Source organism: Eschrichtius robustus, chromosome 15 (assembly GCF_028021215.1).
Source record: "Eschrichtius robustus isolate mEscRob2 chromosome 15, mEscRob2.pri, whole genome shotgun sequence".
Classification (NCBI taxonomy): Eukaryota; Metazoa; Chordata; class Mammalia; order Artiodactyla; family Eschrichtiidae; genus Eschrichtius; species Eschrichtius robustus.
The window spans coordinates 53307973-53380061 of record NC_090838.1 but is presented as its reverse complement, the minus strand read 5'-3'; the positions used below and the strand labels follow the sequence as shown (position 1 = coordinate 53380061).

The 72089-nt window shown below is 43.3% G+C and overlaps 1 long non-coding RNA gene across 1 annotated transcript; it reads right to left on the bottom strand.

The window, feature by feature from the left end:
• Positions 1-13676: 13676 nt before the first annotated feature.
• LOC137777515 (uncharacterized) lies at positions 13677-68456 on the bottom strand. The gene is made up of 5 exons (XR_011076544.1): positions 68316-68456; positions 56781-56972; positions 17707-17843; positions 14146-17261; positions 13677-13902 (listed from the first exon to the last, which is right to left on the bottom strand). It is a non-coding gene; the product is annotated as an uncharacterized lncRNA (long non-coding RNA).
• Between the last annotated feature and the right edge of the window lie 3633 nt (positions 68457-72089).

Sequence of the window (72089 nt, the reverse complement as noted above, 5' to 3'; positions counted from 1 at the left end):
TTCTTTCCAAATCTAGAACTTATAGACATTTTTATGTTTAATTGATGGATCATCCCCGGACTAGAACATAAGCTGCATGGAAGAACACGCTTTGATTTGTGCACTGTTGCATTCCCAGGGCTTAGCATAGAATAGCACCTAGCAAATGGCAGCTGTTCCATAAAGGCTGGCTGAGTATGTGAATAAGAGTCTGTCAACTATTTGATTCTGTGTCACTTGGACAGGACAAAAGGCCAGTAATAATAGGACCATAGACCAGTGGGAGGGCAGTGACATATCCCAGAATAAACATGTTCCTTGTCTCTGACAATAATAACCAGAGTCCACTTAGCAGATAAGGGTGCAGAGTAGGACAGTGGCCTTCAAACAAATGAGCTTCAGGAGGGCTTGGAAAGGGAGCGATTACTGGACCCCACCTCCAGAGTTTGATTCAGTAGGTTGGGGCCTGAGAGTTTGCATATCTAATAAGCTCCCAGGGGATGCTAATGATTCTGGTCTGGGGATCTCATTTTGAGAACTATAAAAAAAAAAAAAAAAATTGAAAATCTTTTTCATTTCTGCCCAAAGAATCCCAGGGTGAGACTTATTTGAAGAAAGCCAACATGCTTGCCCCTCCTTTCACCACATGGATCCTAATAGCTGATCTTTGTTTATAATTTTGTCATCTCCTCTTTCAACATCTTCACTCACCTTTGCTAAAGTGTCTCCTCCCCTGATCCTCAAAACTAAGTTCTTCCAGATTCAAGTCTCACCTCCTCTGCGGAGCCTTCCGTGACTGCACGGGTCCCCGATGCCCTCCCTCTTCTTCATACCTGTGGAACTGCTCCCACAGGTTAGACACTAGATCATCTTTCTAATCACTAGTTTTCCTAGTCACTCCACAGGCTTGTTTCACCTCATCTCAGACCAGAAGAAGAGCAAATCCAAGTTGTGAATATCCACTTTAAGGGCTCAGAACTATGGCAGGAACAAGAGTCCACAGAGCCCGCTATGTGCCCCTGCCACCTGGAGATGACCCCCAGCCTCGGGAACTCACCACCCACTGGGCGACCTTTAGGGGTATCTAGTGAGCACCAGGACATGACTTCATCCTGGGTCATTAAGACCCCCGATACAGCTGGAGACAGAAGAAGGCAGCAGAAAATTCATTCTTCACCCAAAGCTTCTAAATTCTGGCCTGCCAGAAATACACCACCCAGAAACATACCAAGAGCAGCATTCTCCTCTGTCCTTTCTCCTCGGACCAACACAACAGACGTCAAAGACAGAGAGTGCACCAGAAGCCGTGCGGATGGGCTTCAATCCCGACAGAGACGCCAGTTGGCCAGCCAGGTGTTAACGTGGCTCTCAGTGCTGATGGCTGCATATTAGAGTCACCTGGCCCAACTCAAAACCAATTTAGTCAGAATCCCTGGGGGTGGGACCTGGGCCTTGATATTTTTTAAGCTGCCCAGGTAATTCCCATATTTCAGCCAAAACTGAGAAAAGCTGCTGTACTCTCTCCTAAGTCAGGAATGTCAGTGCCGACATGGCGAGTTCTCTGTTTTACTTGGATCATTCATTTGGGCCCTCTGATGGCCCTGGTGCTTGGCAGTCCCGTGTTGCTCAGCTCTGAGAAATGACTCTATACAGGGACAAGGAACACTTAAGCAGAGATCAAGTACCAGGCCAATGGGCTTCTCCCCAGGCCCGACCTCAGGATTTTATTGCTACGCCAAATGGTGTTAGCTTTGAGATCCTAAGAAGGTTACAAGCCATCCCGTGGCCCTAACTCTAATGCCAGTGTTTGGTTACAGGCAACACTTTGTAGAGGCTGGTGGGAGCTCCTTCAGGGAAGGATCAACCAGCATCAGCTGCTTGCGGCAGACTTGGCCCCAGGGCTGACTCTGACCTTGTCTCCTCTTGATTTCCTGGAGTTTGGGAGTAAAGATAGAGGTAGATACCAGAAAAAAAGAATTCGTCCTGGTCTTAAGGGTCACGATTTGATGACCACCTCGCTCATTTCCTCGAAGGCCAAAGTCCCCAAATGTTGATGACAAAGGAGACTTTATACCCATTCTGGGAACCTACCTGACTTGTGTCATCCACCTCTTCTTTGAGAGTTTTTTCACCTGGGTCACTATTGTTTCTCTGCCCGAGGTGGTGGCCTGGCCTCCCTCACAGATGACAGGTGTCCTGAGGTCAGCAGCTCAGCCTTACCGTGCAGGGTCATAACCATGCAGGGTCTCTGAGGCATTGATGTTTTGGCAGAAATGTTGGAAGAGGAAGGGTGTTCTTCCCCCCTGCAGGGCTCTTTCAAGAATTAAACATGATTAAAGGCACAGGGGCGGCCTGCAGCAACAGCAGGCAGTAGATGTCACAAGTGTCACTCTCTACTATCCAGAGGCCTGAAGTCCAGCAGGACATGTGCTTCCTGGCAGGAACAGGAAGCACCTGTTTTCCAGAGGCCTTTCTCACCCCCTTACTTCCTCCTCACCTTCTCCCCGCTTATTCATCTAGCAAATGGCCCCAAGAACCTAACCCCCTGCTTCACTCCCTTGTCCGGGGGCCCCCAAAGGGCTCTGAACAAGATGCTGGTGTGCAATGTGGGGGGATGAGGCTGGCCCCATCCCCACAGGGGTACAGCCATGTGCCACCCACTCCTGGGTGGACCCCTCAACCTGGGGCACCCTGAGAGCAAGAGGGTGGCAGGCCGGGCTCTCCCTGCACAAGGAGCTGGACAGTCCCTCCATACTCACCACCTTCTCCCAGGGCCTGGGAGCCAGGCCAGACGTGGAGCTGGACCTGAGACCTGATTGTGGACAAGAGCTGGGGCCTGGCCTCTGAGGAGCTTCTCGTCCAGCCATCAGGCAAGAGAGGGAGACCAAGAGGAAGAAAGGCCGTGTGGAGGCCCATTCCGACCGGGGCTGCCTTCCCTTCCCAAGTAGCAGAGGTCTGAGGCCAGACAAAGCCTCCACTGATGCCTCCTTTAGGGCAGCCCTGGCCTGAGGGCTGATTCACCAATGAGGCAGCTGTTCTGCATCGTCCAATGAAGGGCAGGATGCCTCAGCACAGCTGGGATGTGATCACTACTGGGAGAATGGAAATCAAGAACTCCTGAGGAGAATAGGCATTCTTTCCAAAGAAGACATACAGATGGCTAACAGGCACATGAAGAGATGCTCATCAGGAAAATGCAAACCAAAACCACAATGAGACATGACCTCACACCTGTCAGAATGGCTATCATCAAAAATATAACCAAGTGTTGTCGAGGTCATGGAGAAACGAGAACTCTCATGCACTGTTGGTGGGAAGACAGCATGGAGGTTTCTTAAAAAACTAAAAATAGAACTACCATATGACCCGGCAATGCCACTCCTTGGTTTTTATCTGAAGAAAACGAAAACACTGATTTGAAAAGATCTGTGCACTCCTATGTTCATTGCATTGTTTATCCATTCATCTGTTAAAAATCTTCCTTTAGCTTTTAAGTTCTTAAAATATTTTTTCCCTATTTATAAATTTAGTAAACAAAACTATAACAAACATCTTTAAGGATTTCTTTGGCTAGTAGTTACTTGGTTAATATTTGGTCCACTTTATAAGCGTCATTAATTTAACACATTCAAACATTTATAAATTTAACATATGCAATTTTTTCTTAAGTACCTCAATTGCTCAAACAAAATCTTACCAAGAACTTTTGAAAAACATATAAATCTAATAAGTTAAATGGATAAATATAGTAACAATTTAGGTTTTCCTAACTTTCAACACCATACATAAATTTATTAAACTTTCAACTCAAAATCATAAGTCTAACTCATTTACTCAATTACACTTTAAAATCTGAATTATAAGTCTCACCCTTCCTCTAATAGAGCAACTTCTCGTCAACGTTACAAGTACTTAAAATGCCAAATATGCATAGGGTATTCTTAGAACAAAAGAATCAATACTATAGGTTTATCTTTAAATCATTTCTATACTTGGTTATAAATCTTCCTGGGCTGAAAGAAGTTTTCCCAGACGGTGGGATTTTCCAGACTTCCCAGAAAATAAGAACCATGTGGGGCATTTCTTAAATATACAGATTCCTAGGCTCCAACCCAGATCCAATGAATCTGCATTTCCATGGAGAAGACTAGGTAATCTGCATGATCATAAAAGCCCCAGGTTTATCTTAGAAGTTTGGAAACACTTTACTTAGGGAAAAATTTCTTCTCAGACATCTATAGACCAGATTTCGGCCAGGCTCTGACTAGATTCTTGTGAGTAACTCTGAAAGGACACCTCAACCGTATGTATCTTCCTCTGCAGGGTCACTGTAAGCTAGGAGAGGTGGCCTTCCTGCCTTAGAGGTGTGTCACCGCTGCTTAGGATTTCAAGTTAGATTACAGCCAGTGGGCTTTGTCACTGGATTAGACTTTGCATTTCCCTGGCTCTCTAGATAGTATAAATGTCTTCTCCTATCTCTAGAACTTTGAGTGTCATTCTTAACATATTTCTCCAGGTTCTCAGGACCATACATCCTTATAGACACTAAAATGCTGCCCCATTGAACCCTGGTGTCTCCCTCAGCTTTGTCTGACTTGTCAGTCATGACTTCAAGGTCATTTTCTGGACAGGTTCCTAACTGGTGCCCTGATTCCAGCCCTAACCCCTCCACACAGCAACTAGATGATCTTCCCAAGATGCAGGACCAGGGCACACACTGCTAAACCCTCCCTTGGCGTGGCATGAAAGGCCTGGCTCAAGAACACCTGCCTGCCTCTCCCCGGGTCCATCTCAGGCTGCTCCCAGTGGGCCCCACGCCCACAGAACGCCCCCCCGCCCCGCAGGGCTAGTCAAGCACCCCTGATTCTGGCTGGCACAGGGGCCAGTGTTTGCCAAAGGAGTGGCCAAAGATAGTCTGCATCAGAATTGCTGGGCAGAGAGAGGCATGTTTACTAACATGCAGATTCCTGGGCCCCACCCCAGATAATCGGGCTCTGAACCTCTAGGGAACGGGGTCCAGAAATACTCCTCGTTAACAAGCCCCCATCCCCACCCCCAGGAAATTCTTGTGCTCACTAACATTTGCAAAGCATGGCCTGCGTAGTCCAAGAGCAGTAAAAGCAAGCTTCACTTTCCTAAAATAGGAAGAAAAACGTATTTCTGTTGCCAGCGTCCAGACTTCAGCAAAGTAAAAGAGTCACAATCATTAAACCCCCTCCACGTGAGCGTTATGGTTGTGTATTTGTCACAAAGGCACAAAAACCCTGTGTGTGGGTGCACGTGCCTGGGTGTGTGGGTGGGGATGGTCTTTGCACTTGAAGGAGGTTACGGTGGAAGACGGCAAGGAGGAGGCAAGAGGAGGGTAATTAGAAAGAAAGGGGGTCTCCAATGGGACTACCGGACAAAGACAAACCCAAAGCCCATGGCCCTTCAGGCTGCAGGGTCACGGGAAAGATGAAGGCTAAGGAGGGGCTGCCTGAGAGGTAAGATGACACACCACAGCAGGGCTGCTTACCAAAAACACAATATTGAGTGAAAAGAAAGCATCACAGAAGAAGAATACAGTGCATTCCATTTGCATGAATTTTTTAAAACTAGCAAAAGCAAATAGCATATTGTATAGGAATGCATATAAAGGTGGTAACACTGTAAAGAAAACCAAAGAATGACGCACTGAAATTCAAGACTGTGATCCCCGGGGCTACCTCTGGGAGAGAGGGGACCACAGGGGACTTCAAAGGTACCAGTAAGTTTCCTAAGAGGTGGGGGGGTACTCAAGCGCGGTTATATATACGTAACACGTATCATTTTGCATGTATGATATATTAAGGTTTTTAAACATATATATGAAATAGTGAAAAGCATGAATAAAATAAACCACTTGCTCATCAAATTCTGAAATACTAGGAAAAGGCGTCACCTGGAATTTGTGGCAGGTATGGCTTGAGCAAATAAAATGAAGCCCCATTGACCAAGTGGATTATGAATGTTGAGCACTTGTGCTGGCTGACTGAGCCTCCGGGACAGCCATGGGCAGGTGAAGAAGGCCTGGGGACCCGACTCGGAGAGGAAGTACCACGTCTCATGTCCAGGGCTGAGAGCCACGCAGCAGAGGCAGTGTCCTGTGGAGCGTGTGGGCCCAGCTCAGCACCCACCTCCTCAGAGTCCTATCTGTTCCAGAAAGGGAGGTGGTTTTGGACCCACTAACAAAGAAAAAAAAAATGCTGTTTCCATTCACAGATGCCTTCTTCACTGCAGCCTTTACTAAGGGTCTGGCGTTTCCTTAAAAGTTCCTTTAAAGCAAACAGGAAAGGATTTTATCTAAGAGAGAATCCTCTGCAACTCCCCACCGTGAGCGTGCTTCAGTGAACAGTCCAGAATGGGCAAGACTGCAGACACGTGCCCCTGGGTGGGGCTGGAAAACCTCCCCATGAGCCGTGCCCATCACGCCTCTTCTGTCCCTTGGTGCCAGAATGGGATTTGCCAGCACAAACCAGCAGAACCACCTGGCAATTTCCACTCACTTGAAAAGGGTTTCCTTTCAAGTCTGTTTCCTTGCTTAGTCCCAGAGTTCTCAAAAGCAGCACAGCTCCCTGGTTCTCCCTCTCTGGACCCCTAGTACTTGTTGCTCTTCCCCGATTTTGTGCAATTCACTGTGCCCTGCTGTAGGACAATTCCCAGGCTGCTGGCTCTTCGGGTTATCTAGTTATCCCTTGCATTATTATTTTCTACTAATAACAAAACAACAGCCTGCTGTACCTATGGGCACCTCCTGCAGATTTTTTGTAGGAAGAAGACTGTGCCTCCTAGGGACTAGGCCTCCTCCTAGCTCCTCCTCCTCGGATGGCTGTTGGGTTAAATTACAAGGAGCGATTTCTAATCCTTTCTTCTAAAATGACCTTTATTATCATCATCTCTTTTTTTCTGACTAAAAGAGAAATTTGTTGTATTAATTTCCTATTGCTGCTGTAACCAACTTCCACAAACCTAGCAGATTAAAACAACACAAGTTTATCATCTGAAAGTTTCGGGTGTCAGAAGTCCAAAATAAGTCTCACTGGGTTCAAAGCAAGGTGTCAGCAGGGCCAAGTTCCTTTTCTGGAGGCTCTAGGAGAGAACCGGTTCTCTTGCCTTTTCCAGCTTCTGGGCTTCTGGCTCCCTCCCGTCTTCAATAGCTGGTGGAGACTTTCTCCCAGGGCATCAATGTTCTGCCTCTCTCTTCCACATGTAAAGACCCCTGTGATGACATTGGGCCACCTGGGTTATCCCAGCTGCTCTCACCTTCTCCAGGTCAGCTGATTAGCAGTGACAGTTCCATATGCAAACTTAATTCCCTTTTGTCATGTAACCTAACATAGTCACAGACTCTGAGGATTAGGATGCAGACATCCCTGGTCATTATTCTGCTACAACATATATGCTCATTGTAGAAAATTTAGAAGCACAGGAAAAGCATAAGGGAGACTATAGAAGCCACTTCTAACCCCACTTCCCAGAGATAACCACCACCAATTTATTGTGTATTCATCCAGTCCTTATTTTATTTTATTTTTATTTTTTAACATCATTATTGGAGTATAATTGCGTTACAGTGTTGTGTATCCAGTCTTTTTAAGTGCATATGTTTCCTTTTCTTTGTAAACTAGGTTTGAATAATACCATATATATATGTTTATATAGACATATAGTGTTTAGTAATTTTCCTTAATAGTATGCATGTATTTCTATGCTATTTACTATTTTGTTACATTTAATTTTTTAATGGCTACCTAGCATTCCACTATGTGGATGTACTATAATTTATTTAACTAATTTAGTTAATCCTTTATTGTAGGACACATAATGTATCTCTAACTTTTCTTCGTGCCTAGTAGCCCTATGATAAACATCTCTGGAAGCTACATCTTTGTACACGTTCTTAGGATACATTCCCCAAAGGTACCCCAAATATTGGGTGGCCACATCATTTATCCCCCAAAGCAGGACATTTTTAAGTATGAAAAAGGGTAATCTTAAAATTTAACAGTAACTGGTAACTAACAATAAGCCAGGACGGACCTGGGCACGATACGTTCGGCAAACTGGCTTCATGAAACATTGCCGTGGTTTAGTCCTGTGGGCAGCACCCAAGAATCCTGCTCTAAGCCCTTGTCAAAATTGCCAGGCCTCCCCGTGCCCCCAGCTCCCAACCTCCATCTTCTTAAAACTGAAAACCACACGGAGGCAAATGTCATCCTCACTCTCACTGGAGAGGTAGCAGCGGCAGGCCTGTTTCTTGTGGCAGGAAGAAGACTGCTAAGTCCTGCTTTGCCCTGGTAGCCAGTGATTTTACTCTAGGTGAGTCTATTATAGCTCCTGATCCAGGTAAGGCTGGGTTAGCTTCGAGGCAGCAGTGACCAACCTGCCTTCCCTACACACAGGCCCAGGTACAGGCTCAGAGAGGAAGCTTCTCCCAGGGCCTTTCCCCAGATCCAGGCAGGTGCCCCCTGGGTCGCCCTGTAACAAGACAGTATTACCTGAGCAAACTTACCTGCCAAACTTACCTGAGCAGGAGACACTGACCCTGAAGAGCCCAGAGCAAGAGCTTGGAGCTGCAGTCAGCCCACGTTCCCTAACACAGGGAATGTTACAAGGAACAACTTACACTCTCTCATCAGAGGACTTCCACTTGGACAGAACCCTCTGAAACCATCAACCGTCAAGAACATACCGAAATAAAGCAGTCGCCGAAACCACAAAAATGAAAAGACTAAATTCACTGTTTTGTAACATTCCCGTGGGTCTTGTTTTGTTTTTTTATTTTGGTAGCGGTCATTTGACCTGGCCACCCAGGCTACCGAATGCTCTCAGGGAAAAGACTGGGGCCCCTGCACAGGATTGTGAATGCAAACACTGAAGAAAAGCTATCAAGTCCTCGGGGTTCTTGTTGCGGGCATTTCTGACCTTCTGAGTAAAGTAACCTGACGAAACAGTCACCTCATCTACCCAGAGGCCACTCAGGAAGCATCTGACTCATTCTTGTTGACTCATATGCTGGAAAAGCAAAACCAAATGGGCTCTGATAGCAATCTAGTTTGGAGCAGTTTTACTTGTAAGCAACTGGCTCCCTGCCTACAGAGAACATAAACCTACAGAAATAAAGAAAAAAGCTTAGCAACCCACTCCCTACCCCCAAATAATGTTCCAGGTGATATTTTGTAAGCACAGCTGCAAACTGTGCTCTGTTAACTTGGAAATGGAGCATAACACACCTGGACACTGTGCATCATTTGTGAAATGAGCAAGGGGCAGAGCAGGCCAGCCCAGAACACGAACTGGCCAGTAGGCAGGTCTCAAACACTTGGGTGTTCTCTCTCTCAGAAAGAGCTGCTCTTTTTTTATTTCACCTTTGCGTACTTAGTGGACATGTCGTTCAGCTGGAGATCTGGACTGTTTGATATAAGCAAAGGCAGAGTCGTGGGATCACCACTGGCCACATAAGGGAGTCCAAAAATTTGGGGAAAGCAAACACCGGCCCAGACAGTGAAGCGTGTTGGATTTCTCACATCAAAAGTCAGCTGCTCAAATAGGGGAAGACACAGCCAAAAGTACTAGACGTGCATGCCTCTGGAGAAAGGGACTAGGAGGTAGAAAGGATGCTCTTTTTTATTATGAACATCGCAATACTATTGACTTTTAAACTACGAATATATATTACTTTGTTTTAAAAAAATTAAATGTTTCTAAAAAAAAAAGGAAGCAGAACTGAAGCCCTAAGAAATGGGGTCAGTTCCATTTTTATGGAGTTTTAGGGGCATCTTTTGAGGCTCTAGAAATTGTAATTTCCTTGTTGTATGTTAATTAAGCTTCTCCACCTGGGGGGAGAAAGTCAGCTTCTGGATTTGGAAGGATGGGAGCCAGAAAAGGTCCTGACTGTGGACCTAGAGCATGGCCTCCCCACGTCTCTGTGGGCCCTGGGCAGGTGGATTTCTCTAAAGGTATCTTTGGATGCTGACAACAGGGCTGGCCAGAGAAGGGATACATGTCAGATCTATTCTTAGCCCCTAGACTCTAGACCCCTAGATCACTTCGTGTGTCATCTCCTACAGCTGCTTCTGGTAGAACCACAGGCCTGAGGAGATCCACACAGAGGCTTCAGGCCTTTGCATCCTTTACACTGACGATTCCTTCTTCCCTCAGATATGCACTCGGCCTGCTCCCTCGCCCCCTTCAGGCCTCTGAGCAAATGTCAGCCGCTTAATAAAAGTTGTGCCTGGTCAATTACTACCTGAAATGGCCTTACAATTCTCCTGCTAGATTTCCCTTCCTTACACTTATTAGTACTTCCTATTATGTGATCTATTTATGTACCCAATAGAGAGAGACAGAGGTGGGGGGGGGGGAAAGGGATGGAGAGAGGGAGGGAGGTGGGGGGAGGGAGGGAGGTGGGGGGAGGGAGGGAGAGACTGGTTGTAATTCCTCCTCATGACCACAAGATGGCACCATTGCCCAGAGTCTTTACTCTGAAAAGCAAATCAGGCAAGCAAAATCTAAGGCTGCTTTGGGATTCCGGGCTTCCCTCCCTCCCTCTCTTTCCGTCCGTCTATCTGTTTTAGTCTTTCTTCTTCCTCCACTCCCCCTCCCTCTGCCCCACCCCCCTTCTTCAATACAGACTTACTGAGCTTCTGGTGGCGTTGGGCAATATGATAGCAGAGGCCCTTTTGTGACGCTCAGAGCAACAAAGATTCCTGAGACTGATGTTTGTCTACAGAAAGTGCAGTGGTTGGCTCATGGGGTACGACTGGAAAGGCTCAGTCCACCTGCTTTTTCTTCTCTTTGGACCCTGCTGGTACTGCCCTGGCCCTTGGCAGCTTCAGGGACAATCTGTTCTCTCACCCTTCCTCTTACCACGTTCGCCCCACCTCCCAGCACGCACATCTTGGAAGCTTTTGCCCTGAGATCCGGTTCTAGGGGGTCATCGGAATGACTCTAGAGAAACTATAAACACGTACAAAATGTCTCCTGGTCTCCTTTGTATTTTAGCCTGAGGAAAAAGCAGCCAGTGGCTTGGGGATGGTGGGTGGAGCTTGCAGTATTTTTCTAAGATTTTTGTAGTTGGGGAATAAATCTCCAGGGATGGGCAGGGCTGCAGGCTAATTCCAGTACAGCAGGATCAGGGCTATGAAAACATGCACACAAAGGAAACTTCAAAGCTCTTCCTCGAATCTGAATGGGAAGGGGCCTGCGGAAGGTCCTGTTAACTTTGCACCAAACGACCTCTTGCTTTCAGATGGCCCTGCAGCTCTGCACACACTTCTGGTCCCACCCTCTCAGTGGGGTCAGGATTCAACAGGGTCCTGAAGGCAAAGAAGAAGGCAGAGCCCAGAAGTTGGGGTCTGGGTCTAACTGTTCTCTGGCCTGAAGAGCTGAGGCTGATTTCCTCTTTGCAAACTGAGCCCAATCACCGAAGGAACTCTCCCCACTTCAGTCCCGGCCTCTTCCCCAACCCTGGTCAAACCCCAACGCAGCTACTTTGCAGGGAGTGGTGAGAATTACTACTGCTGGAAGGTCACTTAAGGTAATAATCAGAACACTCATTAATTTCTGAGGCCTAAGTGACTCATTTATCTCTGATATGCACAGGGATCAAAGGAGGGCATTTATGGCTTAGGAACAAGCTTCCCATACTTTCCCCTGCTATAGTAAATAATAAAGAGCTCCCAAGCCTGCCTTCTTCGCCCATCTCTTCCTGGAGGGTTTTCTGTCTTTACTGTCCCTGTACAAAACCAACCCACCTCTGCCTTCTCTCCACTCCTCCCTCTTTAAGAACCCTGGCAGGTCAAGCTGCTCTCTGCCCAGCTCGGAGAGTCTTGGTTGCAGCTGTGCAGTGGAGTGAGTGGTGCTGATCCCTCCGTCCCAGGGGAGGGCACCAGGCCCCTGACCTCCGGCAGCCCCAGGGTGGGCATCAGGAGGGCTCTCCCTGGAAATTTGCTATCTTTACTTTGCCTGGGTATGTACATCTGTGCCATCAGTCTGCCTGGGTCAGCTGGAAACCTGGCCCTGTCACCTATTAGCTGTGTCACCTTGGGTGAGTTCCTTAACCTTTTTCAGCCTCAGTTTCCCAATCTTTGAAATAGGGATAATAATAGCATCTAAGACTGGTTTATGAAGATTTCCTAAGACAAAATATGTGAAATGTTTACTTAGCACAGAGCCTGATACAAAATAACATCAGCTACATTTGTCAGTGCCTCAAAACTCTTAATTTCCAAAAACTTGTAGCTGCAGTGCAAACTGAGTCTTTCACGTTCTGATGTGGCCTCTAAGAGATGCTGAGGTGAGGATGCATGTTGCCCCCACCCCCAGGACCCTGGACCACCACCGTAACAGAAATCAGATGGTGTGTGTGTACGTGTGTGTGGTGGCGGGTCCTCAGCCTCAAGGAGGCTGTGAGATGGGCCCAGGTCAGTTTCTCAACCTCGGCATTACTGACCTTTTGGACCAGGTAATCCCCTTGTTGTGAGGCCTGATCCTGTGCATTTCAGAACATTTAGCACCATCTTTGGCCTCTACTTACTAGGTGCCAGTAGCAGCCTTCTGGTCACAACAATCAAAAATGTCTCTAGACATCACCACATGTCCTTTGGGGGGCAAAACTGCTCTTGGTTGAGAACCACTGGTGTAGGCAGACGGGGAAGTGTGAGGGTCTCTCCGCAGGTGCCTGGCTGAGCTAAGGGGAGAAGGCAAGAATGAACGTGGTCAGAGAGGATATCCTCCTGCCCCAGGCAGGCCTCAGGCAGACCCTCAGGACTGAGTACAGAGGTTGACCTCAGAAGGTAAACCCCCGTGGTTTTCCCTAGTAAGGATGTAGCCTGGCTTCCTCAGGAGGCCATGCCCAGCTTGGATGTGGACCTCTGCATTCCCTGTAGCCAGAACTCAAATACATAACTCTGTCCAGCCCCAGGAGCCCTGGCCAAGAAACAGTGCCCCAGTGGCACAGAATGATCACCGAATGGACAATTCTTACCTCAGGACAGAATGCACAGCCAGGCTGCCCAGGTGCGAATTCCTACGCTGCTACTACTTGCTGTGTGACCTTGAGCAAATTGCTTAACCTCTCTGTGCCTTAGGATTCTTATCTGTAAAATGAAGACAACAATAGCATTGACCTCATAGGGTTGTTATAAGGATTAAATGACTTAATGTACTTAGAACAGAGCCTAGCACACAGCAAGCACTAAGTGTTTGCTAAATAAGCCAAAATCTGAAAAGAAGCTGCTACAGACCAGGAGATGCAGCTTCTGTAAGTCAGAGTTTGCCCCTGCTATGACCTCAGGTCCAGCAGTTGTGTTTCTGGGGGCCCCTGGCCACCTGTGCTGGGGTGTGGGGTTGAGACTCCCTGGGGCAGCTGCCCTGCTGAGGTGGTTGTTCTTAAGGAAAGTTCACGTGACCAGAGAGCAAACTCAATGCAAAGGGCTCCAGAACTTCTTAGCTGATAGCCCCTGGGGATTCCTTTGATTAGAGAGTATCGGGAGGAAAAACTTTTTTCTCTACCAATTTAGGTTCGGGGGTTGGAGGTAGGGGCTAGATTAGCGGGAGAAAAGACAAAGTTTGTGCACACACTGAGTGCAGGAGCACTGTGTAATGAGTAACTCACTGAGTAACCAGAAGCAAAGGTTCGTATACCAACTTAACAAAGGCGGGCGGGGGAGGGGGAGGGGGAGGGCTTCAAAGGATGGAAGGCTCTGATGAGGCTTGTTTACACAATTTCTTTGGGAATGTCCTGGTGCCCAAGGTCGGTGCCTCCCTGACTGGAGAGCAGCTGGAGGGTGGAGGTGGGGCGGTGGCTGCTGATTCTCCACGCTCTGTGCCAGGCAGATAAGGAAAGTTCAGAGGAGAGTTCTGCATCTGCTGCTGGGCTATTGGTCCCATCAAGGGAAGCACCTGTGGAAGGAAGGAACGGGGTGAGTGGCTGTGACCTTTGGGAGCCCTAATATTTCTGCTGTCAGAGGAGGCAAAACCCCAGCCAGGAAACCCCCAAACCCATAGCAGGAAAAGCCACACAGTGTTGCCAAGGGCTTTGTGTTAGTTATCTATCACTGTGTAACAAATTACCCCAAACTTCAGAACTTAAATGATAAACATTTATCATCTCTAACAGTCTAAGAGTCAGGAATTTGGAAGCACCTGAGCTGGGTTGTTCTGGCTCAAGGTCTCAAGATGTTGAACGGGGCTGCTGTCATCTGAAGGCTTGACTGGAGCTGGGGGTCCACATGCAAGATGGCTCCTCTCATGGCTGTTGGCAGGAGGCCTCGGTTCCGTACCACATGGACCTCTGATAGGGCTGCTTGTGTGTCCTGACAACATGGCAGCTGGCTTCTTCCAGAGTGAGCAGTCCAAGACAGAAACTAATGCAGAAGTCATAGTGTCTTTTATTGAGCTAGCCTCAAAGGCATATGCCATCAATCTGCTGTATTCTGTTGGTCATACCGATCAATCCTGACACAATGTGGGAGGATACTGCACAAGACCATGAAAACCAGGAGGTGGGGCTCACTGGGCACCATCTGAGAGGCTGAATACCAGGGCTTTCAGGTCTCCCTCTGAGAAGAACATTCACCTGGGCATTGGCCCAGATGACAGCCCGGTCAGGCATATCCTTTACAGAAGCCGCTAAGACTGAAAACCCAATGCACTATGTGGGATTTGGTGCCGCTACCCACCACCTCAGTCTGCTTCCCCACCGAACAGTACACCCACTCGGAACTGGGTGAGCCACCCCCTCGGTGGAGTGAAGGCTGGATGCAAGGCACTGGGTGGGAGAAACCCTGAGCTTGTGGGCCCCTCTCTAAGTTGAGACTGGGAAACAAAACCTTCACACTCACACACACACACACACACCATAACAGTAGGGGAACATGCAATTATAAAAGGTTGGTCCAAGATTTCAGAGGAGGGGGATCTGGCAGGACCGGGGCAGTTCTGCAGGCTTCAGGGAGGAGATAGAACATGAGCGAAGTCCTAGCACCCAAGGCTCTTCCGGAGCCCCAAATCCAGACATGATGAACTGCTGACAGCTCCCTCTGTGTCCTGCTGTTTCATGCCTCCCAGCTATTGCAATAGAATACCTTTCCCCCATTATTCCCCTTCTTGTTACCTCTAATTTACCCTTTCAGACTCAGCTCAAGGAGGACCACCTCCAAGAAGCCTCCCATGTGATAAAGCTTCCCACCTCTGTGGTCTCAAAGCTCCCTCGCCCCTCACAAATCCCTACCATGCTTGACCACACTCACCGCTTGCTCCCCCCTAGACTCGACTCTCCTTGAGGGCAGGGGACAATGCCAGATTCAATGGGGGCTGCCACGTGCCTTGTGCACACTCAGCACTGAATATATGTTTCTAAGGAAAGGACGGAGGGGAGGAGGAAGAGAGAGAAGGATGGATTCGGGAGACAGCAAATAACTCATCGTCTCTCTTTCTCCCCCTCACTCCCCAAGAGTGGGGCTTCGAACGGAAACAGAGCTGCTGGCCAGAACCGCTCACCTCTGTCCTCCACACCCCAAGCAAAAAAGCTGGACATCATATAACACTCTGTCTGAGAAAGTTTTTGGTACTGAAAGCACATAAAAAAGGAGGGCTCAGGGGCTGGAGGAGTACTTGTTCCCAGGATATCCTGACTTTGCTGGAGGAACTCGAGGCTAGTAACAGGTTGAAAATACCCCACGGTGACGATCTCTGTGGGAAAATCTCGTGATCCAACAGGTTTCCTGAGAGCAGTCAGCGGTGCTGGGAGGAGGCTGAAAGTCTGTGGATAAAAGCAACTCAAGGCCAAGCTATGGAGTGACCCCAGCAGGAGATCAGTGGGAGGGAATCACAGGGACTGCAGAACTGCTCTGTCACCTCTGGGCACACATCAGGCCTCTGGTTATTCACAGAGTTCTCTTTCCACAGGCATCAGGTTAATATTTTAAACATTAACTGATGTTTTGTTTTGCTTTGGTTTTCTGTTTGCTGAGAACTTCTTTGCTCAGGATCAATTAGCCACATGCACGCCATCTTTATTAGCATATGCAGGGCTCACTTTTATTTTACTTTATTTTTTTGACCCCTTCACCCCATCCCCAATCTCATTTTTCTCCTCTTACGTCCTTGTGATTCTTTGTGTCTGGCCAATCTATATTTCTATTTGCATCTAGGCCCAATATTGGTATTATTTTGTGCATATTTTTAAAAATATGCTTAAGTAGTCTTTGGTAAACATGTCATTCTTTTATCGCTTTTTTCTAGTCAAGACTATGAGATTTTTGAGATGGCTCCAAGTTAATATAAGTAAATATGGAGCAGAGCATTCCTTTCATCTGCTGAATGGTACTCAGCATTTTCATATAACCTTTTATTTATCTACTTTACTATGAATAAACTTCTAGGTGTTTCCAAATCTTCATTATTACAAACAATTCTACGAGAACAAATCCACACGTTTCTTTGGGGGCCTGGGCAAGAAGGTCCCTGGGCTCAGCGTCCCCAAGTACTGGGTTGTAGGACTGGCCCATATTCCATTTCACTTAACACTTTCAATCTGCTTCCCAGAAAGATTAGTTAACATTCCTATGAGATATTCTGCTTTCCTCCACCTTTGGTGGCACTTGATATCATCCAACTTTTTAATATTTGCCAATCTGATATGTCTAAGACCCATATCTCCTGCTTAACCAAATTTCCCCCCTGGTTTCCTTCCCATCCTGTTCTGCTATTCCCCCCTTTTTTTTTTTTTGTTCCCCCTTTTAAAGTCTCAGGTTGTTCTTTCTCACTCCCTCAGGGAAGGGATGTGATATGAAGCACTGCCCCGGAGTGGATGGAGGAGGGAGAAGTGTCTCCTTCTGGCTTTTGAGTTTCAAAATCTTCCACTCTTGGAGGACCAAAAAGGTTTCAGAGCACAGAAAAAAGATTTGGGAGAAAAACATCATGAAAAGGAGGGGAAAGTCAAGCACCCACTTTGGCCCAGCCCGACCTGACCCGTGATGGCTGGGCCCAGTGGAGGAGAGTGAAGGCCCAGAAGGAAGGAAAGGAAAGTTCCTATGGGTTGCAAACCAGAGGCTGATGTTGAGGCTGGAGCATAGATACAGGAAGTGGGCTTTAAGGGCACCAGGGAGTGGTGAGGTCTGTGGTTCCCTGGACAGCACCTTCCTGTAACACTTCTCAATTCGGCTGGTTGTTACACGGTGGAGGTCTGGGCTAGTGTTACCAGGTATTTCCATTTTTCCAAAAGAATACAAAATCAGAATTTTTATGTGGAAGGTCTCCTTCAAAAAAAAGAAAAAAGAAAGTCACTATGGCAAATTTCAAAACATATGTAAAATTAGGCAAACTAGTATAATGAACTTCCTTGTACCCATGACTAAGTTTCAACAATTGTCAACTCACGGCTAATTTCGTTTCTTCTATAACCCCTCCCTTTCCCAGTCCTGAATGATTTTGAAGTAAATCCCAGACCCATCGTTTTCTTTGTAAAGGTAAGAACTCATGTTTTTTTAAACCATAACACAATATCATCACTAAATAAACTCCAATAACTTCCAATCAATTAGCCTGTCAGTGTTAAAATTTACAGTTTTCTCGTGGTGGTCATAAGTGTTTTATTTTATATTATTTTATTTTTATAGTTTGTTTGAAATAGGACCCAAAGTCCACACTGTGCAAGTGATTGATGTTTTTAAGTTCCCTTTCATCTCTAGGTTTGCTCCCCACCTTCTTGACTCTTGCGATGTATCTGTTAATGAAGCCAGGTCCTTTATCGTGTAGAGGGTTCCACAGTCTGGATTTTGTTGGTGTCATTTAACATACTTCCTCTGTCTTCTGCATTTCCTGTAAATTCGTAGCTGGATCTAAAAGCCAAAACTCTCATTTAAAAAGATGTTCATAATCTTTTCAAAAGAATCTTTAAATACTGTCTGAGCCAGATAAAAACCTCCTGGACTGGATCTAGACTGTTTGCTACCCCCGTCTTAGATGTTAGTGGATCATGGGCAAGAGGGTTTGGGGACCTGTGTCCTGAGCAGAGCCCCAGGGAGAGGGCAAAATCCTGAATGAACATGTAGGATCTGAGAACAGGGGGCCTGTGCCTCATTGTCCACATAGAATCCCATTCAGAGAGGTGCCAAGACCCCACAGAAGGGAGGGGGTGTGCAGTGTGTCAAGGCAGACAGAGCCTGGCATGGCCTGGCAGGGTGACCTGCAGGCACTCAAGAGCAGCACAGCAGTGGAGGGGCGCCCAGTCCCCAGGGACCCTGCGTCCCCATAGCAACCAAGGAGCACCTGCTGTGCCATCCTCATGCCACAGGAAGTCCTCCAGAACTAGACACCCGGAGGAAAAGGGGGCGGACCGCATGTGGCTGGGATGAATCGGGACACCTTGATGGTCTGGGAGACTATACTAGAAGTTGAGCTGCGTCAAGGAAAACAGAGAAGCTTCTGTTTCTTTTTCACTTGAGTTGGTGGACTGAGGTTTGTACCCACTACAAGGGGAGCCTCCAGGGACCCCTGACAGCACACCTTAGAGCCGAGGCATTTGGGGTCAGTGGCTCCCTCTCCGTGGGAGAACCGGATTGAGGAGATGAGGGGCCCTCAAATGCCACTTGTGATTCTAGAAATCCTCCTTTCCCTTCTTTCTGTTTGATTTTGATAGAAATAGTCATCTAACTTACCAGGTTTTTTCTTTTAAAAAAACCTTTGAGTGTACCTCATAATTTACTAATGGATTCTGTTTTTCGATCTGAACTGGGGTGCTTTGTATACAGTAAAAGAATTTTGACTGTATTCATTTACTATCATGTTTAGTCATTTCCTGGGTTCATATTTTATTTTAATTTTTATATTTCCTTATCTCTTTTCCTTATTTGTATCTTGCAAGTAAGTATGTGTGGTAAGTCATATTTTTTTTTTAGCAGTAATGGGCAATTAACTTAAAACAAACAATAAACATTTTCTTTTCTACATTTGGTCCTAACTAACAACAATCAGAACTTTTAACTCTCTTCTATGAGAAAAATTTTTTTTTGCTTTTCACTGCCTACCAAATAAAAGGAAAAAGTATTCAAAAGAATGAAAAGATCATCATATAATGGAAAAGACATGTTTAATAATAAAATATTAAGAACATTGAATATATATGACCCTAAAATACAGTTATAAAATGCAGAAAGCAAATATGGGCATAAATACAAGAAAATTTCATTTTAGAAAAACAATTATAGTAAGAGATTTTACTGTCCTATCCTCAGTGAGGCTTGAATTCAACTGCATAATAATAGAAATGCAGGTATGGCAGATTAATCAAATGGAGTATTTTTCCTAAGTAAGGTAAAGTCTGGCAGGCCTCCAGGGCCAGTGCAGAGGTTGTGGAAGTTATCAAGTGTTCCGGCTCCTCCTAACTTCAGGCTCTCCTACAGTGTGCTGTTCTTGACCTTGAAGTGTAGCAGAAAATACCACCCCAAAATATGCCAGAGAGATCCACCCCTCACTCTTTATCTCCTCTTTGACTTCTTTGCTTGTCTACTGTTGGACCTGCCTCACTGTGCGTGTGACACATTATTTCTCCACCTCTCTGGCCTGTCGTACCAGCTATTCTCTTAACTATTCCCCCTCTATTTCAGCAACACACTCCTAGGCTACTTGAGTGGTGCCCTTCCCAGCTCAGCCTGGAACCAGAGTCCCCCTGCTAATACAGTTTTAGATATTCCTCAACTCTCACTTTAGTTCCTGAGACTGTCCCAGCCCCTGAGAAAAAAATCTCTTAGAGATAGAATTAATGGATATCTTGTACTATGTATAATTTCCAACTGTCCATGGCAATTGCCCATATGGTGTCATACATCACATGCTAGACCACAGACATAATCTCTACTAGTTCAAAAAGAACAGAAATGAAATGTGCTATGTTCTCTGGCCAAAATAGAATGAAATATAAAGTAACAACCAAAACAAATAAAAATAAACCAACTACTTGGAAAAGTAAAAATACTTACTGAGTCAAAAGTTGAATTGGAAAGGAAATAAAGAACACAAAAGGAGTTTATTCAGAAAACAATGCTGGTTAAAACATGCCACAGTAATCTCTGTGGAATGTAGTCAAAGCAGTACTTTTAGGAAATTTTATGATTTAAAATTTTCTCTTTTTTGGTGGTTGATAAAAGGGAATATTTTAGAAAGAATTCAGTTTACAATATGAGAAAAGGAAGGAAAAGACAAGCCAGACTAAAGAGGAAGAAGAAAATATGACCATAAAAGCAGAAGGAGATCATTTTGAAAGTAAAAAATAATTTCTCTGGACTCAGTAAATAAAACCAAAAGCTAAGTATTTGAAAAGTAAAGGCATTTCAATAAAATCTGAATTGAGAAAGGAGATACCAACCACTATATAAAATTTAAAAATAAGAATAGAACACAAAAGCATTTGCTAATAAGATTTGAACATATGAATGAAAAGAACAATTTTTTTTTTCTTTACAATATGGAAGTCCATACTTAACCTAGTAAATATTAAACCAATAACTTGTGAGGGAGAAGGAAATTTGGAAAGCTACTCAACCAGAAGTGTCCAGGTATATAGATATAGATCTATTATATATATATATATATATATATACACACACACATATATATATGTGTGTATATATGTATATATATATATATACACACACACACACATATATATACATACACACACACACACACATACATGGCAAGTGTTCTGTTGCTGCCTAACAAATTACCACAAATCCAGCGGCTTAAAATAATACATATTTATTATCTTACAGTTTCCCTGGCTCAGGAGTCCAGGTACAGCTTAGCTGGGTTCCTGGCTCAGAGTTTCACAGGTGGTAATCAAGGTGCTAACTGTACAGTGTTCTCATCTGGTGCCTTGATGGGAAAAATCTGCTTCCAAGCTCATTGGCTGTTGGCAGAATCCATTTCCTTATGGCTGTTTGCCTAAGGCCCCAGCTTCTTACTAACTGTTGGCTATCCTCAGGTCCTAAGGCCACCTGTAGCTCCTTGCCATGTGACCCTCTCCACAGGCAGTTCACAACATGGCATTATGCTTCCTCAAGGTCAACAGGAGAATCTCTCCAGTCAGTCAGTCTGTCTGTCTGTCTAGCTAGCTAGCTAGCTATATCTATCATATGTAATTAAGGAGTGACACCCCATCACCTTTGCCATGATACACTAGTTAGAAGCAAGTCACAAGGTTCCACTTACATCTAACGGGAGGGGATTATTATATAGGAGTGTTATTTATTGGAGGTCACCTTAGGGTGTGTCCACCACAATATGGGTGAATACTAAACCCTCCCAATCTTTCCCAGACTAATTACCTCCCGTGAAAAATGGAAATCAAGGAGTTCTAGCCCTTTAAGACAGGACTGAAGCTCCAAAAGAGGCATGTGCTACAGGCAATATAAGCCTTTGAGAACAGAGCCTGGGGCTCTCACCCTTGTGTACTTTAATACCTATTGCAACATCCCAATCTACAGCTCAGCTGGTGACTCCAACCTCTGCCCTCCACTTCTTCTCTCTGGGTTCAAACCCAGCTACTGTACTGTCAATCCTTGGCTTCACTTCTTGGCTTTACAAGCAGCTGCCCCAATGGAGTCTTGTTCTCCATGGCTGCCATGTTCTCCTGCTAAGCAATGCATACAGCTTTAGGGGTCTAGTGACATTCTAGGCCCTCACCCCTTGGTTTCCTCTCCTGTCCTATAACCTGTCTTATCCACTAAGTATTGCAAATACTCTGATCCACATGCTGAAGGGCCTGAGATTGATGCTGTGAAGAAAAGAGCTTGTGGGTTACAATTTACAAAGTCTTGCCTGGCAAAGTCTCTCTAGGGATGGACTGAACCAGAATTGGAAGGCCCTGGGGCTGACTTTGTTAGTGATGACAAAGGTCAAATGTATTTCTTGGTCTGTTTTTATTAGGATGGTCAGAGAGGAGCTGATGAATAGACTTGGTCTTTACTTAAAGCAGCTCTGCTATTCCATACATTGTTTCTGAACCTTGAAAAGTGTGACCTATTGCATAGTTCATTCCAAGATGTGAAGATACACAGGGCTTGATCCTGAAATCTAATAAAGGTAATGTACAAACAAAGAATACAATAGGCCACGTATTCACAATGGGGTGACAGCTCCATGCATTCCAATGGAGCAATTTGGTTCTTGAAGGGGCTAAAGAATCTTACTCTTTTTTATGTAGGAAGTGCAGATATACAAACAGTACAAACACAGATAGTGTATCTGTGGAATTAAAATTACATGGGGGACAACTAAGGAAAAAAATTCTTATTAGGGGGACAATAGTGATAAAAAGAGTAAGAAGCACGGTCTAGGGAATCTTCACCTATAGATCAAAGCCACCCACAAATCTCACATTAAAATATACATAAATTTCATTAATATTTATTTATGGCCAAAGAGGCTTTATCCCAAGAATGACTGAAGGGTTTGACACAAAGGCAACTATTATTAATAATAACAATAAAATATCATCCAATTCACTAGATTAAATAATGAAAATGTGATGATTTCAACAGATGCTGAAACAGCACTTGATAAAATTCAATAGACACTTTTCATTTTAAAAAAGAGGAATAGAAATATATTACAATAACATAATACGGAGCTATTTAAAACAGAGCTGGTTTTATCTTTAATGCAAAGCAGACATTGTTATTAAAAATAGTAGCAAAACAGGAAGCCCTATGAGTCCCACCTTCACCCCAGCCACCTAAAATGATCGTCTGGCCACTGTAGCCATGCGGAAGCTTTATATGAATTAATAAAACAGTTAAGTGGATGAATATAAGATGCAGTGTATATTCAAAACACAGCTTAATTCCTTTGAACTGATTAGAAATATTAATTAAAAATGAGATCCTATTCACAATAATAACAAAGAAGAAAATACCGAATTTAGAATTTCAGTCATATTCAGTATGATCTAATTCATGTTTTCAAAAATCATGTATGTTTCATGTGTTTATAAATGTATGTAAGTGAATAATAGAGAGAGGCCTGAAGTCTGAGACAAGTGCACTTCCCAAGAGAGGGGAAGAGGATGGAGAGAGTAAGGAGGAGCTTTCTGCTTCCTTTGAATTTCTTCCATTGATAATGTATTAACACAGAACTTTTATAATCTTAAAACTTTACAAAACAGCATTTATGACCTCATTTTGTCAAATTACAGAAACATTTATGTACACTTAGAAAATGTCTCAAAAGATGATTACACAAATTTTATAGTAGTTATGTATAGATGGTGGGATTTTAGGTGATTTTCACTGTGATTTTTCTTTTTAGTATTGCTTAATATTTAACAATGAGAATGTGCTATTTTTATAACAAAAAGTCATGAAGATATCTTCATTTTGAAAGCAAACAAAGAGAATCTAAGGAGTGCTATTCATGACATAAACAAGGACACTTTTAAAACTAAGATAGCAGAAGAATATAAACAAATGGAAAAATAGATCATGTTCCTATTTACAATTTATAGTATATTCAGATATATATATAATACAGATAAATCTTCCCAAGCTATAAATAGATTCTATTATCAATTAGCATTTCAAGACCAGAAGCTTCCTGTAAAATATTTATTCCACTCTCCTCTTATGAAGCCAAATGAACAAAGCAAAAGAAATGAAAAATAGAGGGAGGAGGCCTCTGTTTTCAATGAGACAAGGAAGGACCAAACCTGTCAATGAAAAACCATGAGTAAACCTGCTGATTACTGTGGGATCAGAACCGGAAGAGGGAAGAGAGATGCCAGGTGCCTCCTTGGACCCACGGTAGGACCCATATCTTTCCAAAGGTCCACGGTGGAAGGTTGGCTGATGACATCTTTATTCCATCTTTGAGATGTGGTAGCACAGGCTGCCTCCAGAGACTGGGGAATGTCCTGTAGAGAGTGGGATTCATCCTGCAGAGTGGCAGGGGAGGTAGGGCTGCAGGAATCACCTTGCTGACCTTGCCTCCAGAGAGAGAGACAGGTGACAACAGTGCATGGGGTGATGCAAGGGGATGGCGCAAGTGAGGCAGGGACCACTGGATTGCACCACAGGAAGCTTATGAGTCTAAGTCACATGGCTTTCCAGAACACTAAAAGCTAAGAGGAGATGGTCCCCAAAGAAAAGGAAATAACTGAAAGGGTGTGTGAGACAATAAGACCTGTTAAAGTTTAAGGACTTTAATTCCCCCACCAACTTCTCTACTTGTCATACTATTATTCAGCCAGTAGTAGACCTCATTCAATGACAAGTAATAATCAAAAAGAAACCATAATGGGATTTACACATAGAAATTGTAGAGAAAGGGAATGTACACAAAAGCTGCTTAAAAAATAAATATCACAAGAAGAATTACCCAAGGAAACAGAAAAGATGTTCAGATAAATTTTCTATATTCTCAAAGAAATTTCAGATAACACTATCTTTCTAGAAAAAGACCCTAAAGAAAAGACATAAGAATTCAAAGAAGTGATTTTAAAAATGAAAGAAAAAGATAAAAAGCAAGCTAGTATATTCAAGATAAAAATGGAAGAGTAAACCTTGATAAAGATGGAATCTACGTTAGATGCAAAAGAAAATAGGATACAAATAACTGACTATAGTTTGAACTATAGTGGAAAGAATCTGGGAAATCACACAAAATGAACAGCAACAACGAAACCAAGATTTGTTAATGTTTCTAGAGAAAACTGCCATTGTTATAGAAGACCAATGGGATCCTTGGCATTTCTGAAGGAACATATGCGTTTCTGAAGAAGGAGAATACAAGGAATTAAATATAAATTATTTTCAAAAATAAAATTGAAGAAGAGAACTTTCTTAAAACAAAGATGACTTGAACCTACAAATCACAAAGGGCATATACATTCCAAGAAAAATTGATATAGACTCTTCAACGTCAGAATATATCCTACTGAAGTTATAAAACATCAAGGATAAAGAAAATCTCACATGGATAGTCAGATAGTTAATAAACCATATAAAGAGAGAAAAATCAAGTTTCTTCAGGCTTCTTCCCAATGCCAAAAGACAGAGGACCAACATCTAAAAAGGTCTGAAGGAAAGTAAATTCAAGGGTTGTGTACATGCCAAGTTATCCTTCAAGTATAAAGACAAACATTCTCAGGCATGCAAAACCTTAGGGAATAAAGCATCCAGGAGCCTTATCAAAAAACAACTTTTGAATGAAATCTATCCAACCAAGGAAGGAGTCAAAATAAATTCTAGAATAGAGAACCTAGGTGCATTAGTTTCCTAGGGCTGCCATAACAAAGCACCACAAATTGGATGGCTTAGAAAAATATTGTCTCACAGTTCTGGAGTCTAGAATTCTGAAATCAAGGTGAGGGCAAGTCCATGCTCCCTCTGAAGGAGCTAAGGAAGGATCCTTCCTTGCCTCTTCCAGCTTTTGTAGCCCCAGATGTTCTTTGGTTTGTGGCAGCATAACTCCAATCTTCACATGGTGGTCTCCCTATGTCTCTTTATATGGTCTTCCCTCTGTGCATATCTGTGTCCAAATTTCCCCTTTTATAAGAACACCAGTCATACTGGATTAGGGCCCACTCTAATAACGTCATTTTAACTTGATCACCCTTGTAAACACTATTTTCAAATAAGGCCATGCTGAGGTACTTGGGAATTAGGACTCCAACATACCTTTTTTGGGGAGAATACAATTGAACTTGTAACACTGAGGTAACATGAAGGGGTGAGCACTGAGTTCATTAAATACAGAGCTAAAACTAAACAACAGCAAGAAGTACAGTCAGAGAACAAAATGAAGTGAGCTAAACAGTAACAATGGAATATAATAAAAGTCAAGAGACAGAGTTGGGCATGGGATAAAATGTAAGAGTGGGTAATTCCTCATCATTCACAGCAGAAGATCAATAGATATTACTTAAAATTGAAAATTGTCTTTTTTTTTAAAGCATAGCAAATTCAATCTTCTAATGTTTTTCATTCTTTTTTTTAATTCTAAAAGACTCTTTTAAGAACTTGTGGTGAAGAAACAACCAATTTAGTCATTTCTAAGTTTTGCTTCAATTCTTCTAACATTATATTCAAGTAAAACAATATTAATTTTTTTTTCATCTAAAATGGTGTGCAGAGTATAATCCTATTTTTATAAAATTTTTTCAGTCATTCTATCTATTTATTCACATACCAATAGAGTCTCTAATGATGCTTTATAAATATTGGGAATGGTTGTCTCTGGGCAGTAGGATTCATAGTGAGTTGGTTTTTTTACTTTTTTTACTGTACTTTTCTATATTACTTGAATTTTTATAATAAATATGTTATTTTAAACAAAAACAATAAAATCATTGTTTCACATTATTTTCCAAAAAACTTTCTTGGTAGGCATTAGGGGTGGGGCTCCACTTCAGGTCCCAGGAGGTGGTGGGTCCAGAAGGCAGGATATAGGATCTCAGGGTCCTGTGACAGCTGACACAAGGTGACCAGGTTGTTAGGAGGCCCTTTCCCAACTGCGGGTCTGTTTTCGCAACCACTGTGGCAGAAAACTCCTCAACGGCAAATGCCACTACAGGCATTAAGGACTTTCCACAGTCAGACTCAGTCCCCAAAGAAGCCACATGGCTTTAAGTTCAGCAAAGTGAGTCAGGCCTGCCTTCTAATTTTTGACAAAGTCCAACATTTGCTTTATTGTGACATCAAAGAAGCCAACGCTCCCAGAAATCAACCCGGAGGCTGGCTCTGTTCTTCTGGACCCCCAAGCAAGAGAGCTGCCCCTGTGACTGTCCTGCGCTCACAGCTGTGTGACCAAGTTCCCCACTCCATCCTCCAAGCTGGACTTTTTCGACAGGAAGGGCATCTGGGAGCATAACAGTCGTCATCATTTTCATATTTTATTGTTCCTCTCCTTATACCTGGTTGTCACCAAATGTTCGACAGGAAAATTTTCTTTGATTACTTCTCTTCTTGTATTTTAATGGAGGTGGTGGAGCTTTCTGTGGATACAGCAGGCAGTCAGCTGAGGTTTTGTGAGGCTGAGCACATCACAAAAAAGTTGTGGGCTTCCAGCCTTACTTCCTGCAAGTTGGTGCTGGCCCTCACATTCGATCTTTCTAGCCTGCATAACACAGCTGGTGTCCCAACAGGAGACACCAGCTCAGGGGCAGCAGTGGGTGCAGGAACAAGCTTGGGAGCAGCGGCAGGGCAGTCTGCAGTAGGAACATGGTCCTGACCTAGGCCAGCGAGTCCTGTGGGGCCTGAGGCCCTAGGAGTGTTACCTAAACCTGAACACAGGCCGAGAGTGTGGCCCAGAGGACCTGCAGACTGGGCTCTGCCAAAGGGCTGGGGATCACATGCAACCGGTGTCTCCAAGGGACAGAACCACTGGACAGGTTGTCATAGTAACACAGTCATAGAGGGAGGGATAGGCCTTCAGGGAACACAGAGAAACACAGCAAGAGTCTGAGGGCAGCCCCTACCAGCGGTCTGGGGAAACTTCTTAGAAAATGTTGTCTGTACTCAATTTTTAAAACCAGAAAGATTATAACATTATTGATATTTGTTAAAACACACAGAAAATCAATGTATTTGAAATAAAATAATACTACAAGTCCCATGTTCTCTGTGTTCTGAATCTAAGTCTTAGGATTGTCTGTTGCAATTTGTTCATCTCCTCTTTGCTCTCTAGCTCATCTAAGACCGGTGCTGATTATTCAGAGAGGCCGAGTGTCTCAGAGCTTATTGCATTTAGACAAGGCAGCAGAGACCACCTTATCTCCCTCCCTGACCTTTGGATTACTTGCAGCTCCCTCACCACATTTTACCCTTTAGTTCTTTGATTCCTGATCAGCTTCTTGTGTGTCACTGTGCCTGGCAAGACTTTTTTCTTCTGATAGTTCTAATTTGAGCAGATGGCTTTTGCTCACTTAGCTGCATCTTCTCCATACCAAAGTTTATATCTCTAGAGAGCTCCCTCAGTTTATTAAAGATATGATTTTATTCATTCAGCGAAAGTAGGTTATGAACAAACAGCAAAGTGAATATGGTCCTTTCGCCACAGCCTTCCAGCTGCCTCTTACACTCCTGCCCACGATAGTGTTGAAAGAAGTCTGCCTCATCTGGTTTCAAATCTTGGGTGACTCTGTTTAGCCATATTCATGTGAGCCACTTCCTCAGCTCATTCACTCGTCAGCCTGCTCGAATTGGCTTCTGTCTCCTCTATGCCACTGATATATGCTCTTTCCAAGACCATCAGTGAACCTTACTCATGCTAAATACAATTGACGTGCTTCAACTGTCACTTCCCTAATCCATCCTCTCACATTTGAAACTACTTTCTCTCCATCTTTAAACTCCCTTGGCCATTGATTTCTCTCACATCCTTCTCTCTCTTGGTTCTTCTCACCAGCTTCCCAACCATTCCTCCCACACTTCAATGGGCTTCTCTTCCTCCTCTACCCATAAGCTTTCAGGGTTCCATTCTCCACGAGCAGGCTCTTTTATCCTCGTGTTTTAACTACCAAAAATCTCCCAACCCAGACCTCTCCAAAATTCCAATCGCATATATCCAACCCCTATAGGATGTCTTAATTTGCCCCAAATTAACACACCATGGTGCCTCCAAAGCTCTCTCTCTCTCTTCCTGGGTTACATTTCCTGTATCGCATTACATACATTTCTGCAGCCCAGAGAAACGTGCCCATGAATAGAACTGAAAACCATTCTGGGTCCCTAAAGCAGAAGTAACTCAGAGCCGCAGTTACTGTTTGATCAGAAATCATGGCCTCCAGGGATTCAGGAGGTACTGACCTCAGAGAGGAAGTTTCATTGCTCTTCCTCCTGTGTCTGTATTCCTTTTGACATCTTTATCTTCCCAAGTAGAAAATGGAGAGGAATAACTCTGCTTCTCCTTTGCACCAGTGATGTCAGCCTGGAGATGGGTATATGTGAAAACATGGTCTGGGGGCCTCAAGTGGATGAAAAGTGAGCTCAGTAGGATTTCCCCCAAAGCGCCAATGTTTCCCGAGAATACAAACCAGGCCAACTCATTTAGCTCTGAACTCTGGAGCTTTAATCTTTCAAGAACATACTTCCTTCCTGTATTTCTAGTAATTACTGTTTGACTTTTCTGGAAATCCCACGAGTTACCCTCTCTCTTCCAAAAGAATTGAATCACAAAAATAGAACCATGAGAAAAGTGAGTTTGACCCCTTTGCTCTTTGAAATGTGCTGGGTGGAAAGAGCCTGGGGGAATCGGGTGGGGGCGAGGGGTAGAGGTGAGGGGCGGGGAGAGTTCTTCTTTAACTGATTCTTCTATCTCAAGGAAAAATAAACTGAGGGAAAGAATTTTTTTAAAATGCTTTAAATTAGTCATCCACAGGAAAAGGATTCTGTGGGAAACAATTTATACTTGGACTATTCTAGTTTTAGAGAAGGCATTTTTAACCTGAGATCCATGAATGGGCTTTATCAGAATATACGATCCTCGAGAAACTGTGAGCTACATGTTTTTGTGTCTGTGCATTTTTCTAAGAGGGTTCATAGCTCTTATGAGATTCTCAAAGGGGTTCCTGATACCTCACCAAAGGTTAAGAACTGCTTACTTAGAGGTTAACTTAGTTGCATTGGTTATCTATTGGTATATAACAAATTACCCCAAAACTTAGCAGTGTTAATACAGCTGACATTTATTATCTCACAGGTTGAATGGGTAAGGAATTGAGCAGTGGTTTAGCCAAGTGACTTGGCTCAGGGTCTCTTGTGACATTGCAGTCAAGAAGTCAGCTGGGGTTGCTATCATCTGAAGGCTCGACTAGGGCTGGAGAATCTGCTTCCAAGATGGTTTGCTCACATGGCTGTTGGCAGAAGGCCTCAGCTCCTTGTTGGCTGTTGGCAGGAGGCCTCATTCCTTGCTACATGGACCTCTCCACTGGGCTGCTTGAGTGAGTATCCTCACAACATGGCAGTTGGCTTCGCCCAGAGTGAGTGACCAGGATAGAAAGCAAGGAGGAAGCCACAGTGCCTTTTATAACCTAGTCTCAGGAGTCAAACATTGTCACTCCTGCCACATGCTATCCTATAAGCAAGCCAGCCCACACTCAAGGGGAGGTAATTTGGCTTCACTTCTTGAAGGGAGAAGTATCAAAGAATTTGTGAATATATGTTTGAACTACCAAAATAGCTAAGAGGCCTTACTTGATAGTCTTGCTGAGGAGCAAATCCGTGCCCCCCTGTACAACCCTTCCCCTTCTTCTACCAGATCACTTTGCAGTGCTTGGGACTCCCCTCAGTTAGGGCTCCCCCATGACCTTGGACAAATTACTAAACTTTATGGTGTTGCAATTTTTTCATTGGTTACTGGGGATAATAATAGTACCTACTTCATAGGATTGTTCTATGACGATGAAGTGAAATGCTAGATTAATAGATGTTAAAAAATGTTAGTTATAATAATGGTGCCCCCCACTCAAATCTAGAGCTTTCCATTTCCATTACATAGAACTGTACACTTATGGATTATCAGTCTTCCAGATGGGGTAAGAAGTGATTGTCTTCTGAGAATTTATTTGTAGAGCAGGTGCTATAAGGCAGGGAGATACAAAAGAAGCTAAAATTAGACCCTGTCCTTGATAGGTCTAAAATCAAGTTGGGGAGAAAAGATATCTATACATGAAGCAGAGGAATGCTTTGGAAATCCATTGACACTCATCTCTGTTGAGAACAGGGGAGAGTCCCTGCTTTGAGTGTAATTTTGAAGGTTAATATTCAGGCCAGAGGGACTTCCCTGGTGGTCCAGTGGATAAGACTCTGCAGTCCCAATGCAGGGGGCCTAGGTTCTAGATGCTGCATGCCACAACTAAGAGTTCGCATGTCACAAATAAGAAGCTCGCATGCCACAATTGAGACCCAACGCAGCCAAAATCAATCAATAAATATTTTTTTAAATGATTTAAAAAAAAAAGATTCATGCCAGGGAATGAGCAAAACTTTAAGGAGCAATGGATGCTGAAGTTTGAAGGGGGACCACAGAAAGCTTTTTAGGGACCATAGCAGGCAAAAATAAAGGGGACAAGAGAAAGATTTATGAAGTCAAGATTTCACAAAGAAAGGAATGGACTTAAAGAAAAAGGAAAACCACAGGGGTTTCTCCGAGGGAAGAACTGGTTTGTGCTGTGGTAATCTCTGAAGGAGAGCTTTATTATATTTATCAATCTATTGATTGAAACAGAAAGATATCCTGTTAATCTTTTAAGGGCAAGGAACATGTCTGTAAGTTTCTGTAATCTAGCACAGTGTGGAGGATACTTTCCAAAAATACACACACTGAAAAACTACTTCTTTGACTAATTCAGAATTTAGATTAAAATGTTTGCTGGCGAGCATTCCACTGGGCTGGTTCTCTGCAGCCCAGCTTTTCTGTGTGTTTCTTATTGTGGGAGGGGCCAGACTTACAGGAGCTGCCTGATTCTACTGGGCACGTGCACATTTTCAGACCTCACAAGCAACCTCCAAGGCTGGAGGAGGGAAGAGAAGAGAGGGGTCTCGAGTCTAGTCTCAAAGGCCCATCTGCAGCGTGGAGGGCCCGGGAAGCAAGGATGATGGCGTGCAGACTCCTGAGGCCTGCAGTTACCACCTCTCGTGGCTATGGTCTGGCTTCTCCATTTTCTTGTGGTTGGGAACCGGCCTAAGATCATTTTCGTCTATAAGTAGCCCAAACAGTTTGAAGTGGGTGAGAGTCAGCTGCTCACTCACCACCTGGCTATTAAGTTATAATGAAAGTAAATCTCAGACCAAAATGTTCCCCCTATATAGACATTTTTTTTTTTGGCCACGCCATGTAGCATGCGGGATCTTATTTCCCTGACCAGGGATCGAACCCACACACCCTGCAGTGGAAGCGCGGAGTCTTAACCACTGGACCGCCAGGGAAGTCCCCCCTATATAGACATTTTGTTAAAATTAGTTATCTATTTTGTACATATTAGTGCATATATGTCAATCCCAATCTCCCAATTCATCCCACCACCACCACCCACCCCTGCTTTCCCCCCTTGGTGTCCATATGTTTGTTCTCCACATCTGTGTCTCTATTTCTGCCCTGCAAACTGGTTCAGCTGTAACATTTTTCTAGATTCCACATACATGCGTTAATAGACGATATTTGTTTTTCTCTTTCTGACTTACTTCACTCTGTATGACAGTCTCTAGGTCCATCCACGTATATAGACATTTTTTAAACAAATATTAACGAGCAATTAGGCACAGAACACTTCATGCAACTGGCTCCATAGGTTCCATGCAGTCCCAGCTCTTGTCCTTTTAAGGGATCCAACCACTACCTGGCATGAACAGTCCACTGGAGGCATAACCAACAACATTTCAGAGGCAGGATTTCATTATCCTTGTGGTGGCAACATCAGACAACCAGAACCCTCCCAAAGCTACGTCTGAAGACAGGAGTGGCTCAGGATCAAGTGTCTGGCACCATCCTCACAGGTTCATGCTAAAGGTCTTGCTAGGCTCTGATACTCTGTCCAAACAAACACGAGGAGTGCCTCTACAATATTTTAGCCTATTCACATACTTGACTACCTTTAACTTTGTCAGTGAGAGCCCTTTTCTATCATTCCTCATGCTAATTACCAAGCCACTAATTCCATCACATAAAGTCCATTTAGGATATTCATTGTGCTGATTGGCAGTGTCTGCTGTGGATCAAAATATAAATTAATTTATATTAATTTCTTTCTGATACAATGCTAGCTGATGCCCTGGGGTGTAGACTGCTCCTAGAATTGAAGCTTAATCTAACTAGTGAGTACCCAGCATTACACCATCTATGCTGCAGTATTTTCAAGTAAATTACTGACATCAAGACACTTGCTTTGACCTGGGAGGCAAAAAACAATCATTTTCATAAGTTTCAGTAAAAAGCTAGTCAATACCAGGACCATAAGTCCCAGGTTCTATGACTATTTCATCAGTTGTAACTTCTGTCTGGAAAGAAGATGATGAATACGAGATATGACTGAAGTCTGTGAGATTGTACTGGGGACTCCAAATTCCTAAGCATTATGATACAGGGAGATACTTGTTATTTCAAAGAGGTTATTTTAGTGCAAGTAGAAGGAAATATTATTTCATGATTCTTATGAAAGTGGTTACTCTCAAAGGTAGTTCAGGCTGTAAACAAATAATTTATTCTGGGCTAAATCAAAGGTCTTAGAGTGGCAGCCCCAAAAATGTTTTATTTGTTCTGAGCAATATTGTAAAAGTATTGAATTTGATAGCCAGTACTTAAAAATTAGTTGCCATTCCCATAAAAATCTAGATTTCTAGGTTTTCTTGGGGAAAAAAAAAATCTGGCAACACTTGATCTGCATTCCCTGCTGACATCAGGAAGCTGGAATCGAGGACCCACGTAACAGGCATTTTCTCTCCAGCTTGCTACAGTCCTCACTGTGCCCTAATAGTTCCCAACACTATTTGCCACTTATACCCTCACCTGCACTGCCATGTTTCTTATCATAGAGTTAAGAGAAACGTGAACTATTTCTTATACCCTGAGCATCATTTTAGCATCACAGTTAAGAATATGGGCCCTAAAGGCAGACGGCCCTAGGGTTCTTTTGAATCTTGGTTCTTTTACTTTCCAGTTATGTGACTTTGGGCAAGCTGCTTTACTTCTCCAAGCATACAGATAAGATTTCCTTATCTGTAAGATGAGCGTAATTCTGGAATCTACTTCATAGGGTTGGGAGGATTAAACCACTTAGGGCAGCCTCAAATAAGTGCCTCTGAGAGGGCTACACATCCTACCCAGCCTACTTTAATCTTTTATGTCACCCACCTGGCCCCCTGCAGGCATTGAGTTCGTAACCTCTGGTTTGAATAAATATGTGTGTAGCATTTCATAATGAATTATGTTAATAATTCAGAGCATGTCCGGAAGATTCTCTTCACCTTTGAAAATCATTTTATGGCGCACCCCTTAATGATCTGCACCAGCTGAGCCTTGAAACGAAGTAATAGACCAGGATCCTGAGGGGATGGTGGAACTTAATTTCTGCTCAAATGCTGCCTTGGAGTAAGATGATATCCCTGCCTCAATAGGCAGAATGTCTTCATGAAAAGCAAACCACAAAGTGCGAGGAGATATTTACAACATATGTTGCTGCAGAGGATTTAGTATCCAAAATAATAATAAAGAATTCCTATGTACTAATACTAAAAAGCTCTATAGGAAAATGGGCAAAAAGATGAACAGGCAATTCACAGAGGAAGAAACAGGGACGATCTATAAACATAGGAAAAGATACTCAATTCCATAAGAATCTAGAAAATAAATGTTAAAACCAGAAATAAAATATCATTTTATACCCATCATATCAGCAAAAATTTTACAGTCTACCAATACTACCATCACTACCAAGTCTATGCATTGCCAGTTGAGTATAGATTGGCCTGGCCTTTTTGAAGAGCATTTGGAACTCTCTGGAAAATCCATTTATCTAAGATCCCAGGGGTTTCACTCCTAGGAATCAACCCTAGAGAAACCCTTGCAGAGGCGCACCAAAAGGCAGGCACAAAAATGTTTACAGGGCTTCCGTGGTGGCGCTGTGGTTCAGAATCTGCCTGCCAATGCAGGAGACACGGGTTCGAGCCCTGGTCTGGGAAGACCCCACATGCCACGGAGCAACTAAGCCTGTGCGCCACAACTACTGAGCCTGCACTCTAGAGTCCTCAAGCCACAACTACTGAGCCCACACACCACAACTACCGAAGCCCACGTGCCCTAGAGCCCGTGCTCCACAACAAGAGAAGCCACCGCAATGAGAAGCCTGCGCACCACAACGAAGAGTAGCCCCCGCTCACCACAACTAAAGAAAGTCTGGGGCTTCCCTGGTGGCGCAGTGGTTGGGAATCTGCCTGCCAATGCAGGGGACACGGGTTCGAGCCCTGGTCCGGAAGGATCCCACATACCACGGAGCCACTAAGCCCGTGCGCCACAACTACTGAGCCTGCGCTCTAGAGCCCATGAGCCACAACTACTGAAGCCCTTGCGCCTATAGCCCATGCTCCGCAACAAGAGAAGCCACAGCAATGAGAAGCCCGTGCACCGCAACGAAGAGTAGCTCCCGCTCACCGCAACTAGAGAAAGCCCCCGCACAGCAACGAAGACCCAACACAGCCAAAAGTAAATAAATAAATTAATTTTACAAAAATGTATGGAAATAATAAATACCAAATTTAGGATATTGATTACCTCTGGAAGGAAGAGAGGGAAATGAGATCCGGGGTGGGTCTGCAAGGGGCTTCAGGTGTATGAGAACTGCTTGATTTCTTGAGTCAGGTAAGTATATCTGGCTGTGTGTTGAATTCATCTTTGTACCTTTTTGTATATATTAAATATTATAAAACAAATTTTTAAATAAATGACATTTCTTAATTTCTATAGTGCAGTTTTCCTTTTTTATTTCAGAATTAATTAAAACTTTTTCCAGGCTGTATTAGTTTCCTGTTGCTGTTTTAACAAATCAGTAGAAATTTAGTGGCACACACATTCATTATTTTACTGCTCTGGCCCCTTCCTCCACCTTCAAGGCCAGCAGCATAGCCTCTTCAGATCTCTTTCTGGACTCTGTCTCTGTTACCACATGTCTGAATCTGACTCTCTTGCTCCCTTTTTAGGACCCTTGTATTACACTGGTCCACTCAGATAATCCAGGTTAATCCTCCCATTACAAGTGCCTTAACTTGATCACATCTGCAAAATCCCTTTTGCCATGTACAGTGACATATTCACAGGTTTGGGAATTAGAACACAAACATCTCTGGGGACATTTTCTGTCCGCCACACGGGCCTTAAACATTTTATAGGCTCTAGTGCAGGGCCTATTGTGCCCAGTGGAAAGCCCCTGGCCTGCTCAGTGTCTAAATATCTGAATCGGTTTCCTTGCCCTAGTAGAGACCCAGACAGCCACAGAGCAATTAAAGGGAAGCCCCCAAGGCAGGGAATCACAGAGGCTGGAAATTCCCAAGCTGGAGAATGAATGGGTCCAGAACTACCATCCTAGGAGCAGCCCGAGTGATCACCTTAAAACATAAACTTGATCATATCCTTTTCCTGTGCGAAACCCGATCATGGCTTCCCCTCGGCTTTAGAATAAGGAACTAAGCCCTTAAAGTGGGGTCCCACACAAAGGTTTCTCAGCCTCAGCACTACTGACATTTTGGGCTGGGCCATTCTTTGTTGCCGGGCCGGGCGTCCTGGACACTGTGGTTTGTTTAGCAGCATCCGGGCCTCCACCCACTAGATGCTAGTGGCTCCCCCACCCCGGGCCCCGCCACACACACTTGTGACAAGCAAGTTGTGACAACCGTGTTAAATGTCCCTGGGGCACAAAGTCGCCCTGTCCCCCACTCCTGTCCAAAGAGATCCTATAGGATCTGGACCCTGCCCATCTCCCCACCCTGGTCTCTCTTCTTTAGCCACCTAAAGGGCATCTCCCAGCTGAACACAGCAGGGTCCAGATTTCTGCATACACTGTTCCCTCTTCCTGGATCGCCCCTTCCCACATCTCCTCACCTGGCAAGCTCTGTCTATATGTCTCAGTCTAACCATCCCCTTCTCAAATGACTGCTGAGTTCCACGGCAGCCCACCCCCTCTCCTGCAAACCCTCTTCACACCTGCCATCATTTGTCTGCCTTCTCCATCAGACTGCCACCTCCAGGAGGGCAGGGCCTGTGACTGTCTTGTCCCACTGACTACAGTGCTTATTGATTAGTGGCCACATGGTCTATCCCATAATCAGAGGCCCAGGAATCAGACCTTGAAGCCAGATAAATCCTCAAGGAAGATCTGGGATTAATTATCTGCTCTGTGTTGTGTCTGGACTCTGTTGACCCCATTAAAGATTAAACAGTAACTCGGGGTGTGATCTGGAAAAAGCCTTTTCCTAAGGGCAGTGAACTGAGGATTCAGAGGGCTACGCATCAGGAATCCTTTGCCCCAGGGGCTCCTGTTAATTTATGCCCCCACCCCGGGGAAGGGCCGGCACCGTGGACTGGCACCAGCTGCCAGGACTTCTTGGGAAGAGAGCCAGACAGCGGTCACCTGCAGACGGGGAACAGCCCAGCAGGGAGAAAGCTGTCACTTGTCAGCTCTGGCACAACAGACCTCTGAAAGAACAGCACTCTCAAATAAGAGATATCTAGACCCCAGCCAGGTTCCCTTTGTGCACCCCAACCTGGGGCATGTAAATGCAGGCAAGGCAAAGATCTAACACACCACAGAAACTTGGCCACATCTCGCCAAAGGATCCACGTGATTCAAAACTTGTAACTGAGACTCTAAAACAGAATCCTCTGAACAATGCTGAAGGGACAAAGCCCAGCCTCTGGGCAGTAGGTGCCTGAATTTCCCACGACAGGAAAGCTGTCCTTGCCCTTTGCCTGGGTTCAGCCTGCTCTTCCCCCTGCCTCAGTCTCCCAGAGGGAGCCCTGCCCCTGGCTGTCAACTATGTCACCAAAGCCATAGACCTTGTGTTATTCTATACTTAATGTGTTCCTTTAAACATACTTTATGTAAACATACATCCTTTCTCCTTAACAAAAATAGTTATTTTCTGATTATGTAAATAACGTATGCTCACTGTAAAAAAAAAAAAAAAATGCAAACACAAAAAAATATAAGGAAGGCAAAAAACCATGAGATCACCACCATCAACATACCTCTTTATCCAAATGCACACATAAATGTGATTTTACATACATAAAGTGAACTTCTTTGATCAAAAAGGAAACTTCCTATTAGCATCACTAACAGCAAACTGCCATCACTTGCCAGAATAGAAGGCAACTCCCCTAAAATAAATACAGTGAAAACAAAACAATGTGATTAACTATCTAGTCAGATACCATAGCTCCCAAGGCTGCAAAGACTGAGGTCCAATCTCTAGGAGTTAAAAGAAGGGATTAGCTAGTATTAGACAAATCAGACCAAAGGGAGACTTTCTCCCAGATACAATTAGAAGGATTGAAAGAGAATTAAAAGAAAAAAAATCTTTATCTACTCTGTTATCTGTTCCAAGTCTATGCAGTAGCTTAAACTTCTGGGGTGCCCTCAAGACCTCCCACATTCTGTGGAGAAGGCAGGGGCAGAACCCACAAGTACCAGACCCTGCAGGGTTTGCTCAAGGCCTCGTGGAGGGGAAAGGCCCCCTAGGCACCAGCCACTTGCCCCCAGAAGCCTCAGAAAATAGCACTTCAGGGGCACCAGTCCCAGTCTGCCCTTCTCCCCTGACCCAGTCCCAGGCACCCCTCCTTCCCTAGCCCAAGCCGGGGCTGACAGGAGATTCCAGGGCTCCTTTTCCTCCTTCTTCACAAAGATTCTTCTGTCTCAGGAACCAACATTCCTGGGCAGGAGACCCAAAGTCCATGTGTGTCGTTTATCAGGACAAGCCTTCCTGCCACAGTCTGGGTCCCCTGAAGGGAAGGGGACAGCGAGCTCAGGGCCCAAATAGGATGAGGCAAGCAAGGCACACAAGGCGCAAAACTGAAGGAAGCGCTCACTCTCTGCTGCAGACCCTCACGCCCCTGAGAGTGGGCACCTCACTTATCTCACCCTCTCCTGGGCCCTGGGCACCAGAGCCGAGCTTTGAACCACTCAATATGTGGTGCTGGGACAATTGGGTATCCGTGTGAAAAAGATAAAATCGGAGACAATCTGATCCTTCCTTATCCTATACCATACCCAAAAATAAATTCAGTGTGCAAAGGCCTAAAGATGAAAAAGAAAACATGAAAACTTTTAGACAACATAGGAGAAATCAAACATAGCTTTATGATTTGAGAGCAAGAAGAATTTCTTAAAGAGATATCAAAGAACAAACCATAAGTTAAAATGTTGATAAATTCAACTATGTTAATGATTATCTGATTGCTTTTCTAAAGTCACCATTAACAAAGTTAAAAGACCAACTACAAGCTGGGAAAATACATGTGCACTGCATGTAACTGACAAAAGATTAGTAACCAGAATCTATGGGTTTTGTTTTTTTTTTAACAACATAAGAAAAAATAGACAAAAGACTGAACAGCAAACTCACAGAAGAGGGAACATCCAATAAATATACAGAGAGATGTTCAACCACACTACTAACCAGGGAAATGCAAGTTAAAATTGCAGTGAAATGCCAATTCACACCCATTTGGTTGGCAAAAATGCAGACGTCTGATAATGCCAAGTAATAGTGAGATTATGAGGAAACAAGAACTCAGTCTGCTGGTGGGCGTGTGAATTAGGACCATCCTTAGGAAGGCAGTGGTGCCGTCCTGTAAGGGCAAAGATGTGTCTGCGTAGCCCCTTAACTGGCTTCTTTTGTCCTCAGTTCTTCTGAAACTTGGCATCCTACTTCATCTTTCTAGGGTTCAGCTCTGAACATAACCCTTTCCTCTTAAGATGCCTTCAGTGGTCCCCCATGGCCTACAAACAAGCATCAAGTTCTTTAATGAAATTTTTGTGATGTAACCAACTCACCCTCCGGTTTATATCCCACTCTGCCCTACGTTCTTAACGCTCCTCCTGTAAAACTAACTGCACAGGCTGAAATATCTCTTAATCCTTAATCATATGAATCATATGAAATGTATAAATATGGGAGAGGTGGAGCTGGGAGATAATCTCATTGAATACCTTTATGTTACAGATGGGAACACTGAGGCCAGACAGGCTGAATGTCTACCCAAGGCCACCCCGTGAGACAGAGAATCAGAAGAGACCCCAGCTTTTCCGAGTCCCTGACCAGGCGTCTTATCACTGTACATCTCCTCCCGGGCTGACACATCGCAGGCCTGGCTATGGGGGTACGAGGAGCCCAATCCCCTTGGCTCCCTCCACATCACCCTACTTGACACAGCCGAGCAGTGACAGCCACCATTTGTCACGAAGTAAAAATATGCCAGAGAGCTGGACAGGCAAGTACTTTCTGTGTTGGCAGCTCGCCGGTCCTGAAGCATTATATCTCTGAACTGAGACGCCCTTGTGTTCCCCTTGTCAGCAGGGAGCAGCCAGATTTCTCTTTTGCTGTAACTGGGTTAGTCTTGTGGGTTTGCCCTCCTCCCAGCTGTCAAAAGAGATTATACAGAAATGTACTGCTGCATCGACCACAGTTCAGGTGCCGGCTGAGGCTGAAGCAGGAGGAAATTTCCAAACGCATTCATTAATCACCCTAAGTACCCGGTGGCTGCTGGCTGCACTGCTTTCCTCCAGCTGCAATCACTTCTGCTCCAGCCGGAGCTCAGAGGTCTCCCTGTCAGCTGCAGCGCCCTCAGCAGGGGCCTGGGCACAAGCTCAGGAAGGGTGGGGATTGGGGCAGAACCCCAGAAGCCTGTGAGGGTCTGTACTCACCCCGCAAGTATCCCCTGCCTGAGAGGGCATAACATTAAATAGCAAATTTTAAAACAACAAGACATGAGGGAGACCACAGACAAAAGAAAAAGGCTCTCCTCCTGCTTTTTGAACAAGGCGCCCTGCATTTTCCTTTTGCACTGGGCGGCCCTGCTCCTAGCCCAGCAGTATCTTAGTCCATTCAGGCTGCTATAACAAAAGAGCACACGCTGGGCTGCTTAAGAACAATAGAAATTTATATCACAGTTTTGGAGGCTGGAAGTCCGAGATCATGGTGCCGGCATGGGCGGGTGAGGGTCACAGACTTCTCATTGCAGCTTCTCCAGGTGAAGAGGGCAGGGAGCTCTCCGGAGCCTCTTGTAACCACTAATCTAACTCACGAGGGCTCCACCCTCAAGATTTAAGCACCTCCCCAAAGCCCCACCTCCTAATACCATCACGTTGGGGGGGGTTAGGATTTCAACATACAAATTTGGGGAGACACAAACATTCAGACCATAACAAGCAGTTTCTAAACTCTAACAGGTAGAAGCGGAACATCTGATTCCTCCAAACCCCATCGGTGCCTACTATACAAGTGGAGCTGCTCTGGTGAGGCCCAGCCCTTAGGCCTCCTGCATCAGTACCTGGGAGGGGGTCTGTGGAGCCAGGTCTGTGAAGACCTCTGGCAGTCCACACCTGTGATCCTCAAACTTCAGTGGGCATAAAATCACCTAGAGAATGTGTTAGAAAGGCAAATTCTCAGGCCCCAGACCCAGAGATTCTGACTCAGTAGGTCTGGGGCAGGGCCTGAGATTTCGCCCTTCAAACAGGCTCCAGGTGATGCCAAGGCTGCAGCCCTGTGGTCCTCACTTGGAGGGACACTGGTAACCGCTCCACTTCACAGAGGAAGCAGCAGAGACTGCGTGTCTTGCCCGACAGCACACTCGTTAAGGGCAGGCACCACGGAACCCAGATCTCCACACTCCTGACACCTCTTCATGGCTCTGGTAGTTTGAGGAAGGATGGAGTAACTTAGGACCAGACTGAAAGTTTCCATCAATGCTTGTTAAGCAGATGAGTATTTTAGCAATTGTATAAACCGCTCCTCACTTCTCCCTCTGACCTATGAGACAAGGCAAGTAGCACTGGGGAGCAGAGAGATCACCCTTCATTTACTCTAAGCCTCAGTTTCTTTAGTGATAGCCAGTATTCATGAAGTACTTCCCAGGCATTTTACATGTGTTGATCCTCTCCAAGAACCTAGGGAGTAGGTGCCATTATTGTCTCCATTTTATAGGTAATGATACTCAGGAGTGTGGTAATTTGATTAAAGTCACACAACCAGGGTGCAGAGGCAGGATTTTAACAGATGCACTCTGACTCCATAGCCCAAACTTCTCACCACCCTGCCCTAAAGAAACTACCTTGTGGGGAACCCACAACTCAGTGCTGGCTGCCTTGCTGGAGGCCTTCCCATTTCCCTGCTCTCTAAGCCCTCCCACCTTTAGGGTCCAGCTCAACCCACAGCTTGCTTTGAAGACTGCCCTCAGATGTGGGGCAGCGCTGCTCATTTACGCTCCTCGGGCAGCTCTCTGGGTCTGATCCAATCCACCTGGCCCTCAACCAGCACTTCTCATGAGGGCAGTGCTGGCCTTAGAGTGGGTGAGAGGAGTCCCTGGCCTTGGCCCTGTGCTTTGGAGGGCCTTGCTCTGCCCCTTCTCTAGCCATGTCCTTTCAAGTGGGGTGGGAGTCGGGAGGGAGGGGGCAAGGACTTGAATCCCCTCTTCTAAAATGTTCTGAGTACCCGGGACCCTGGAATTCCCTGCATGAATGGCCGTGAAATCGTCCCCTAGCCCACCCTTCCGAGGGCAGCATTGTTCTTAAGCTGGTTACACCAGCTTAAGATGTGCCCCCTCTAGGCCTGAAGGGCATCTAGGAGTAGGGAGTGGGGGAGGCAGAACTGACACGGAAGCTGGGGTGTCTATAAAGATGAGCATGAAGCCCCTCAAGATTCCAGATGAAGAGGGGGTCAGAAGAGAAAGTGAGTAGCTAACTGGGGGCCGTGACTGAAGGACAACTCTTCCAGCAGTGCCATTGTATTAGTTTCCTATTGTTGTGTAACAAATTACTGCAAACTTAGTGACTTAAAACAACACATATTTATTGTCTCACAGTTTCTGTGAGTTAGGAATCTAGGCAGGGAATAGCTGGGTCCTCTGTTTCATGGCCTCTCATGAGGCCAAGGTGTTGTCCAGGGCTGAGGTCTCACCTGAAGGCTTGTTTGGGGAAGCATCTGCTTCTAAACTCATGTAGCTATTGGCAGAATTTCAGTTCCTCAAGGGTCATTGGACTGCAGGCCTCAGTTCCTTGCTGGCTGTTGGACAGAGACCACCCTCATGTACTTGCTACAGAGGCCTCTCCAACGTGGCAACTTGCTTCATCAAAACCAGGCAGGGAAAGAGTCGGCTAGCAAGAGAGAAATCACTATCCTGTATAACCTAGCCATAGATGTGACATACCATCGCATTTAACACATTCTATTGGTTAGAAGCAAGTCATGGAAAACAACTATACTTAAATTAAAAAAGAAAGAAAGAAAGAAGCAAGTTGTGGGTCACGTCCACACTCAAGAGGAGAGGATTCCACAAGAGTGTAAGAGGTGGAGATCAGTGGACACCATCTTAGCAGCTGCCTGACACAGCCTTATCCAAGCACAGAACTCCAAAGAATCACAGAGGGAATTCTACATTCAAACCTGGCCTTCTCTGGTGCTTTAAAGTTATATTTATTAAGGGAGGAGAATAAATATTTTAGTCAACAGTGTGTTAGCCTGAGTTACAGCTTTTAAGTATTTGACATATGGGATGTGGGACTCTTTTGATACTCTCATCCTGGCCCCATAAATATTAGGACAGGCCTGCTTCTGTGCATTTGTCCTGGCTGCCACTTCAGACAAGGCAAGGCCTTGTTGGAAGGGTCCTGTCTCCTGATTGTTTGCCCTACACACAGCCTAGCATGCCATCATGTGAGAAGCAATCAGTAAAGTCTGCCTGGGCATCTGCTGGCAGCCGCCCAGCTCCAGTGGTAGCCCTCTTCCAGCCGCTGCCATGAGGCAGCTGGGCTGATTTGAAACCTCAGTGGTTGGGTTTCCTCATGAGCAAGAAAAGAGGATCCCACATGGCACAGAAAGAAAATGAGGAGAGCAAAAAAAGCTGACTCCTTCCAGGGCAGCAAAACTCTGCCTTTAGATAGGGTTTCCCTGGAGACACAGTAGTTAAGAATCCGCCTACCAATGCAGGGGACACGGGTTCGAGCCCTGGTCCGGGAAGATCCCACATGCCGCAGAGCAACTAAGCCCGTGCACCACAACTACTGAGCTTGCGCTCTAGAGCCCACGAGCCACAACTACTGAGCCCACGCCACAACTACTGAAGCCCGTGCGCCTAGAGCTCATGCTCCACAATAAGAGAAGCCACCACAATGGGAAGCCCGCAACAAAGAGTAGCCCCTGCTCGCCGCAACTAGAGAAAGCCCGCATGAAGCAACGAAGACCCAACACAGCCAAAAAAAAAAAAAAACACTCTGCCTTTAGATGAAAACATGATTATTAGGTTTCTTTCTATTTTTTATTTTATATTTATTATAAAAATAATGAATATGGTTTATTTTTTTAATCTATAAGAAACAAAAGAGCTAGTTTCACCATTAAACTCCCTTTGTTGTGTGCGTGTGTACACAGCATATACATATATGTACATGTATACTCATATATACTTATATATGTATTTTAATTTTGTAATGTAATAGGTTACATTAATGTAGTTTTGTATGTAGTATATTTTAAATTTCCTTCCCCAGAAAATGTTTTTTATGCTTAGCTGCTGCTGGTGGTCTTGTTGTTAAATTTGTGTGGTTTGGGGGCTTTAAAAAAAATAAAAGATCATACTGTCTATTCAGTTATATATCTACTTTTTCAGGACAGTGAATATTTTTTCTAAGTTAAAGAGGTAGAATTTAAAAATAACTTAAAAATAGATGATAGATTCACAAAGTCAAAAAAGTACTCAGTGAAAAGTCTCCCTCCCTATCCCCAGTTCACATCCCCAGCAGTAACCAATGTTAACAGATCCTTCTACGTTCTTCCAAAGATAATTTTATATACATAAGCAAATATATAAATATCTTCTCTTCTTTTCCACCTTCTACATAGTGGTAGTATATTATGCACACCATCCTGCACTCAATATATCTTGGAGATAGTTCCATATCTTTATATACCAGTGGTTCTCCACCTTGGCTGAATATTAGAATTATGTGAGTAGCTTTAAAAAATTCTGGATGCCCAAGCCACACCCCAAACCAATTAAATTAGAATCTATGGGGGTGGGGGGCACAGGCATCAGGATCTTTTAACCTCCTTTAGGCACAGCCAAGGTTGTGTACTACTTATATAAAGAGCTTCCTGAGAAAGGAAATGAAAGGAAGAGGAAATATGATAATTCCATTATTGCTTATAAAAGAAAATTAGGGTGACCAACTGTCCTGGCTTTCCAGGGACTGAGGGGTTTCCAAGGACATGGGACTTTCAGTGCTAAAGCCAGGATGAGCTGCTCACCTGACAAAGAAAATTTGTAAAACTTCAATTTAATGTAGTACTAGATGTCTTTAGCCAGAGCAATTAGGCAAGAAAAAGAAATAAAATGCATTCAAACCAAATTGGAAAAAAGGAAGTAAAGTTATCTCTGATTACAGATGACATGATCTTATATATAGAAAAGGCTGGTGAGGGGTATGGTAAATAAGACTGTTTTGTTATGTGGTTAAGAGTCTCTCAGGTGATAAGCAGTTGTCTCCAAAGTAGCTCTCTTCTTGGTATGGAGACATCTTTGCAAATGGAAATTTCCTTCATAAATGTAAATTTCCTTTACAAAAGGGGAAATCCTTTATTTTTAGGCAAGTGGAGGAGGTAAAGAGCTTTTCCTGAGTCTTCTGGTCCTCAATTGCCTTTAAATTAGCTCAAAATAATCCGTATGTGCCAAAGTGGCATATTTTTGGGTGATATTCTGGTACCCTCCATAATTCTTCAATAAGAATTTATTAAAATTTTCAATAAATTCCAAAAAGACTATAGATACCATTCTCTAATCATAATGTAACAAAACTAGAAATTGATTATAGAACCAGAAAATAAAAAGACCTTACTGCTTGGTTATCTATAACTATCTGTCAACCCCAAAGCCCAAAACCCTCTTTCCTTTGTGTATATATTTGTGTACATGTGTGTATATTCCTAAAATGGAATATGAGCCTCATCATCTGGTCTCCTTCTTGAGTCTCATATCTTTGTGAAACGCCTTCTGCATATCGAACCTAGGATGGTAAAAGAAAAAAGTTTCTTTTTTCTACTACAGTTACATTACTTTTGAGTTCATTGAAGTTTTTTTGGTGAACTAATTACTGTAAAGTCAATTTAATTTCATGTAACCAGAGATACATGAAAATAAAATAAATTTTTAGTTTTCAGATTGTGTTTAATATATATCAAGCAGCTCTATTTAAAAAATTATATTATTTAGGTCTTACCTTAGCATGGCCTAAAAGAGAGGCAAATGATCTCCCTTACTGATGTTTCTATTTTTTCCTTGTATTTCCTCTAGCTTTTGCTTTATTAACGTGTATTATTTGTTACATAGATGTTAAATGATATATATCATGTAGATTAAAAAGAGTTATATCATGAATTTCACAACCTTATTATCCTAGAACTCATCCAAGTCTAGTATTAAGATAATGATCTCTGCTAAACTTTTACACTTACTTGGTAAAAACACGTTTTCTCATCCTTTCATTTTCAATCTTTCTTAATCATTTTATCATTAGGTTTTACTTTGTGATCTAATATTGAGAGTCTCTTTTAACAGGTCAATTTGGCCTAATTACACTTATTGCTATGACAATTACATTTGGTTCTATAGGTTTTGTTTTATTATTGTGTTTGCGTTTTCAGTGATAATTTGGAAAGTTGGTGTTTCTTATCTAGTAATTACCTTTAGGGGCTTGTTAAAAAATAACTATCCCTTAATTAATACTTGGTTCAAAAAGGAAAAAGAAAGGAACTGTAGACTACCTAGAAAAAAATGTTAATAAAAACTATATATCAAAACCCATAAGATATAGCTAAAACAGTTCTCAGAGGAAAAATATATACTAAAAAATACTTTAGTTAAAAAAATTAAAAAATAAATAAATTAAGCCTAAAACTCAAGAAAGTCGGGGGGAAAAAGAAAATTATCCCTAAGGAAAGTAAAAGGAAGGAATTAATAAAGGAGAAGTGAATTTGAAAACATAAAAATTATAGCACTAATAGATAAATTTATTAGCTAGTTCTTTGAAAAATCCAAGAAAGAAAGAAAACAAAAGAAAGAAAGACAACATCCCCAAAGAAAAGCAAACAAAGGACATAATTCATAGAAAAGAACATACAAAGGGTTCTTAAACATATATAAAGATGCCTAACCTTACTCATAAAAAAGTGATATGCAATTTAAAACTATACTAAGATAAATAGGCACATGAAAAGATGCTCAACATCATTAGTCATCAGAGAAATGCCAATCAAAACCACAATGAGATCCAACTTCATGTCCACTAGGATAGCTGTAAAAAAAAAAACAAGTGTTGGCAAGGCTGTGGAGAAATTGGAACCCTCCTACATTGTTGGTAGGGATGTAAAAATGGTGCAACCACTGTGGTAAACAGTTTGGCAGTTCTGCAAAAGATTAAACATAGAGTTACCAGCAAACCCAGCAATTCCACTCTTAGGTATAGAGCCAAAAGAATTGAAAACATATGCTCACACAAATACTTGTACCCAAATGTTCATAGCAGCATTATTCATAATAGCCAAAAAATGGAAACAATCTAAATGATTAATGGGTAAATAAAATGTGTTATACAATTGAATATTATTAGGCAATAAAAAGAAATGAAGTACTAATGCATGCTACAACATGAACCTTGAAAACATTATGCTAAATGAAAGAAGCCAGTCACAAAAGACGACATATTGTATGATTCCATTTATATGAAATTTCCAGAATAGGCAAATCTATAGAGGCAGGAAGTAAATTAATGGTCGCCTAGGACTGGGCAGTGGGAAATGGGGTGTGACTGCTAATGGGTACGGGGTTTCTTTTTGGAGTGATGAAAATGTTCTAAAATTGATTGTGATGATGGCTGCACAACTTTGCTAATATACCAAAAACCAGTGAACTGTACACTGGAAGTGACGGTACAGTTCCAAGATAAGAGCTGCCTCTGCTCTTCCTCAATGACTCCTTTGTTTTAGAAAACTGAAAGTTTTCTTCCCCTTCTTTGAGACCTCTCTCATTCATGAATGTTTCCCCTATTGCCCTAGCCTGAAAAAAATGATCTCCTTAATTGCCAGGTGCATTTTGCCCTAGATGGTACTTAGTCATAGGGTGCTCTTTGCAAGGATCAGTTAGATTTTGTAAACTAGAGAATTAATGGAAGTGCCAGTGGTCTTATCTTGGAATTCTAGGTCTGAACAAACTGGTGTTGCAGATTTGAGTTTCGATAGTATGTGAAGCCTATCATGGCTCGGTCTGGCACAGTATATCTGTTCTGTGAGTCAGGATATGTTTGACAAGTTGGGGTTTCTGTTTCAATTCTCAGTCCTTTACATTTACTTGGTTCCTGGTAGGTGCTCAATAAATATTTGTTGAATGACTAAAAAAATCAATATGTTGTTGGCAGTGGGACAAAAATAGTACAACTTCTTTGTTGGTTACAGTTTGGCAAAATCTATAAAAAATACAAATACACACCTCCTTGACCTCCTAGTACTTCCACTTCTAGGAAATAATCCTACAGATAAGTTCAACATGTGCAAAGGGCCACCTGATAAGGTTAGTCATTGCAATCACAAGAGACCAAAAGTCTCCGAAATTTGCATAATAGGAGACTGCTTAATTAAACTATGATACACACACACAATGGAATAAAATGCAGATGTAAAAAATAATGAGAAAGTTCTCATGATACAGAATATCTGAGATGTATTCACTCAGTTCCAACTACAATGGCTGTCTTGTTGATCCTCACAGCAAGTCTTTTCCTCCCTCAGGGCCTCAGCATGGGAAGTTCCCTCTGCTTTGACTGTTCAACTCCAGATACATGCATGGCTCACTCCCTCATTTCTTCAAGCCTTGGCTCAAATACCACTTAACCTGCAAGGCTTCTGCTGACCATGCCATGTAAAATAGCAACAATTCCCCCACAAACACACACACACACGCACACACACACACTACCTATCCCCTTATCCTGCTTTTTTCCATAGCACTTACCACTTATCACTATATATTTACTTGTTTATTTATGTCCCACAAAAATGCAAGCTTCATGAAGGGGAGAAATGTTTTGGTCACTACCAAATTCCAAATGACTAAAAGAGTACTTGGCACATAGTAGGTACACAGTAAATATTTATTGAATAAATGAATGTATTATGTGAAAAAAAAAGATGCTGGGTAGTGTTTTTCAATATGTTTCTATTTGTGTTTTTTAAAAGACTATCCATGTAAATGCTTCTATGTGCATGAAATGTCTTTTAAAGTGTTACAGAAGGAGTAGGACATGCTGGTGGCCTGCAGGAAAGAGAACTTGATGCCTGGGAGACAGAGTGGGAAGCCGGCTTTTCACGATGTTCTATTTGCAGATTATTAATTAGCCAAAGACTTTAGAAGTAAAAAGGAAAGCTCTCGTGTCATTTCTTTCTTTTTATGGCTCCATAGTAGGCTGCTGTGTGTTTGTAGGATAAGCCATTTCATCAGTCCATCTTTTGATGGACAATTATTTCCAAACTTCTGCTATCAAAAATCAGGGGGTCTAAAAAAAAAAAAAAAAAAAAATCAGGGGGTCTAGATATTTACTTTTCACATGTCATAACAAAAAGGATGCTGAGGTCTTTTTATGACTCCCTAACTTTGGTTCTAAATCTATGCAGCTGAAAGTATAACCCACACCCCAGACTAAACAGAAGTCTCCTACAGGATTTGATGGCTGGAAGCGGGGCTGCCTCAGCAAGCAGAGGGTCCTAGAAAAGGGAGAATGTCATTATCTTTATTTAAGATTTTTATATTCTCATTCATAAATTCACCCAATCCCTGAGCCTGTGGACATTTACTAATTACCAGGATAGTAGGGCTGTCTTACAAAAGGGGGAAAAACCAAAACAACAAGCTTCTACCAAGATGTGAAGACAGCTCAGTAGTCCTAATTCTCACAACGAAAGAGTCTAAACTGGACATTGAGAGTCTTGGTTCTGCTACTGAGGAGCTGTGTGATCTTGAAGAAATCACTTCCCCTCTCTGGGCCTCCACTGCCTCAATCCAGGGATAAGGAACCTGTTCTATTTCCTCCCATTCTACACTGAGTGACTTGTGGCAGCTACTAGACGTACAGATCTGACGGGGCTGTCACTTTGCAGTGGTTCCTGTAGGTAAATAGGGCTCTGGGCTGTGTTGGGAGGGAAGTGCAAACAGAAAAGCAGCTGCCTTCATTTCCAGAAGTGACACCTGTACCTACTCAGGGGGACGGGCGAGCAAAGGCCCAGGTGACTCCAGGGGTGCAGAGTAGGGGGCAAGAGCATCAGCCACGGGGGCATCAGGGCCCAGGCCCCATGGAGTCGCTCTGGCAGGAGTCTGTGTGGCTCTTTCTCCAGCCCCATCAGGGCCCCAGAGTGTCCCGGGGGTCTCATCCCTCCTGAAGAGTCTGACAAGCACAGACTTCTGGAAATGACTCTGCACTGTTCTGCTACCTAATCTGAAAACAGACGCTGGAGAGAGGCTGACAGGCACATTTTCACCACCCCTAAGTCTCTCAAGTGCAAATGAAGGCCACGTACATTCTTATTCTTTGGATCTGTAATTAAATCCTCATTTAGTAAAAAAATATAAAGTTGCAGGGATTTCATTTAACCTGTTCAAGTCATGAATTGGATGAGAATACTTTTCTTGCTCATTTTCAGTTTTTAATCAGCAATTAAAAGTTCATTAGATAATTTTTGAAGTTCTCTGCTCACATATTTTATGAGAAACCTACTCAACAGAAGATTGCACTTTCAGTGTTTCTGGTTTTTAAAAATTTAAGCAGATCATCTTTTTGAATACCTTTCCTTTTCTGGCTTTTTTCTTTTCTGGGCTACACAGTCATATTTTCTAAACCAATCCCAACTCAACTTGTACTCATTCCCAATGATCTAAGAGTTTACAAAATAAAGTTCTTCTAAAACATTCAAACTTATTGATATTACAAAGCAAAACAAAAGAACTTTAATTAATAAATATAAAATTTTAAAATCAAAAGTATTTAAATAAAGCTGAATTTTTTATTTATATATTTTACTTTTCAATATTGCTTCTGTTTTATGTTTTGGTTTTTTGACCCAGAGGCATGGGGGATCTTAGCTCCCCGACCAGGGATCAAACCCGCACCCCCTGTATTGGAAGGCGAAGCCTTAACCACTGGACTGCCAGGGAAGTCCCTTACTTTTCAATTAAATCTTATTAAATATTATTATAAAAATAAAACTTCAGAATTCTCCGGTGGCGGCTGATTGAGCAGGACGAGATGGGCCTGATGGGGCTCATCGGGAAACTCGGTCATCAGCTGACCGAGATCAGGGAACGCACTCTCAAGAATATTCTCTGCAAGACGGAGCACAGCTTAATCTGCTGTGCTGATCTGTTTCAGGAGAGGCTACTTTTTCTCCATTTGCTGGAATTGTTCAATTTTCTGTCTGTTCCAATGAAAGAAGAGGCTCTGAGTCTGTCGAACAGATTGGTTAAGTATCCCCAGCAGTCCAGCATTTGGTTGATCTTGGTGCAGTCGAATTCTTATCTAAACTTCATTCTAATGTGGAGTCAAATCTACAGGCCAAAACTGATGGCATTTTGGATGGACTTTTTATTCTTCCTTCAGAAGCTCCTGAACTACATTCTGCATCTTACCAAACCAGTCAGACTGGTAACTCTTTGAAATCAATCTGTTGAAATCAATCAATCAATCTGTTAAAATATATGGGTTCTACTGGTTAAGTCTAAGGAAAGGGACCTTAGATTTAAAAAAAAACACAAAAAACAAAAACCTCCCCCTTGCCCCCCACCCCGCAACTTGTGTTAATTTACATGAATTTGACCTTAATTCCCCTCCTCTAATGTTATACAGAGGAGGATACTTGTGTATTTTTGCCTTTTTGGCCAAGGAGCATAAAAGATGCAAGTGACTCTCTTTTTGTGAGACTAGTCTGACAGATTATTTTTTTTTAACAATAACAGCAAATGTTTATTGAGCACTCATTACTGTGTGTGGGATGTTGTTTTAAATGTTTTATACTTGCATTTTGGAGCTGTGTTCTTCATATAGTGACGATGTTGGCCCTGCTCATGATTTTGTTATGGGGTCCAATCAAAATGCGCTACACAAGGTATACTGGCTAAAATCAGAGTCAAAGAGACATGGATTTAAGTCCCAGTTCTGCCACTAGTTGTGTGACCTTGGCTAAGGTACTTAATCCCTCCAGGCTTTAGTTTTCTCATCCAAAAACTGGTACAATAAGCGAGAACATCTTATAGGATTTTTGTGAGGATTAAGTGAGACAGCGTCTGGACGGTGCTCAGCATAGTGCCCAGCGTATATTAAGCACAGAATCCTTGTCTGCTACGGTTACTTGTTGTTATTTGATGTCCAGTATAGTGCCTTGCTCATGGAAAGCATTTAACTTGATTTGAAGAAAAGAAAACGCTCTTGAAATGTATGTGATTCAGTAGTAAAAGTATTTTTAAAAATGTGTTTTTGCTCATTTAATCTGTTAGACCCTGTTTTTTTCCATGCCAGTGCTGTACTGCTACTGCTGTGACCCTCGGTCCTGCTATTAACAAGAACAACAATAGCAGCTGCCACTTACTGAATTCTGTGATTGTGATTTTCAACAATGTATTTTACAATTTCTGTCTAAGCCATAACAAATAAAGTAGAATCTCAAATCATGGAAAAAAAAAAAAAACAACTTCACAATTCTGGGGGTTTAATGTGCACTTAATAAACAAAGCAAGGAATCTGTATTACACTTCAAATATCTTACAACTACAACTACGTGTATGCAAATGTAAGAAAAATAGAATTCTCTAATATGGCAAAATGTTCCTCAGACACCATGGTATATTTTTACATAATGGTACCCAACACATCACACCTCCCTGCGTCCAGCTCCTTTGCAATAAGATCAGGAGATAGAGTCTATTACCGCTGCTACCTTCTACCTTGGATCTGGGTGTTCCTTAAGGCTTCATTTGGTCAACAGAATGAGAAAGAAGTAACACTGTACAACTCCCAAGGCCAGGCCTTAAGAAGTTTTTGCTTTTGCTCTCTTGGAACATTTCTACCATTATGTGAAAAAGCCCATTCTAGCCCAGAGGATGAAAGGCCATTTGGAGAACTGAGGTATCCCAGTCAATAGCCAGCATAACTGCCAAACATGTGAACAAAGCCATCCCTGACCGTCCAGTCCCAGTTGAGCTGAGCAGCTGCCTAAGTGACCTCAATGGAGATCAGAACAAAAATTGCCCAGCTGCTCCCAGCCCAGAATTGCGAGCAAATAAATTGCTGTTGTTTTAATCCACCAAGTTTCACTGTGGTTTGTTACACAGCAATAGATAACTGACATAGACACCATGTACAACAGTTGTGAATATTCAGCTAACTTGTGACTGCCTCCAGAATCACAACTTAGACCAAAAAAAGAAGAAAATAGACTCTTGGCACTATTGAAAAATAATATTTGGTTATGCCAGGACCTGCTGAACTCATGCTCTCTGAGAGGAGGGATGCAACAAAGGAGTATTTTATCTACAAATATCAGCCCAATAAATTCTTTCTCCCTCCAAAGCTGTGACTGTCTACTAGGTCAGCAGGGGGCCAACCCACAAGCCTTCACAGCATTTGGATTCAGCTGTTTTCTGTTTCGAGAAAATAGGAGGAAAGGTGGAGACGGTGTTAATCACGAGCTTTCACGTTCAGGGTTGCAGGTCACACTGTGCCAGCCCAGCGCTGAATGCAAGATCCCAAGCGAGAAAAAGTCCCATGTGGCCTTTAATAAATTTAATTTTTTGACACGCAAAGCCCTCTAAAGTGTAAGGGCCCAGGACAGAGGCCCCCTTGCGTGACCTAAGGGTAATCTTACCCTGGCCTCAGTTTGGGGAAATGGTTGAGGCCTTGTTTCAGGATTTGCCTGTGAACTGTGATAGGAAAATTTGGGAATGGACATTAAATGTAAAATATGCCTAGCTCTTGATACGTCAATCCAGCTTTAGGGAAAACATCCTACAGAAATAAAAGAACCAGCATATTAAAGTAGCTATGCAAAAATGCTTATCACAAACATTGTTTAAAGTAAGAAAAAGTAGAAACAACATCATTAATAGGGGCTGGTTAAGTCAATCATGGTCCATCCATATTAGCAAATGTTATGCAACCTGTTAAAAGGTTGTTACATCTATTGACTTGGAGAGATTTATTCATGTTTTCATTCACTAAACATTTACCAAGCATCAGTTATGAATCTGGCAGTCTTCTAAGTACTAGGGATACAGCAGGGAAGAGGACAAGGTTTGTTGCTTATGAAATTCACACCTAAATGGGGAAAGACAGACCATAAATAAACAAATAAATAGGTAGTATGTCAGGTGGCGTTAAGTGCTATGAAGAAGAATGAAGGTGGGTGGGGAGATAGAGTCTGGAAGGAAGTGAGGGAAGGGGCTCTGTGGCTTCCAGAAGGAAGGGCAGTTAAGGCTGAGGAGACAGCAAGCACAAAGGCCCTGGTTTGGGAGTGTGCTTGGTAGGATTAGAAACCTCAGGGAGGCCAGGGTGGTGGAGGGCAGGGCTCAGAGGTGAGATGAGAGAGGAGAGCAGTAGACTGGTGGCGGGGTGGGGGGGGGGCGGTGCGCACGTGCACGTCCACCCGCAGATCATGTAGGGTCTTGTAGCCCCTGGTGAGTACTTTGGTTTTACTCTGCACTGGGGGGAGAAGCCACTGGGGGGGTTTTGAGCTGAGGAACAACACGACCTGACTTAGGTTTTTAAAGGATCCCAGCAGCTGCTGTGAGGAGAGTAGACCGAAGGGGGCAAGAGTGGAAGCAGAGGGCTTCCCTGGTGGCACAGTGGTTAAGAATCCACCTGCCAATGCAGGGGACACGGGTTCGAGCTCTGGTCCGGGAAGATCCCACATGCCGCGGAGCGACTAGGCCCGTGCACCACAACTACTGAGTCTGCGCTCTAGAGCCCGGGAGCCACAGCTACTGAAGCCCGCGAGCCACAACTACTGAAGCCCGCACGCCTAGAGCCTGTGCTCCGCAACGAGAAGCCACCGCAATGAGAAGCCCGCACACTGCAACGAAGACCCAACGCAGCCAAAAATAAAAACAAAAAATAAATAAATTTATTTAAAAAAAAAAGAGTGGAAGCAGAGAAGAATGAAGAGGTTGCTGCCATGAAAGAGACAGAGGATGGCGCTTACATAAAGGTGGAAGCAGCAAGGTGGGGAGAAGCAATGGGATTCTGGATAGGTTTTGAAGGGTTCGGGGGCTGTGGGATGCCCTAATGGAATTGGAGGTGGGTGTGAGCAAGGAGCCAGATGGCCTTTATTTATTTATTTTTGGCCATGCCGCGTGACATGAGGGATCGTAGTACCCCGACCAGGGATCGAACCCATGCCCACTGCAGTGGAAGCATGGAGTCTTCACCACTAGACTGCCAGGGAAACCCCTAGATGGCCTTTAAATCGTATTAATGAGAAAAGCTAGTTCCACAGTAATGTGAGTATAACATGATCCCATTTTTGTTCAAATAAACAACAAATAAAACACCCTCTCCTCTTTGTGCCTGCATCTTTGCATAGGGGTTATATGAATGTATTCAATATTAGTCTTCTAAGGCTGCCGTAACAAATTGCTACAGCCTGGGTGGCTTAAACAACAGAAATGCATTTTCTCACAGTTCTGTAGGCCAGAAGTCCAAGACAAAGATGCCATCAGCATTATTTGTGGTGAGGCCTCTCTTCCTGGCTTGTAGACAGCTGTCTTCTCACTGTGTCTTCACATGGCCTCTGCTTTGGAAGGCTCTATTCTCACAACCTCACTTAACCTTTATTACCTCCTTATAGGCCCCATCTCCAAATAGTCACACTGGGGGTTAGGGCTTCAACATTTGAATTGGGGGGCACAATTCAGTCCATAACAATGAGTAGAGGGTAAGTTGTGAAAGGTGACCCACAAGCAGGTAACATTGATCACCTGAGGGACTGTGGACCAGCTGAGGGGGTGGTTTGTTTTGTTTTTTCCCTTTGAATAGTTTCATTGGTTGCAGTGGGTACATGTCAATTTTTAAAATTTTTGAGAAGCCACCTTGGCTCAGAATTCATTCCCGCACACATTTTTAAGGCCACCACTAGCCTCTGGCTCTGAGCTCCTGTTCTTGGTCCCTGGTTAGCTCCTGGCCTTGGCAGGGAAGCAGGGAAGTTCAGGCAAGCTCGGCACTTGGTTTGAAGGTCAAGAGGCCCAGAAGAAAGGAAGAGGGCATGACTGCCCTACCTGAGCCAGGTGTGGGGTGTCCATGACAGGACCCCTTCCCAGCCCTGCAGGTGCCTTAGGGGAGAGGGTCTGAGATGGAAGTGACTGGAAGGCAGTCTTAGTGAGGTCAGTGTAACATTCCCTCCCCTGAAGCCTTAGGTGGTCCTGCCGCCCCTCCCCAAAGGTGATTCAGAGCTGGCTCCGGCTGACACCTTCTGTGCTCAGCGACCTAAGCCAAGCTGCTTGCCTTCGCTCATCCTCAGCTGACTGTTGGTGGTGAACATTCAGTGAGAGAACGTGGACCATTTGCCTGTTTCTTCCTCTATCAAATGGGACCTGCCCCCCAGCACATTCCAGCAGCAGCAACACCACAGCTCATAGCAGAACCTGCTGCGTGCTGGCGCCCCACACGGTACTCCACACACAGGCTCTCTGGAGCCTCACGGAGACCAGGATCCCATTTTACAGCTGAAGAAAACTAAGGTTCAGAGAAGAGAGGTAACGTGTACAAGATCACATGGCTCAGGTGGAGTTCAGGCCCAGCTCTCCCCAACCCCAGGCCCAAGCTCTTTCACCCCACCGTGCAGCCCTCGCGGGGCTGCTGAGAAGCCCACATGATTTAATTTGTATGAAATCACCTTGAGAAGCACAGAGCCCTGGGTAAACATGAGGTATTCGTGTCTCTTAACAGCTCAGAGCCAGGCCCAGGGCGCCCTGTGACTGTTCATGAATTCACCAGATACCTGCTTTTATGCCCATCACTGAGCTGAGAGTCTAGCCGCCCGGCTTGGTCGGTGAAGGCATATGCGGGCCTTTGCTTCTGTGTCCCGGATGTGCTTTGAGGATGGTCCACGGTGAGGAGGGCTGCAGGGCCCCTCAGGGGAGGCTGAGCCCCATCCACACACTGGGAGTCACCTTGGGCCTTGGCGGCACAGCTGTAAAATAAAGATGGGAACCTGTCATGGCTCAGGGTCCTTCCAGCTGTAAAGCTTTGTGATCCCACAGAGAGACTGCCTCGGGCTTCCTCATCTGAGAGTGGAGACCTCATGGAAAATCATGAGCCTCGTAGCTTCTAGAAAGCTCACTCCAAAATCCCAGAGATCACAAATCTGTGCTGGGACCCCCTAGACCCAGCTCATGGTCTGGCCCTGCCTTCCTGTTCCAGCTCTTCTCTTACTTCTCTTCCTGTTGCTTACATTCTAGGAAGAAAGCCCTTTCTGCTCCAGGGACTCTACACACACAGTCCCTCTGACTAGAACACCCTCTTCTGACTCTTGGGGTGTGTAGCTAGCTCCTCCTCATCCTTTAAGAGTCCACCTTCATAGTGAAGGGGTCCGGAATATACCACAGTGAAAAGGTTTTTTTCCTGAACTCCCTTTTTCTGCCTAAAAGCGGAGTCTCCCCAAAGAATTCAACTATCATAAATCCCCTCCCTAAGACTTTTGCACCAGGAAAGATTGACTCCTATCACCGAGGGAGAAGTTGCAAGGGGATGAGAAATCACCCAGACATTGTCACAAAACTATCACATCTCCCATCTAGTCTCCTAAGGGCCATCTTAGGAGAATCATTTCTACAAGTCATTTATTTTCCCATAAGTGCCTTTCTCCCCCTTTCCTTCCCCTATTAAGATGGCATATAAGCCCCAAATTGTACTAGCCTCTTTGAGTCACATTTTTCTGTGAACTCCTGCATACGTACATGAATAAAATTCTGTCTTTTCTCTTGCTAACTTCTTTTGTCACTTTAATTCACAGGCCCCTATCACTAAACCCAAGAGGGTAGAGGAAAAGTTTTTCCTCCCTCACAGTTGTCACCACCTAAGAGGGATCTTCCCTAATCATTTTATCTCAGTTAGGTCTCTGCCCCCTTTCATAGCATTTATCATAACTTATTATAACTTTATTTATTTGTCTGCTTATTAGGTTTGTGTCTGAACTTCCATTACAGCATAAGCTGTATGGAGGCAGGGACAGTACCTATCTCATTCATCACTGAATACTCACGGCCTAGCGTAGTACTTGGCATATAATAGTTCATTAAATACTCGGTGAATGAATGGATGAAGAACTCCATCCATAGCTCAGATATTTACTGTTGAGTCTAAAGCTCATCTCCATTCAACATTCACTCATTGAGAACTTATTAGGTGCCATGATAGTGCTCAGTGTTAGCAAGCCACAAAGACCTGCTCCCTGTTGTTGAGGAGCTTACAGGAGAATAAGCACCCTGCTGGGCCCTGTGAGGGGCAAATATGAGAAAGGAGACATAATTCCTCCCTGGAGAAGTCTACTGATGCAGTAGGGAGAGGAGAAAATGGAAGACATGTGAAAAGGAGCTTGGAAACAAAAACACCTCCAAGTACAGTTAATTAGCACACAGATAAAACAGATTGTTAAACTATTCTCTTGGCCTTTGTTTAGGAAATAATTCATGTCATTCTGCTGATTACGTTGGATGGAGTTCGTGTTACTTCTGCTTCATTTATACACCTGAGCCTGAGGAGCACCTGTTCCCTGGGCACTCGGACCGGCTGACTGGCACCGCTGGTCCCCTCTTGGCAGCACCTAGGACAGATATGTAGACTCTAAAAAGCCTTGCACACAGCCTCCCTGCCTCAGTCAGGGTCCCTTAAGCCAGAAGGGCCAAAGATGTACTGAAGTTAACTCCTTCACCCCGCAAAAAGTAAATAAATAAGAGGGAGAGTTTATTGTAATTTTTCAATGCACAGGAACCCAAGAGAACCTGACAGCCAGGCCAGGTCTAGTGTTCTCAGAGCATGGCCTCGGTTCTTTAGATTCCCGAGTCCAGATTTCCATATTCTCCCATCCTTCCGCATTAGACCTCAAGTCCTAGGTGCTGGCTGACCTGTGGGCAGAAAGCCCCGGGTCAGGTGTCCACAGCGTTGCGCAATTAGCCTACCCCTGGGCAGGGATGCATGGTAGCAGACAAGGCCCCTAGGCCTGAGAAGATGACCCCAGAAGAGGACTGAGTTAGGCAGAGTGGTCAAACTTTGTCCAGGACTGACAGATTTCACTGGAAGTGTGACTTTTACGGCTAAAACCAGGAAAAGTTCCTGGCAAATCCGGGTGAGTTGATCACCAGTGCAGCCAATAGCACATCTGTTTCATGCCCATATATATTATTAATTCTGAGGAACACATTTCTTCACATTTAACATCACTGAAATCTGGATGTGTCTAAAAATTGGTGGTATCCTATGATGGCTGTCAGCGGGGAATGAAGCCCAGGTCTCTGGAAGAGGATGTGTGTTTGGCAGTCACTTCTGGGGCACTACCAACCTGAGACCACCTTAATTTTCTGCTTGACTTTTCTAGAACGTACTGACAGTGCAAATTCAATTAACTTGGGCCTGGCATACCTTTATCAACTGCTAGATGGCAAGCTGAGGCAACTGAGAGATAGGAGCAGACCAACAGTTCAAGTAAACTTTGTTCTTCTAGCAGATGAAAGAAAATTAAGTTCAGATTTTACATAAGTAAACTTGATATTAAAGCTTATTTTTAAAACCCTTATAATAAATTATTTAATCTTAGTCAGCTTGATCACACATAAAATTCCTTTTCCAACATTCTTTTTTTTTTTTTTAATTTTATTTATTTATTTTTGGCTGCGTTGGGTCTTCATTGCTGCACACGGGCTTTCTCTAGTTGTGGCGAGCGGAGGCTACTCTTCACTGTGGTGTGCGGGCTTCTTATTGCAGTGGCTTCTCTTGTTTCAGAGCATGGGCTCTAGGCGCAAGGACTTCAGTAGTTGTGGCATGCGGGTTCAGTAGTTGTGGCTCACGGGCTTAGTTGCTCCGTGGCATGTGGGATCTTCCCGGACGAGGGCTTGAACCCATATCCCCTGCATTGGCAGGTGGATTCTTAACCACTGCGCCACCAGGGAAGTCCCCAAGATTCCTTTTTTACAAAACTTCTATACCTTTTTAAAATTTTTTAATTTTATATTGGACTATAGTTGATTTACAATGCTGTGTTAGTTTCAGGTGTACAGCAAAGTGATTCAGTTTTACATATATATATTTTACATATATATACATATATATATATATATATTCTTTTTCAGATTCTTTTCCCATATAGGTTATCACAGAATATTGAGTAGAGTTCCCTGTGCTATACAGTAGGTCCTTGTTGATTACCTATTTTATATATAGTAGTGTGTATATGTTATTCCCAACCTCCTAATTTATCCCTCCCTCCTGCCACCTTTCCCCTTTTGTAACCATAAGTTTGCTTTCTAAGTCTGTGAGTCTGTTTCTGTTTTGTAAATATGTTCATTTGTATCATTTTTTTAGATTCCTCGTATAAGTGATATCATATGGTATTTGTGTTTCTCTATCTGACTTACTTCACTTAGTATGATAATCTCTAGGTCCATCCATGTTGCTGCAAATGGCATTACTTAATTCTTTTTTATGGCTGAGTAATATTCCATTGTATATATGTACCACATCTTCATTATCCATTCCTCTGTCAATGGACATTTAGGTTGCTTCCCTGTCGTGGCTATTACATAGTACTGCAATGAACATTGCGGTGCATGTTTCTTTTTGAAGTATGGTTTTCTCTGGATATTTGCCCAGGAGTGGAATTGCTGGATCATATGGTAGCTCTATTTTTAGCTTTTTAAGGAGCCTCCATACTGTTCTCCATAGTGGCTGTACCAATTTATATTCCCACCAATAGTGTAGGAGGGTTCCCTTTTCTCCACACTCTCTGGCCATTCTAACGGTGTGAGGTGATACCTCCTTGTAGTTTTGATTTGCATTTCTCTAATAATTAGTGATGTTGAGCATCTTTTCATGTGCTTTTTAGCCACCTGTATGTCTTCTTTGGAGAAATGTCTATTTAGATCTTCTGCCCATTTTTTTGATTGGGCTGTTTTTGCTTTGTTTGTTTCTTTTGATATTGGCTGCATGAGCTGTTTGTATATTTTGGAGATTAGTCCCTTGTTGGTCTCATCATTTGCAAATATTTTCTCCCATTCTGTGAGTTGTCTTTTCATTTTGTTTATGGTTTCCTTTGCTGTGCAAAAGCTTTTAAGTTTCATTAGGTCCCATTTGTTTATTTTTGTTTTTATTTTCATTACTCTAGGAGGTGGATTCAAAAAGATATTATTGCAATTTATGTCAAAGAGTGTTCTGCCTATGTTTTCCTTTAAGAATTTCATAGTATCCGGTCTTACATTTAGGTCTTTAATAACCCATTTTCAGTTTATTTTTTGTGTATCATGTTAGAGAATGTTCTAATTTCATTCTTTTACATGTGACTGGCCAGTTTCCCCGGAACCACTTACTGAAGAGACTGTCTTTTCTCCATTGTATATTCTTGCCTCCTTTGTCATAGATTAACTGACCACAGCTGTGTGGCTTTATTTCTGGGCTTTCTATCCTGTTCCACTGATCTATAAGTCTGTCTTTGTGCCAGTACCATACCGTTTTGATTACTGTTGTAGCTTTATAGTATAATCTGAAGTGAGGGAGCCTGATTTCTCTAGCTCTGTTTTTCTTTCTGAAGATTGCTTTGGCTATTCAGGGTCTTTTGTGTTTCTATACAAATTTTAAGATTTTTTTTTTGTTCTAGATCTGCAAAAAATGCCATTGGTGATTTGATAGGGATTGCACTGAATCTGTAGATTGCCTTGGGTAATATAGTCATTTTGACAATATTGATTCTTCCTAAAACTTCTATAACTTTTAATGTCTATTTTAGTTTGTCAGTTGCTCTCTTTCCCATTCAGAAATAATCAGCTTTACTTTAGGACAAAATTACTTCCTTTTCCTTCAACAAAAATGTATCTCCATCCCTCATACCTTTTTTTTTTTTTAACCAAAAACACATATCCTACTTTCCTTCCATACAGAGTTGTTTCCCTTATTATTTTTAGAAGCTTTAATTACATATACAGGCCTACCTCATTTTATTGCACTTCAGAGATATTGCATTTTTTATAAATTGAAGGTTTGTGGCAACTCCACATCAAGCCAATCTATCAGTGCCATTTTTCCAACATAAATTGCTCAATTCATGACTTCACGTCTCTGTGTCACATTTTGGTGATTCTCACATTTCAAACTTTTTTATTTAATAAATATTTCTTATGATGATCTGTGATCAGCAATCTTTGACGTTACTATTGTAATTGTTTTGGGGCACCACAAACCAAGCCCATATAAGACATGAACTTAATTGATAAATACTGCGTGTGTTCTGACTGCTCCACTAACCGGCTGTTTCCCTATCTCTCTTCCTCTCCTCAGGCCTCCCTATTCTCCAAGACACAACAATATTGAAATTAGGCCAATTAATAACCCTACAATGGCCTCTAAGTGTTCAAGTGAAAAGAAGAATCACATGTCTCTCACTTTAAATCAAAAGCTAGAAATGATTAAACTTAGTGAGGAAAGCATATTGAAAGCCAAGACAAGCTGAAAGCGAGACCTCTTGTGCCAGTTAGCCAAGTTGTGAATGCAAAAGAAAGGTTTTTGAAGGAAATTAACAGTGCTACTCCAGTGAACACATGAATGATAAGAAAGATAATCAGGCTCATTGCTGCTATGGAGAAAGTTTTAGTGGTCTGGATAAAAGATCATACCAGCCACAATGTTCCTTTAAGCCAGAGCCTAATACAGAGCAAACCCCCAATTCTCTTCAATTCTGTGAAGGCTGAAAGGAGTGAGAAAGATGCAGAAGAAAAGTTTGAAGTTAGCAGAGGTTGTTCATGAGGTTTAATGAAAGAAGCCATCTCCATAACATAAAAGTGCAGGGTGAAAGAGCAAGTGATGATGTGGAAGCTGCAGAAAGTTATCCAGAAGATCTAGCTGAGATAATTAATGAAGGTGGCTATGCTAAACCACAGATTTTCAGTGTAGATGAAACAGCTCTCTATTGGAAGAAGATGCCATCTAGGACTTTCATAGCTAGAGAGGAGAAGCCAGCGCCTGTTTCAAAGCTTCAAAGGATAGGCTGACCCTCTTGTTAGGAGCTAATGCAGCTGGTGACTTTAAATTTGAAGTCAGTGCTCATTTACCATTCAAAAACTCCTAGGGCCCTTAAGGATTCTGCTAAATCTACTTTGCCTATGGTCTATAAATGGAACAACAAAGCCTGGATAACAGCACATCTGTTTACCGCACAGTTCACTGAATATTTTAAGACTACTGTTGAGACCTACTGCTCAGAAAAAGAAATTGCTTTTTAAATGCTACCCTGGCAATGTACCTGGTCACCCAAGAGCTCTGAAGGAGATGTACAATGAGGTTAATGTTGTTTTCATGCCTGCTAACACAACGTCCATTCTGCAGCCCATGGATCAAGGAGTCATTTCAACTTTCACGTCTTATTACTTAAGGAATACACTTCATAACACGATAGCTGCCATAGATAGTAATTCCTCTGATGGATCTGGGCAAAGTAAACTGAAAAACTTCTGAAAAGGATTCACCACTCTTGATGTCATTAAAAACACTCATGATTCATGGGAAGAGTCAAAATATCAACATTAACAGGAGTTTGCAAGAAGTTTGTTCCAACTCTTGAGGGGGTTCAAGACTTCAGTGGAGGAAGGAAGGACAGACATGGTAGAAACAGCAAGAGAACTAGAATTAGAAGTGGAGCCTAAAGATGTGACTGAATTGCTGTAATCTCATGATAAAACTTTAAAAGTTGAAGGGTTGCTTCTTATGGATAGCAAAGAAAGTGGTTTCTTGAGATGGAATCTACTCCTGGTGAAGATGCTGTGAAAATTGTTGAAATCATTTGAAGGCAAATGTTGCAAACATTTGAAGGCAACAAAGGATTGAGAAAATTACATACACAGCGGCAGGGTTTGAGATTCAACTCCAATTTTGAAAGAAGTTCTACTCTGGGTAAAATGCTATCAAACAGCATTGCATGCTACAGAGAAATGGTTTGTGAAAAGAAGAGTCCATCAATGTGGCAAGCTTTATTGCTGTCTTATTTTAATAAACTGCCACAGGCACCCCAGCCTTCAGCAACCACCTCCCTGATCAGTCAGCAGCATCAACACTGAGGCAAGACCCTCCACCAGTAAAAAGATTATGATTTGCTAAAGGCTCAGATGATAGTTAGCATTTTTTAGCAATAAAGTATTTTTAATTAAGGTATATATATTTTTTCTTTAGACATAATGCTATTGCATACTTAATAGACTACAGTATAGTGTAATTATAACTTTTATATGCCCTGAGAAACCAAAAAATTCTTGTGACTCACTTTATTGCAATATTTGCTCTATTGCAGTGGTCTGGAACCAAACCCCGAGGTATGCCTGTACTAATTAGAATTCTCAATCCTTAAAAACCTTAATTTCTAGTGAAAAATAAGAAGTAAGCAATTGTGAGTTGTCTGTTATACCAACATACTTTAGTTAGGCAAATTTATGAATACATTTCATAATTTCTTAAAACACATTTCCTCATAGCTCAGTTTTTCAATGTGGTACAAAACATATTTTCTAAGAGACTCAAGTATCTTTAGCCTCCAAAATAAAAGGTCAAAAGTAGGTAAACTTTGGGCTTTCCTGGTGGCACAGAGGTTAAGAATCCACCTGCCAATGCAGGGGACACGGGTTCGAGCCCTGCTCTGGGAAGATCCCACATGCTGCAGAGTAACTAAGCCCGTGCGCCACAACTACTGAGCCTGTGCTCTAGAGCCTGCGAGCCACAAATACTGAGCCCATGTGCCACAACTACTGAAGCCCACGCACCTAGAGCCCGTGCTTCACAAGAGAAGCCACAGCAATGAGAAGCCTGCGCACCGCAACGAAGAGTAGCCCCCGCTCACTGCAACTAGAGAAAAGCCCGCACACAGCAACGAAGACCCAACGCAGCCAAAAATAAAAAAAAAATAAAAAATAAAGTAGGTAAACTTAGATTGGTTTTGCAATTAATGTTTCAGTATTTTATCTTATTTGGAAATGATATAGACTTTCAATGAATTCCCATCATTTAATTTAACTTAGCAAAATTCTAAGGGTAGGAGTTACCAAAGAGACTTGGGAAACTAAGTAGACATCATAAAACAGCCATGGCTAAAAAGTTTACCTGAAACATCTCATTTACATCTATTTAATTCATTTGTTCTTAACAATCATACTCATGAAAATCTCATGATACATTAAAACAGGTAATCATTATGCTGTTATTTTTCTTGCTGAAAAATTTTGTAACAGAGATAACATGGTTTTATTTGACCTAGGTAAGTTAAAAGTATTATACTTAATGCTGATTACTCTAAAACATGCCTGTATTAATTAAACCAACAAACTTAAACTACCTTTTATTTACTGAAAATTATCCTAGATCATGTAGATTTGAAAAATATTTGGGTTAGTTTCTACTATATTTCTGAGACTTAGAAATAATTACTAAGCACATATTTTAAGCCAATTAAACAGAGCTCTTTTACAAATTAAGTTTGGCAATGCCATCCAAAAGTAGAAAAATACTATATCTATAACGCACATACATAGACATACATAAAAACAAACACAGAGCTCTTCATTTTAAAATTTTAGTCATGAATCAAGTATACTGATTCAGATAACAACAGTATATTCTAGTGAGTTTATAAATAACAGATGGAAAAAGTTGAGTTTATCCGTCAGATGGCTAAAGCTTTTTTACTATTTGTGGAGATAACTTTTAATATTTGTATTTGTCTTTGACAAGTAATCTTAAAGAGGCTGTGGTCTAGAGTTTGGGCAAGAGACCTCTTTTATCAGTTTGTATTTTTAAAAGACCTCTTTCCGCCTTTTATTTTTTCCTTCAGTCTCAGGCAATTGAGGGCTGTATTTACTTTTCAAAGACATGATAAGATTTACAACTTTAAGAGCCAGAGAAAGAATGTAAATTGTCTCCTAGGAATTTTGGGTTTATTTTTCTATTACCAGAAGTTTAGAGTATTTACTATTTAAAAATGTCCTTCCTTTTCTTAAGTGCAAAACAATTGTACTTCCAATGTCCTGGAATATCTGCTATATATATATATATATATATATATATATATATATATATATAGCAGATATATATATATATATATCTGCTATATATATAGTAGATATATATGTATATTTTTTAATATAGATAAAATAACAATAAATATATATATATTTTTTACAATATCTGCAAACATTTGAAGGCAATTAGGACGAGGTATGAGTGGATTTTGAGTTGCTTTTTGAGTTATGCTTTTGTTGTTGTAAAGAGTCAAGTTGTAAATTAAGAATTGTTGATTTTAACTTTTTTTCATCTGTATTCCTGCAAGGTACCGTCAAAGAATTGGGTAGCCTTTTCCATTATAATGTTTAGAGGCTGGTTTGCCCACTCAATCACACTGTTTTGAATTTGCCTTTTTTATACCATGGAGAAATTTTCCAACTAAATGGAAATCAAAAGATCTCTATGTTTTGTGGCCCAGGAGAAATAAATTCTTTGGGTGGAGATCTAGGATATATCTGCAAAGGACGTTGCATAGGAAGGCCTGAAGCTGGCAAAGCCTGATTATAGAGCCCAGCAAAACGAGACTTACTGTCCATTCCAGACGCTTCTGCTAAATTTATTTCCTGGCTTTTAGCAGTTATATGAGTTACTTGTAAACCCTGGGCCTAGAGATTAGGCTGGAGTGCTCTCTGTAAATCTTGTAAGGAAAGGGAAGTTAGAACAAGCAGCTGAGCATTTAAGGGATTTTCTGAGGAAGGTAGAGGAGTTTTGGGATTTAAGGGAATTTGCTGAGGAGATGGGGTCAGATTTTTAAGAAGGGGAACTTACGTTGAATGGGACAATTTTTTTTTTTTTTTTTAAAGATTGATTGATTGATTGCTATGTTGGGTCTTCGTTTCTGTGCTAGGGCTTTCTCTAGTTGCGGCAAGCGGGGGCCACTCTTCATCGCGGTGCACGGGCCTCTCACTATCGCGGCCTCTCCTGTTGCGGAGCACAGGCTCCAGACGCGCAGGCTCAGTAGTTGTGGCTCACGGGCCTAGATGCTCCGCGGCATGTGGGATCTTCCCAGACCAGGGCCCGAACCCGTGTCCCCTGCATTAGCAGGCAGATTCTCAACCACTGCGCCACCAGGGAAGCCCGGGACAATTTTTTTCTACGTTTAATTTCTATTCTTTCATCTTGTTATGGGAGTCCCTAAACTAGGTGTTATGTTTCTTTGTATCCACTTTTTAATTTGGTCTTTTTTTTAATAGGTACAAAGAAGACAATTGTTTAAGATAAAGAGTTCTCCCCACCGCCAAATTTTTTTCAAATATAGAAGCTTTTCCACTTTAAAAAGGTTCATCATCCTGGTCATTGATGAGTAGGATCTATTAATCTCAATAGCGACTCAGTCTGACAAGCCTTTTTATAGCTTAACCAAGAACGCAAGAGACCTCCACAAAAGACTGCAAGAGATGCAACCCTCACAAGATCCAGAAAGTTCACTCCCAGATAGCCTAAGAAAGCAAAGGCCTTTTTTGCACAGGGTAAGGATGGTGTAGTGAAAATGGTGTCTCTGGTCTCTCACAGGAATGTGAGACACCTCCAGTGACAGACCCACTAATCTGTGACACCAGGCAGGCACTACTGGAATGGGACTTTTCCAGCACTAACAAAGCAAGGAAGGTTGAGACGACAAAGGGCCCTTATAGATCAGGACCCTATATGACAAAGTTCCCTGAATGCTAGCATGGCTGCTTTTGAGTTCGTGTTTTGGAACCCCAGTCTATTCAAATGGCCACCAAGGGGCACCCCAGACCGAATGGCAAAGACCAGACAGAATATTCTCACTGGTTACAAAGCCAAGCTCTCAGAACATAGAACAAAACAAAAGGAAAAACCTCATCTGGTTTTTACATAAGGGACCCGCAGCATGGTTGGTCTAAACAGACACCAGTCTGGTGAGAACCATGAACTTAGCAGTCTTTGAGGTCCGCTCAAACAGCAGGCTTATAAGGCCTCTGCCTGTGTTCTGCCCTAAGGCTTTTTTTTTTCTCCTTATAACACACAGCACAGCAGAGACAAAGGAAAACAGTGACCATCTCCGGGAGGAAAAGGATCAGTTAAACCAAGAGTGCCCATTTACCAAATCTTTACCAGGGTCACTGTACACAAGGAACTAATTCCACAAATATTTTCTCCTGCTAATTTAAGTTTAGAAAAGGAGAAAAAGGACTCTTACTACTTTCACTTCCATCAGACCCCCAGAGTCAGAGATCCAGGAGGCCGATGTGGTAAGAATTCTCACCTTCTGCCAGGTTTTTTTCAGAGGTTGCAGGGTCTCTTTATCTGCAACAGTCCCAGGAGCAAGCAGTACCCAAGCAGTATCCAGCCAACTACACCAACACTGTCGGGGAGGGGAAAATTTCCCCCTAGCCCTCTTGGTTCTTTTGGCTGATCTAAAAATTAAATTGACACAAAACAGATTAACAGGAGGAAAAAAATTCAATTTTGTACATGCAGAGGTCTCATAGCTATAGGACCCAAGAAGTAGCCAAAGCAGGCTGTTTATATACCTTTTAGATAAAGAAACAATAAATCTGTAAAGAAATGACAAGACAAACAAACTTAGGTTTATGTACTAATTAGTGAAGAAACTAAGCAAAGTTTGTTTATAAGCCTTCTTGGCCCTGAATTCCCTGTCTCTTGTAATAAGGATGTCTCTCTACCTCCTGGTGCAAGGAGGATACCTTTCACATGGGAGATTTGTTTTCTGCTTTCAAGGGGACAGAGGAAGGTCAGAGTGTGCTCCTTGCACAGGCTGTTTCTCAAGTAACTTTAATTCTAAATAACCAATATGCCAAAGTGGCATATTTTGAGGTGGCCTGCCCTGAGCCCTATTACCTACAAACACAGAGCCCACGTGTTTGAAATGCTGGTAAACCCCTCCCAACTGCTGCCCTATGTAGAAAACTCAAGGAGGCAGAATTGTCAAAGAGAGAAAGAGAGAAGGGCAGTATTTAAACTTGGAAACCAGTATCCACGTCTTCTACCCACAGATTTTCTTTCATTTACCCAGGCCTGCTCAGCATTTCCTGGATGTGTGATGTCTGGTTTATTTTGTCTGCTGAGTGGACATTTCCTGAGGTGCCCCTCCACCCAAAGCACCTTGTCCTCAGGGTCAGCTCACCCCTCCTCTGGGGTTGTCTTTCCTGCTATCATTTCCCACCTTCCTGCGCTAAGCCACTCCCACCCCAGCCCAGGGCAGGGACTATGCCCTCCTGCTCTGCTCGGAGGCCACGTGAAGGCCTGAGGCAGGTGCTGGGGCCTCGTGCCCTGGGGGCAGGTGCACCTGCACCCTGCAAAGGCCTTGCTAGCTCTGCCCAGCCACCTGGGGAGGTATGGACCGGTACGCTAACTCCAGGCTGACAAAGGGGGAGAAGTGTGAGATTTTTGTGAGCCCTAAGAATCCAGCATATGCAAAAAGGCTTACATTGTCTAGCTTAACCTAAACCATACCATAAGAGTTGGGAGTGTTGTATACAGTGGGACTAATGTTAGGGCACCATTGACCGAAACTGCCCGCCCTGGCCAGGCACGATAAGAACCACTCGCATGAGTTGTCTCACTACAGGAGGTCCCCCCAGTAAGGAACACGGTGCTGCCACCGAAAACTAACCAGGAGAATTCAGGAGGAACCAAAAGAGGGAGGAGACACCGGCACGTAATATGTCCTGCCAACCTCCCAGAAACCCTCGCACTAGAATCCATCATGGCTGAGAGTGTGCCTGCCGCCAGGAAGGACCCTGAGTCAGACCAAATATGGGCACAAGCAAGATGACTGGCCAGAGACGACCCGGAAACTAACCTCATTACCATAAAACCTGAGACAGAGAGCCACGTGGCAGAGCAGTTCTCCTGGGTTCCCTTACCCTGCTGCTCTCCCCCTGGGAGCCCCTTCCCAATAAAGCCTCTTGCTTTGTCAGTACGTGTGTCTCCTCGGACAATTCATTTCTGAGGGTTAGACAGGAGCCCACTCACAAGCCCTGGAAGGGGTCCGCCTTCTGGTAACATTAGTAGGAGTCTGGTTTGCGTGAAAAGAACACTAGGTTTAGATTCAGAGCTTTGTATCCAAAATCTTCCCTTTCTGGTCGCGTGACTTTGGGCAAAGCTACTTCAACAGTTTAGACCTCGGTTCCCCCATTTGTGAAAAGGGAGTTATTATTTCCATTTTTGGGTCGTGTGAGGATTAAATGGGATAACCTATGCTTTAAAACCTGCTTCGTAGGCATTAAAGCATTACACAAACACTTATGCCTGGGAGGGGAGAGAAGGGGCTACTCTGTTTAGTACAGTGTTTTTCAAAGAGCAGGTTGTGAGTCATCAGCAGGTCACAGAAAAAAATTCAGTGGGTCCTGATCACCATTGGAAAATTTTAATAGAGTAGAAAATATCAACGTGTATCCCAAGTAAGAAGAGTACGTATTGTTTCTTTTACTTAAGTGGTGTGAGGGTGTGTATTAATTAGTATGTGTTGTGATGTAAAATCCATGTCTTTTACAAAACAACACACATACTAGCACTTTACTTCTGTGGCAAATAATGGAACTAGAAATAAAGGGAGCTGTTTGTGCTTTGTTGTATTTTTTTAACTGCAGCATTTCCACATTCCAAGAGTGGGAGAAGAATTCCTCTTGGCAAAGAATCTTATCTTTTGTTTGGGAAACACTTTAATGGGCCCTTCGGTTATGCAAAGGTAGGGCCCTGAGGCCAGGTTGAAGTGAACCGTGGTTAAACTGCTCTCCACAATAAAAGTCAATATCGGAGGCTTCTTTTTTTCTTTGGTGGTCCTAGAAGCAGCAGTTTGGAGCCTGGGGTCTCAGAGAAAAGGGGGGTTGAGCTGGGCCCGAGAGGAGACCTGAATAAAGGCCTCAACACAGTATGACCAGAGGATGTGGGGAGTCTCTGCACTGAGTACTAGATGGAGTTCTCCTGGCCTGTGTCATTAAGCCCTAACAGGGGTGATTAAGCATCCTAACCTGGTTCTCTCCAGGCAGCCCTGCCTCCGGAATGATGGGGAGAGGGCAGTGTGTAGAGCCTGTGACGGGGGAGTTAGGAGGATTCAGGAGCAGCACGGAGTGAGAAACGACAGGCCATGAGTGTGGATGTGCATCCGAGGATACTTAGCAATATTTGGGAGGGGACTGGAATTCCTCTGGCCTCCGAGCATGAGTTATTTCCTTTGAATATTTAAGTGAAAGGTAATTCTGGAAGGCTGGAAAGTGTGGGAACACCAACCACATTAAGGGCTGATGAGGCTCAAACACAGCTGAAAATTGGAACGGTACTGACCTTTAGCTTCAAGCAAGACGCAGCTGGGCTGTGATCTTCACCACCGCTCTTAGTATGATTATTACCACCCTCTCCTACCACAGGGCATAGACCCATGACCCCGGCAGGCAGAATAATGGCCCTCCCAAAGACGTCTGTGTCCTATGCCCAGAACCTGTGAATACGTTAGCATACTCAACAAGGGGGAATTAAGGTTGCAGGTGAAATTAAGGTTGGTGATCAGCTGACCTCAAAATGGGGGAGAGAATCCTGGATTATCCAGGTGGGCCCAATGCAATCACTAGAGTCCTTAAAGGTGGATGAGGGAGGCAGAAGTGATGTGACTTGAAAAAACTCGACCAGCCATTGCCGGTTTTGAAGATGGCCTTGACTCGAGGAATTCGGGGCAGCGTCTAGAAGCTGCAAAAGTCAGGAAAACGTATTCTTTTCTGGAGTCCCCAGAAAGGAACGCAGCCCTGCTGACATCCTGATTTTAGTCCAGTGAGGTTCTGATCTCCGGAACTGTTAGATTAAAAAAAAAAAAAAAAAAAGTATTGACTTCATTTTTTAAAGAACAGTTTTAGGTTCACAGCAAAATTGTCAGGAAGGTACAAGGAGTTCCCATATACCCCCTGCCCTCAGACAGGAAGATCCTCCCCCATTTCGACATCTTCCAGCAGAGTAGCGAGTTTGTTACAATTGACGAACCTACACCGACACATCATCATCACCCCAAGTCCACAGTTTATAT